This window comes from Alosa sapidissima, chromosome 19 (genome assembly GCF_018492685.1).
Source record: "Alosa sapidissima isolate fAloSap1 chromosome 19, fAloSap1.pri, whole genome shotgun sequence".
NCBI lineage: Eukaryota > Metazoa > Chordata > Actinopteri > Clupeiformes > Clupeidae > Alosa > Alosa sapidissima.
In genome coordinates this window covers 1,472,987-1,545,075 of record NC_055975.1, presented here as the reverse complement: position 1 = coordinate 1,545,075, position 72,089 = coordinate 1,472,987, and the positions used below count along the sequence as shown (strand labels likewise).

At 42.9% G+C, this 72,089-nt stretch overlaps 2 long non-coding RNA genes across 4 annotated transcripts; both read right to left on the bottom strand.

Annotated features, from left to right (window-relative positions):
- Positions 1-22,215: 22,215 nt before the first annotated feature.
- Positions 22,216-33,493, bottom strand: LOC121693283. Its single transcript, XR_006025455.1, has 4 exons — positions 33,018-33,493; positions 32,384-32,561; positions 23,313-23,609; positions 22,216-23,177 (listed from the first exon to the last, which is right to left on the bottom strand). It is a non-coding gene; the product is annotated as an uncharacterized LOC121693283 (long non-coding RNA).
- Positions 33,494-33,592: 99 nt separating this feature from the next.
- Positions 33,593-50,525, bottom strand: LOC121693278. 3 transcript variants are annotated; one of them, XR_006025449.1, is made up of 5 exons: positions 50,383-50,525; positions 49,309-49,379; positions 49,095-49,178; positions 48,085-48,174; positions 33,593-33,632 (listed from the first exon to the last, which is right to left on the bottom strand). It is a non-coding gene; the product is annotated as an uncharacterized LOC121693278 (long non-coding RNA). The 3 variants fall into 3 exon arrangements; XR_006025448.1 differs by lacking the exon at positions 33,593-33,632 and adding an exon at positions 34,078-34,096; XR_006025447.1 differs by lacking the exon at positions 33,593-33,632 and adding an exon at positions 34,645-34,676.
- Positions 50,526-72,089: the final 21,564 nt, after the last annotated feature.

Here is a 72,089-nt window from a genome sequence, read left to right as displayed (position 1 = left end):
TTCTGAAATATTGTAGCTGAATGTAACATTATTTCAGAATCTCTTCCAGGCCATACGGCATGGCCCTGGACTATGTGACCCCTCGAATTGTGTCATTTGAGTCATAGTATATCACTTCCAAGCCAGCAGTTCACTCTTAAACTTACATGACCCAGATGTGGCCCTGATCCACTCCCCAGTCAGTGGTGACACCAGTGTTCACTTTCTACGTGAACTAGTTCAAAGTTCAGTTCACAAATTTTACAATGAACTAGTTCAGTTCATAGTTCATAATTCACAATTTTGAACTAAGTTCACAGTTCCACAAAATGAACTAGTTCATAGTTATTTTTTTTAAATGTTGCTGCGAGCTATTATTTTTCAAAATGATTGCCACAGCAGGCCTATAGAACACAGTTAATGGGATTTGGGTTCGAGGATCTGTCTTGACTGTCTTTTGATTGCTGTAGATGTGAGTGAAATGCAGATTTTCTTTTTGAAAGCCGGTGGGCAAAGTTTGCACAGAAATGTAAGATTTTACCCATTCTCACCGATATTGTCAGAAAACGTTTAAATGATCATACGATGCCTCCTTACTGCTTTGTCACCTAAACCAGCCTTTCTCAAACTTCTTTGACCTGAGGCCCAGGGCTTTGGGGTCATAGGGCCCACCTACATGAACCCCCATCCCACCCACATTATGATATCACAATTATTATTGTTACGCTATATTGTTATACATGAACTTCAAAGCAGTCAATGTAAAGTGCTAAAATTATTCACAAAGGTTTGTGAAAACATGCACATCAGAGGTAACCTGACCCTAGCCAGATGAATTTCGTTCCGCTTAGCTCCGCCTAGCTTCACTCACATCCATCTGGGACCTCTTCCATTGAGAGTGACTTCTGCAACCGACTTTATGGTTCAGCCAATCAGGACGCAGGGCGGGAGTTTCATAGATGTGACATAGCGTAGAAACGACTGTGAGACTGTTTTTAGCGTCACGGGTTGGCTTCGATGTGAGTGGTTGAAGTAGCACGTCAATAGATGATGGACAAGTGGCTTATTCAATCATATGCAAGCATTTTTTGATTAGGCCCAGCCTTCTGAAGCAACACTTCAATGGATCGGTTCCAGATGGATGAGTGGAGCTAGGCGGAGCGAAATTCATCTGGCTAGGGTCAGGTTACATCAGAGGACTGCTTATGTAAAATATAATTGCATTGTTTTTGCATGGTTGCATGATGCATGCATGAAAAATACTTCTCAAAACAACAGCAATTATATGGGTGCCATTGTTTTGGGATGTTTCCCTCATGCAAGCAGGCAGAAAGAATATTTACATGCTATTTAATTACATTTCATTTGAATGCCTGAATGTAAGGATTCAGGAAACTGCTATTGCAAATAGTAAATGACGGATCAGATAGGCTACAGTAGGCTAAATCACCAGGGCTGCCAACTTTTCAAAAAACCTTGGAGTGAGATTTGGTGGGGCCAACCAAAATTTTGCTGCGGAAATGTTTGTTTGGCTCGTTCAGCATTATACCGTACAGTAAAAAAAAAAGTACATTGGTTCTCAGGTGTAGGGACCAGGGTCCCAGAGTTAAATTAACATTGGTATCAAAGGGATCTAGCCTAATGCTAGGACCATGGGCGATGGAGGCATTCTGAAAGTGGGTGGGACATTTCAGTGGGGGGTATGGGGGTCCTCCCCCAGAATTTCTTTTTTGGACTAGATGCAATTTCCTGAATTCTGGTACATTTTACCAGGTTATTTAGATACTTCTATATAACAAAATAAAGCCAGCCTACGAAATTAATAAAAAGTAAATCATGCATAATTTAAAAATAACTCAATATATAGGCTACTTGGCTACGCAATAAGGTTTCCATTACAGCACTGCGGACGTTCAATGAACGCATGAAAGCGGATACAGTAAATTCAATATCAAACTAAAGCGAAAATGTCATGCTTTTGAAGGCCTACCATTGTGCAGTCTAGCTGTGGTTAGTGACGTGATGCTGTTAATGGGGAGTTTTACATAAACCTATAGGTTATTATTTATTTGGCGTACAAACAGCACTGGTATTTCGCACGACAATAGTGGGGGGGTCCAAACTAACAATTTTAAAAAGTGGGTGGGTGTTTTGTAAGAATTTAAGAAATGTTTGTATATTTTAACTTTTAAATGCATCAATCTGGTGCACTTTTAAAAATAAATTCAGAGGTCAGACTTGCTTATTTTTATGGAAATATTTGTGCTGTAGCCTAAGCTATTTTGCACTTCAGAATTATAACCATGCATACACAGGTGGAATAGTTATGGTGATATTGCAATAAGTTCACAACCACAAAAACATATGGTCCATTTCACAGTTCAGAAATGTTCAGCACTCCATGAAATTATGCAGAAGTGGTCACCTGTGTTTTTCAGCTAGTCCATTTAAGATAATATATTGGTCATTGTAATGGCCATAGCCTACAGGCTATTCCTTTTTCAGGATGTACCCATATCTGCATGATGTGAATGTTTGCATATGGCTTATGTCAGGCTTTATATCAATATTTGTGTCTCCTTATTTGATTTTCTTTATATTTTTGCATTAATGTCACTAGAAAGCATGGCAATATAAATATATTCATTTATCTGTGTAGGGATTGGCTGGAACCTGACAATATAAGAACCATGATAGTGGGATAATCTACTGAGCAATTTACAAAAATTTATGTAGGCCTACTGACAAATAGTTTACATTAGAATACATTATAATTTCGCCCCAATGAGGCTATGTAGAAATGTGTTGCAATTTCAAAAACAGAGGCATGCTTTATATCCTCGTATTCGGTACGGTTTGCTGTTTATTGTGATATTAGGTTTGCCACATGTTGTGTGAAGGGTTAGTGAGATATTACAACCGAGAGTAATGGGTGTGCACTGTGTGCAAAATGCAAATATGATTAGCCTAAATTGCACGTCGGTTCAATGATAATTTTCTCGCGAACCATTTATCACAGCAACTTGGTTAATATCTATCTGATATTGCTAAACTCGCTAATATCATTGGAAAGCTTAGATTCCGCTCGTTCACATGATGTGTGATATCATGTATAGGTTTAGTTTAGTTGAACCTCATCTGCCAGGTATTTGACCTACCACGTTGACACTTCAGCGTGAAAAATACTCAAAGCATAGGCCTACCTGAAGCCGGGGGAATGCGCCTGGGATGGCTTCTGAAGTAGCATCGCAAATGAGAGAAAATTTAGAAAATTCCACAGACAGGGGGTGCTCTTGAACCCTCTCACCGTCTCTGAAAGCATAACCGTGGCTCAACAGGTAGATCTATAGGCTAAACTCATTTTTCAGGCACCTGACCGACCGGGTTGACACTTCAGCGTGAGAAATCGTGGGTGTGGCGTGTGAAACTAATCAAATGCGTGTGTCTCACGGTCAATGCGTGAGAGTTGGCAGCTATGGATAATCACTGATCTGGAGATCTTTAACAGGAAGACTAATTAATAGATTTCGGCCACGTTATATTCAAATTTGACTTTAATACTTCATGCTAGAGAGTGTGAGAGTGCTCTGTTTTTATGGAAGTTGCATAAATCCACGTCGTTCTATTAAATGTTTCATAATTAAATAGCCTTCCAATAGGTTGAAGCAGAGCTTTACTACCAACGTTATCGAGTGGTTTCTCGCGCGGTCATGCACACGCATGCATTGAATAAACGCTCATTTGATGACACTAAATTAGTTAAAGTATTTCCTACTGATTGCAGAAACGTTTTTTTTTTTATTCTTCTGTCGGTCCGCGGTTCCTTGATCAATTGCGCAGCAAATTATCAGACGAAGCCCTTGGAATAATGTCACTCCGCAGACCAGCAGTGTCCACGTTGCGGACCGCGGCCCATAGTTTTGGAAATTCTGGCCTATACTCTGGCAGATCGGGTGTTTTTTCCGCTACATATGAAGGCCTGTTTTAGCCGAGTTTTCGCCTGAAATCTGGCATTGAACGAAGTTAAACTGAGAGAGCGTGCCGTTCACAGACACCACAATGAACGAGTTCACAGTAACGTTTATCAGGCAGTAATACAGTACGTTCAGTTCACGTTCGCCCAAAATATGAACGAGTTCATGAACTATCGTTCAGTGAACGCGTTCAGGCACAACACTGGGTGACACCATGTGCGACCTCAGTTAGGCTGTGACAGGACTGTCCTTGATTCTCTGGCCTTGCAGTGTGCTCCTAGTCAATACCGAGGCCATTTCTGAAGGGCTCACAAACCTGTTAGTGGCTCACTTCATTAATGACATGTTGGTAATGCATCAATTTACAGTGGTGTAAAGGGTGGTGGATATACACACACACCTAAGGAGGAAGTGTATGGAAAAACAACCATCCTCTCAGCTAACACCCTACATTCCAGCAAAGTAACATCACATACTGCATAGTTATAATCTATTTTATCATCCTTATTATTATCATGGAACCATGACCTCTGCCTGGATGACAACCTGGTCTGGTCAGAATTTGCCTCTGTTCAGATGCAGAACTAGTTCGAATGAATGTGACATTAGATGATCTTACTATATTTTGTTCACAGGCCCCTTATTTATTATTATTATTATTATTATTATTATTATTATTATAAATAGTTCATGCTCTTTGCCGCTCAGATGTTGGGGGCTGCTGAAGTCACACAAGGACACTGGTCATGGTGCCCGTTTGTTTGTTTTTCATGCACATATATTCCATCATAGCTATCTTCTAAACAATATCTGACCTGGCAGTGTCTCTCTTCTATCTGATAGCCCCTGAAGCAGAGGTCCAGTCCCCTTTACCCAGTCCATTCCCAGTCCTCATTCCCACCACCTCTACATTCATGTCTGATATTACAGCAATTAATGGTCCGGCAAATGAGATCATTACTGATGTGGTATCGCTCACAAGTGTGTGTGCGTGTGTTTGTGTGTGTGTGTGTGTGTGTGTGAATGTAACATGTAGCCAAGTATATCAGAATGGCTGGTGATAGATTAAATGAATGTCTGTGGGTTTGTAGTATTAACACAGCCCTCTGTTCTTTAAATCCAGCTCTTGTTTACTCAGGTAATCGCAAGCCTTTCTCATCACCACGGAGACCTGATTACTCTCGCTTCCAATTCCATCCCGTTCCCATCCCAAGGGAGCACTCTTCCCAGGATTTGAATGGGCGTTGGAGGAATAGCAGGAGACAGAACCCATTTGTATCACTTAATCTCGGAGACATGCCGTTAGCGGTGGCTATACAGCAAGGGAAAAACACCCAGGGAGGACGCTAAACAAAGCAGATGACCGGGCTGGTAGAAACAGGCTTATTGTCTTCTGCTGGTGCTGCTTGCTGCTCTATGAGTCACCACAGGGAGCAATTTAAGGCAATGTGCACATCGTATGACTTGAGGCAGCAATGCTATAATGTGTGTGTGTGTGTCTATGCATTCCTCTATATGTTTGAGTCTGGGGTGTTTTGGGTGTTTTATTCTGTGTACAGAATTTGTTTTAATGGCTTAACAAATTGCATACTGTTACAGTAATGTGCAGAAGTTTCAGGTGACCCTAGGGTTGCCACCTGTCCGATTTTGTCCTTCTTTTTAATAACCTGTTCCGGGAAATGTATCCACTCTCCCAGGACACTGAATGTATACGTATAAGTATATACACTTTTGATCCCGTGAGGGAAATTTGATCTCTGCCTTTATCCCAATCCGTGAATTAGTGAGCTGCCTGCAACAACAGCGGCGTTCGGGGAGCAGTGAGGGGTTAGGTGCCTTGCTCAATGGCACTTCAGCCATGCCTACTGGTCGGGGTTCGACCGGCAACCCTCCGGTTACAAGTCCGAAGCGCTAACCAGTAGGCCACGGCTGCCCCATATGTCCTGGTTTTTGAAAGGCTAAGTGAATACTTTTGTTCAATTTACTATTTTCTCTCCACTTGAAATAGCCTATGCGTTGTGCACAGAGCGGTCGGTGTCTCTTGTGTGTAGAATGCGCCATCATTGGCTCTGTAGGGACGTGATGTAGCCTATCTAGCATGTGTGTCTTGGCAGCTACTAGGTCTACTACAGACGGCAATTAAGCAGTGAACATTGAATAGCCTACCTAAGGTCAAATTGTCAGGATCTGGCCTGGACTAAATGTGTTTGTGCCACCCTAGTGGCCATCCTCTGTATTACTTTGTGTTTGTATCTGGGTTTCCTTGTTCCCCATGTGCTTTCCTAGCGTTCATGGGCTTCGGAAAAACCTTTTTCCCAGTGAAAACATCATCATTCCGCATCATTCACGTCACGCAATGTGTGAGTCAGAGGTCGGAAACTGGGGCTAGATTTTGCTAACAGAGTTGCCCAGTTGGGGGCTCGACATCACTTTTTTTTTGTCGTCACGTTGTAGTTCGTTTGTATTCCATGTGGCCTTTCATGTCCAACAGTTTTAATGTGAACTTGGGAATTTGCTGTTTTTGTCACTTGAAAGCTGCATATCTTTCTTTCACAAGCGTCTTACACTATTTTAAGCAAATACAGTTGTTTATTTAGGATTAGTGAGTGTATGTTTTAACCTTTGTTGTGGCATCCGTGTTTGTCACACATTCCGACGGCAAAGCATGAACACTTGCTGTGGGAAAAACAAAGTAGCCACGGGGGCGGTCCTTGTCATTCCCAAGTGCCATGAATGCACCACCTGTGTTTACCTGTCTGTCACCTGTCTTTGTCTCCGCCCATCTCCTTATTTGGTCTGTACTTCCTGTCCTGTTAGTCTTCCCTCCATTTTCTGCTCCCACCCGTTCCCTGTTATTGTCTTGTCTATTCGTCCAATCCTCTGTTTTTCTGTTAATTAGTCAGTGTATTTCTATCCCCTCTGTTCCTCTGTCATTTGTTGGTTCATCTCTCTGTTTTGTTTTCAAAGTCCTGTATGTTCGTAAGTTTGTAATTAAGTTTGTTAGTCAATAAAGTGTGTTTTCTACACTTCAACTTGTACTATAAGAGTCTTGCGCCTGTGCCCTCCTGCCATCCCTGACACAAATAGCCTACTCAACGTCTTTTGTTGTCGTTAACATGGGTGTCAAGACGGAGGACGAAGATGACAGTGTGTCCACAAAGACTGACAGGCAAGTAAAAAAGAAAACACCATCCTGCGGTCCCTCCTATACTCCAACAAGGACCAGCTGGCTATACCAGCTTAAGACCTTTGGGGACATGGCCTTTTTTTGTGTCCCAACACACACACACATCCACTGATCCTCTTCTGTGCGCCTGTTCAAAAAACCTCAAAGCATACAGTACCTTTTCACCAAGGCCTTCGGCCTCTAATCCCCCTGATCATGCACACACACTAAATAATATATAATAATATATAGTTTTATTGTCATGTACTCATAAAATGAATTACAAGAAATGAAATTCTTATGGTCAAGAGCCAGCTCAACTTAAGAATAAATTAAAAGCAGTAATTAAGAAGGCACTTCAGTGGCGTAACTATAGTAGGTGCAGCAAGTGCAGTCGCACCAGGGCCTGTGACCTCCCGGGGCCCGTCGCTACCCCCGCCCTGCCTCCTTTTTTTTTAGAACTTTAGAATGTTAGAGCACGGAGAGTGAAGCGTCACTTTGATGATGTATCGGAAGATGAGCGCTTAACCGATGCAGAGAGATACTTCAAAGTGCAGGTATTTAATGCAACTCTGGACATCATAATCAGTCAGCTCTCCCAAAGATTTGCAAGTATGCGGGAAACTTGTCATGTGTTTGAGTCTTTACGTCCTATGACCCTTCAACTCGCAGGTGATGATGAACTGCTTGAAAAGGCAAGACGTTTGTCAGACCATTATAGCAGGGACATTGCACCGACATTCCCAACACAACTCCTCTCATTCAGGTCTTGCTTTAAAGCAGAGATTTCACAGAAGTCATCTATTTTTCAACTTGCCAAAATGCTGGTGGTAGATTATGACAGTGTAACATCCACATTCGGGGAAGCGTGTACTCATGTTGTTTCTGACATTGCCTGTGACTGTGGCAACAGCTAAGCAATCTTTTTCCAAACTCAAACTTATTAAGACCTATACCTAAGGAGCAGCATGGGGCAGGAGAGGCTCCATGGGTTAGCTATCCTGTCCATTGAAAATACGAGAGCCAGAGCATTAAATATTGGGAACATCGTGACGATTGTGACGATTTTGCACAACGAAAGGCTCGTAAGATGGCCTTCTTCTAATGGCCTAATTCACGCATATTGGGGATTGTATGCATATGAATGATTTATGATGATATTTGGTTTCTGGACGGTTAAATAATTTAGGCTACATTAAGTTTTGTTTCTGTGCAGTGCGAGTTTATAAGCAAGCAATCTACACTTGCAGTTTCAGCAGAGGGTTGAAGAGGCGCATTGAGTGTTCCCATAATTCCATGCGAGTTGATGTTAATGCAGTAATATTAGATTACCCTGGCCTGCAGGCGGTTAATAAAATTATTTTTTAATGTTTTCACATGTAATGGATATGTAGTCGTGTGTTTTTTATTTGAAATTGTAATCTGTAACTACTAAACTACTTTGGTGCCTCAGGCCCTTTGCATAAACAATTGAAGTCACCCTTAATGTGTATTGCATGTATCAGAGCTAATTCATCCTGGGCCAAAGTTCGTCGGTATGGGGCCTGCGTAGCGCTCTCGCACCTGGGCCCACCATTGGTTTATTACGCCACTGATTCGCTTGGTCTTTTTCCTGCAGCGCTGGCTGTAAAGGTCCTGAATAGATGGTAATTCAGTCCTTGTAATGCGCTGTGCTGACCTGACCACCCTTTGCAGAGCTTTGCAGAGCGGTGCTGTTACCATACCATGCTGTGATGTTGCCAGTCAGGATACTCTCAATGGTACAGCGGTAGAAGTTGGTCAGAATTTCACCATTCTACCAAACTTCCTCAGCCGCCGAAGAAAGAAAAGCCGCTGTCTTGCTGACTTTGTGACCATACCTCGCTGATGATGGTTCCAAGGAATCTGAAGCAACTGACTCTCTCTACTGCTGTGCCGCCAATGTAGACTTACTACCACCCCTGAAGCGAAGAGTATTTAGAAAGGTGCTATGTTAAACAAATGTAGTAGTAGTAGTAGTAGAAGCTTCAGATAAAACATATGCAAAATGTGTAGAATTCATCCATATACAGTATTCCATATGAGCAGCTGTGACTTTCAGCCTTGTCTATTGTATCCTCCTCTTACATCTCTTTTAATGTCACAATCATTTTTTTACAATCTATTTCTGAATCAATTTCATTGCCAATAAATCATTCAGAGAAAGGCCATCTGAAAGCAGCCTGTTCAGTTACTGTAAGCCTTGGAGAAGAAGTCATCTTCACAATTGCTAAATGCAACAAACAAATGTATAAAGGTGTCGTGATATTCAAGGTATTAAGTATAAGCGCTTCCATCCATCCATCCATCACCTTATTCAGCAGTGTTTGTTCACAGTCCCAATAAAAAGTGATATCCTCTCTGTCACTGCTGTTAATTTCACCAGTCATCAAAAACCCAACATCCATAATAAATGAGCCATCCATGCATAATTAATGTAACATTTAAAAGACTGGAACTCTATTTTATCTTCATTAGGATGCCTGTGGAATATAAAAGTGTCTCCTCGCCCCTACAACCACAGAGGATTTATGCATCACTCACTCAAGTTAATTTCAGATATCTCACACCCTGTCTTGGGACTTTCATTTAGGCTGTGTGTCCCACAACACAACAGGTTAATGATCATGGGCCATTTACATATGGCATTAGGGACCACATGTGTGTGTTGATAAGTTCCATGAGCCTTGGGATTGACTATCACTACACACAACCAGTTAACCTCCGGCAACAGAGTGTTTCCTCCAATTGCACACTTCTGTGTGAACTGAGCTGACTTCATTAACAAAGATGATCAAAGCTGTTTGCCTCCACTCTTCTTTATATTCGAATGGCAGTGAACTATGAGAAATTCATGGTCAGACCTGTTATGGAACTTTTATGAATTAAAACTTAAGTATGTTTTTAAAGGCTTGGCATCTTCACTCTGACAATTTTTTTCTTAATTCTTACTTCCTTTCACATGGGTGACATTTCTAAACTTTTTCCAGGACTTCTTTGGGAAGGGTGGTGGTGGTGGTGACTGTGCTTATGTGTGTGTGTAGTGGGGGACTGGCAAACTCATAGATGCAATTTAAGCAGTAGAAAAGGTCAAGGCAATATAATAAAAAAAAAAGATTTTGACTGCATGCATAATTGTAAAGACCCCCACTAAAATCGACTAAAATGCCTGTGTAATACCGATCTATTATTGCTCACCTCCAATATCCCCCAGAGATGTCTCTGATAGCGACCCACACAGCAAACCTTCATAAGCCCTGGCAGTCCAGGGTGATGGCTGACAGAGGGGTGGAGGCGAGGAGGTGGCACAGGGGAGAGATAAGGTGGTACAGCCAAAGCCTGCAGGATATTAGGTATGCCAGCGCTTATGGTGACATGCACAGCAGATTTATGCGGCTGAAGGTTTCAGGGCCTTAAGCCACTGACTAGATGTAAAAACTCTCATACAGCTGAAAGTATATAAACATGTCTTGCTATTGAATTGTTTATAAATAAGTATGATCAGTTGGTATGGTACAGTATATGAGCTGAGAACTGTTAGGCCCCCACCCCTGCCTAGGCATTCTGTGTCTCTGCGGGCGACACTGCTGGATGCTGGATGCTGCTGTCCCCACAGTGACGCATGGCCCAGTTGTGCCAGGTGACAAGTTGTCACTTCACACTGAGGGCACAGGCTGGAGCAGGGCCAGCCAGCAAGCAGGACAGGACAAGGCCAGCAAGCACGCACACACACACACTCATCACACACACACTCATGCATGCACAACCACATACAACAACAAACCAGTTGCTCTGCCAAAGTTCGTGATCAGATATGAATGCTGTCTAATATGTCATTTTATGAGATGGAAAAAAGCAATAAAAGTTTGTACTTATAAACAACACACATTCACGAGCCAGAAATGTCCACTGCTCCTCTCTCACAAACAAACACACACACACACATACAGAGAGAGAGAGCACGTCGAGACACTCAGGCAGAGAGCTGTCAGCTGTTGCCATAGCAATGTGACACAGCAGCAGTCTTGGGTCTCACCACAGGTGGTGTCCTGAGACATACAGACACATTCACTCTCACACTCTCTTTCTAATCAACCACTTTCAGTCTCTGGAACTTACAATTGCTTTTCTCTCCAAATTTCCCAATTTTCTTTTCCACCACCATGCGCGCACACACACACACACACATACACAGTCACATACATATACCTGTACTAACCTACCCACAAACATGCACTCATACATCTCTCTCTCTCTCTCACACACACACACACACACACACCATGATTACTGATTGATGGGTGGATGATGATGGATGCTGACAGAGATGGGGTGCACAGGTCTTATGCATTTCATATCTGCCTCTGGAAAACATTATCTTTGATGTGCTCACATACACACACACACACACACACTCACACATGCACACATACACATATGAAAATAGACACTCACACACAGAGACACACACAAATATTAACATGTCACGTACATTTCATTTCTCTCTCTTTTTTCAGTCTGGCTCTCTCACACACACAGACACACACGTTTTTAATTTGTCAGTTGATAACACGTTTTTGTTACAGGTATGTCATTTCTACTGACATGTTATTTCCGTGTTGGCTCTCACTTGCAGCTAGGTCCTCACACACTCTTTACCAGTGCAAACACCACCACACATTCTATCTCTTTGGGAGAGAATGACACACACACGCACACACACACACATAAAGACACACACACGCATACACACACAAGACACACACACAAACACAGTCCACATGCAGGGGAGGGGAGGGGAAGGTGTTGGAGAGGATAAATACACACCAGTCCGCTGATGGAGAGTCCCTCAGCCTACAACACCTTTAGGCATTATGATCTAATACACCCCTGTCCACCCAAATGGACCATTGCTGACAGGCAATAAACACATTATGCAGATAGACAATAAGACAAGCCATCTATTTTGGAGACAAGAAAGAACCCTATCAGCAACTCAAGATGGTCCATTGATCTATTGATTTAGTGTAAGTGTAATTAAACACACCCTGATTGTGTTCCAGATGGGTACAGAGGAATCAACAAATGAAAACTACTTTAATGAAGAAAATAATAATTATAATACTGTAATATAAAAACGTTCTCGGCTCCTGTAAATAGCGATAACTGAAGCACCTGGTGTGCTTAAAAATGCACTGCGGTAATTGAGAGTGATTTGCCACAGGGTGTGACAATAAGAAAGGGGGGCCGCTGGGGACCTGGCCACCTGCCTCTTCCTCAAACACGAGACCGGGACACACTCTCTCACACACACACACACACACATACACATACAGTACACACACACACACGTACACCGACAATCTCCATCACACAGGAAATATATAAACCAGCCAATAAAACATCCACGCCAACAAAACAAAACAAATAAGTCATGTTGGCTTTACAGGAACAGTAAACTGGACTTATTACTCATGACATATAAAAAACACCCACTGCATGGGGTGAGATAAACAATGCCACATTTGGCCCACACATGACCCACAGCCGGTCCAGAATCAGCTGCAAGCTGGGTCGGAACCGCAACACATGTTGCCCGGGAAACACATGGAAGCATAAAGAAAGGATGTGATGGCTCTGGATGTTCTGGGAGGTGTTTTTCTTATGCCATCTTGCTTTACACTGATGCTTTTACTATAGGAGTTTACAGCTTCAGACAGAGGCCACTATTCTTTTATGTTATTTGGTTTAAATATTTACAATGGAAGCAGCCTTTGACAGGTTGCTGTAACATTGTGTTTTCACAGCAGTGTTTGTGTCATAAGAAAATGCTACACAATGGACTCTTTCTCTTCTATTTCACCTTCTCTCTTTCACCAGTTGTCCTCTGGCTCTCCTCTTCTCCTCATCTCTCTCTCTCTCTCATGTTCATTTACAGGAGTAAAAAAAATGTTTGTCTATGGCTGTTCTCACTCCAGTTTCAATTAGGGAAGAGAACAGGTCCTCTTTTATAATTAGTTTCTGGGGGACAACAACAGGCAGACCAGGAGCCTCTCTCTCCCCTGATTTATGAAGCATTTACCATGAGTGGAGCAGGGGAGAGGAACAGCAGCCGGGAGAGGAGAGGGGAGACAGAGGGGAGGTGGGGTGGGGGGGGGCACTCCTTCACAAAACCCCCATCAGAGAGAGATATGAAGGAAGAGGAAGAAAGAATGAGATTCAGAAAGACAGAGGAGGAAGATGGAGAAGAGAGAGGGCATGACAGGGTGGGGAGAGGCAGAAGGAAAGAGAGTGAAAGAGGGAGAGCGAGAGAGAATGAGAAAAACAGAGTGCTGCTTGTGATTAACTTTCATTTCCGATGCCTTATTATTCCTTGCCAAATGAAAATCCAGACATGGGTATAAATCTTCCCTCCCCGACCTTACTCAAATAACTCACGCTCCGTTATCGCTTTAAATTCCCTGCAAAGTAGCCACCCCATTCACGCTGGCAATATCAAGGGGAAGGGTTGTTGGGGTGGGGGGGGGGGGTGTAGTTAGTCTGGTGGGCAGCAGTCAGATTGGAGGAGTGTGAGGTGGGAAGTGAGAGAGAGAAAGAGAGAGGGAGAGAGGAAATAAGGTTGTCAGACCCTGCAAAGTTTAATATATGTGTGAGGGAGGTGGGCTAAATGGTTGATGTAAGGGGATCCATAGAATCGAAGGCATGAATCAGAGCGGGTTGAATCACATTCCATCTCCCGATTTATAGACGGACACAGGGATAAGTGAATATTGATGGCCACGAGGGCTTTCTTTTGCCCATAATTCCATGAGGACAAAGAAGAGGAGGTGGAGGGTTGTGCTTACATCTTTTCCTAAAAGCCTTCATTGTCCATTCAGTTCCACATAAAAAGTCTGGCTCAATTAAGATCTGTCTGACAGGTAAGAAAAGGCTTCAGAGAGTCTACAAGTACTGTGAGAGCAGAGTAATGTAAATACAGGCTGCTGTTGAAGCTGCTGATGTATGGCCTGCCATTAGAGGCTCGACTGATAATCATCTGTCGTGGAGAATCATTTGAGTACTGGGTAGGGGATCTGGGGTGGCAAAGAGGCATCAAGTCATAGTGCTTCACGTTAGGAAGGTTGGTTTGACTTGTGAAGCTTAATTAAAGGGGGCAAGTATAATCTTCATTAAAGGGTGTAAGTCTTCCTAGTGCTTACCTGTGTTAAGATGGACTATGTTTGTGTGTGGAAAATAACATAACTGAGTATATTTTTCCTCATTCAAAAAAGGATCTCAAGCAGCTTCTATCCATCTATGCTCTGGCCTTGTTGTAGTGTGGACTGATAACAGGTCTAGCTCAGAACTTTGCTTTGGTCAGTTAATGTGTGGGCTTCTCTAACTGTTGCAAATCCACTGTCCTTCTACATCTTCCCCTAATGACCAAGCCACACCCTATCATTACAACATCAAGCATGATCACTTCAGATTCTATGCTGGCTGACCCTATGTGCTCTCGTCACAAATCTTTGAGAAATTGAGGTTTTAGGAATCCCTGATAGGAAGAATGTTTGCATAATGAGTATATTTGCACAGTGGCTATAAAGCGCATCAAGTAGGGGCCCTGTCTAGTAAGCCCTCTGGCTTAGTGTGTGTGTGAGTGTGTGTGTGTGCACATCTTCCCCTTAGACAGTGAGAGAGGGAGGGAGGGAATACAAGTTAGAAATGGAATAGCAAAGGAAAGGCATTCAATAGATAGATAGATAGTGGCATGAAGAGAGAGACAATAATAATATTATTAGTGCTGTTTGTTAAACGCGTTATTAACGGCGTTAACGTAAACCGATTTTAACGGCGTAAATTTTTTTTATCGTGAGATTAACGTTCTTTTTGGTGTAACAAACTTTGTAGTTTTTTCACAAGCTGTTGCAACAACTTAGCCTAGAAATCTAGACGCGCCCCTAGCGGCAACAAATTACATTTGCTGCCAGGGCTAGCAACTCTCCGTTTGCTTGTGAGCTCCAGAAATCGAAACTTAATCAGGCCATTGAAATCGTGTATAGAGTCGTTTGGTGGGCTTAACATAATGATTGATGGCAGAGTTGCAACGGTTTGGCTTGAATTCCCTGCTACTTGAAAACAAATATCCTAGTGCGTCCTATTGCGACTTTTGGCCGTCTCTGGCGACTGAAAAGTGTATCTAGCGACTGACAACAAATCTGGCGACTTTTTCGTGTATCTGGCGACTTTTGTTTTCTCTTTGCGTTATCCTTCGGTTTGCCCAGGCTGACTGCAGAATGGCAAACTGTTTCGTTGTTGAAACGTCATAAAATCTCCCCTCTCATGCCTGTTTCGTTAGTGAATTACATCGCGAATTTGCCCAAAGCGTTGCCCCATGATTATGAAAGGAATGACTGGCCTATAGTAGCCCATCAGCCCATTTTATTACAATATCGAGATATTATTTTTTGTCCATATCGCCCACCCCTAATAAAAGGCACAAAATAAGGTTGGTGTAAGAGTTATCTGTGTGTTTATGGGATTAATGTGACCATTATGTTCCTATTTTGTGCTCTTTCCAGTTTAGCCGGCTACAGGAGTGTCACGAATGTAGGCACAGTTAAACTGCCCGTGGCTTACTATAACTAAGTTCGGCAAGCTTAACTTTACATGTCATAACATCAACTAAACATAAGTCACACATTCATTATATCACTTGTAATATGAACGTAGCCTTTTTCCTACAATTATGTGAGATAATTGGCTATGCCTGTTATACTGAAGTTCCACAGTTAGCTAGCTAGCAAGCTAACCGTTTTACATGGGATAGCCTATGGTAAGTGTAGCTAGTACGTGCTGAATGGGTTGTAATGTAGCCTACATTGTTTCGACATGAGTAAGTTACATACACATAATTCTTTATAACTGCCGTGTTAGTAAAATTATTGAATGGCCTGTCAATGAATAGATGTAACGTCAAGGTGTGATTAGGCTGTCTTCCCATTAGAATCAATGATATATGTATGTTATCTTGTTTTCCGCTAAAATGGGGCGTGATGCAGATTAAATGTAGCCTATCTTTATGATGATGCACCTTTAGTAGGCTACGTAAAGGCATGTACACACTGGTTTGGGATGAGCCGGCCAAAGAGTATACCGGTAGATTCGTACAATAAACACCAACGTAGTTCTAAACTCCCGGTCAGCTGAATGGTGTTTTAAATTGCTGTGGACACCGATGCCGACATGAGTGCGATACACTCTGCTTTCGACATTCATTTACTGTACATTAGATTCCATTCTTTTCAATACAGATCTGCACACCAGCCACCATGTAAATCACGATTCAGTTATATTTGGTCGACGCCGCTCCATAAAATCCATTGTTCATTCAGTGTTTGCGTGTTAAAAACTTCGGCGCTGATGTGTGTGGCAAGTGACCATAGACTGTATAGGCCTATAAAATGCCAGTGCACTCATGTCGAAAAGTTCCTTATTTTCAACTGAACTCAAAGATAATGAATATAGTAGTTTATGTTTGTTATGCCCTTTATTAGCTATATTTCTGAAGAATATATTGTGTTGCCTCAGGTCTGCTGCACATCTTTTGAAATTTGATTTGAAATAATCAAATAGACCTACGTCTTAAAGTAAAGTTAATGGAAGTAACTTGCTTTGCTTTCATTTGAATCCTTATCAAGATACACAATAATTGCTTTATATTGTTAACATGGACTAACATGGAAAGTTCAGAAATGCAAAATAATAGAATTTTAATCATGCGATAAAATATGTGATTAATCGTGATTAACTATAGGAATTCAGCGATTAATCGTGATTAAATTTTTTAATAGTTTGACAGCAGTAAATATTATCACTTATGTTTATTAATATTTGCATAAAGTGATTGGGCTTGTATCATTATTTGTCAGTCCATAAAGAATTTTATATAACTCTTTGATTTTGTTAATGTAAAGCACGTTGAATGACCCCTGTGTATGAAATGCAATATATAAATAAACTTGACTTGTGTGATTACTGATCATAATTGCTATGGTAGGTCAGCATTCATTATTCACTGTAGAGCAGACTGCTGTTCTGTTCTGTGACTGAGACCCAAGTTCTTGTCTTTGTATATGTGTTGGCTTCCAAGTAAATATGTGTGTGTGTGTGTGTGTAAGTGTCTAAATCGTATGGTTGTGTGTGTGTGTGTGTGCTTTATCTGCTGTCCCTGTCAGTGAGTGGGCACTGTGTGTCTCTCAGTATGATCAGCAAGTGGGGATGGATGTTACCCACCCTCCCACACACACACACTGGATTCTGTATCCCGGCTGTAATGATACACTGACACCACCGCCTGGCCTGCCCTGATAATGAGAAGCCGCTGGTCTCTCACAACACTGTGTGTGTGTGTGTGTATGTGTATTTGTGTATTATTCTGAGTATATGTGTGTGTGTGCTCTGCTTCTCTCTCTCTCTTTTTGTGTCTCTCTCTGAAACTCATAATGTGTTTGTGATAACCTGATGAGGAAGAAGGTAATTACTAGAGGTATGGATGTTTGTCCTTTCTTGTGGCATTGTAGCATCAAAAAAGCTGGTGTGTGTGTGTGTGTGTGTGAAATAACTCTCTCCCTCTACTTTTCCACCATTGCTGTTAGGGCTAGATCAAACAGGTCGATAAGTATTGAGAGCATCAACGTCCTGCTGTCCAGTGATCTCCTGTGATGTTTTAAATCCAGGTCCAGTCCCCGGCAGCCCTGGTGGGCCCTGAAGGGCCATATCAAATTCTGGGCCTCTTAGCCCCCTCCGTGGCCTTCTTTGTTTCTAATCTCCTGCTCTTTGCTTGCCTTTAGTGGCCCGGTCAATAGTTAATTAAGGGCTTGACAGCAGAGGGGCCTTGGAGCTGTTTAAAAGGGCAGCCGATGTGGACGCACCTCGCTGAGCAGTGCTGCATGCCGCTCGGGTGGAACTGAGCTTCCGCTAGGCTGCCAGAGGCTCCATGACCTCAGCACAACTCACCGGAACCCACAGAACCCACCTCACAGCGTGAGAGCCAGAATCCATCCGCTGGAAACTGGGCCTAAAGTCTCCTCACATCGTTTGGGAACCCACTTCACGAAGTTGAAGCAGTTGATATGGTTACAAATCACAATGGAATCTAATGTTATGTATTTTGTTAAAGTTAAAAGAAAATGTGTGCAACTCTTTTAGCCAAGTTCTAACACATCTATGGTCTTCATCAGCCTCACCTCCACCTCCTCCGTCTTCACAGCTATAGCTCTATCAGACTGGCTCACTGGTCCCCTGTTGGTCCTCAGTCCACCTCTCAGGCCCTCTTGCTGAATGCTGGGTGTGCTAGGGGTACAGTTTTTCACAATTACTAAAACACTAAACTCCATTCTCTGAACCAAATTCTCAGTTGCCTGAACACATTTCTTGAATTGATCACCCATATTTGCAGATCTCATACAATCTTTTTGCAAAACCCTTACAACAAAACACATTTTGCATTGTGATGCACTTGCGTTGCATAATGATAACCACAAGTGGCAAAAGGTAAGAACACAAAGAAAGCACAAATGTCATACATTAAACACAATGACTCAAAATTGATCACATTTTTCAAATGATGTGACACAACTGTTAAAGGGTACTACAGTGGGCAGTGCTTCGACTTGGCCAGCTTCACTCGCGGTCCGCGCGTGGGATCACGCGGTATCACGCGACTTTAATTTGTATTTTTCCAGTGAGACGCTGCAACAACCCAAACAACCGGTAGATGGCTCAAGTGAGCAGGGTGTCTCGTAAAAAGAAATGGAGCCTGGAAAACGCTACACAGACTTCACTACAGACTTTAGCAGACTGGTTTAGAAATAATGTAATAGCCAGAAATATGCCTGCCCTGCCCTAATAAAGAAATATTTGGTTAACTGCGAGTGAATCCCGTTTGCAGCCGTAGAGACGCAGGACAAATTAAACATTCTGGTTTTCTCCGAGTGCAACGATGATAGACAGACATCATTTGGACAAAATATAGAGTATTAACCTCCGTTGCTCAGCCAAATGCCTTCCTGTTACGTCCTGTTATCACGGAGTTACAGGCGATAAACGATTTTTGATGGTCACAAGTTTACTTCATTAGGGACTGTTCGTTATTTATTTAAGGGGCTACCGGAGGAGTTTTGGGAGCATTAGTCCAAAAAGACGTGACCCTCCCTCGCCAGCAATACATTTTTCTATGACCCTCCAAAGTGATTATGAAAAAATCACTGTCAACTTTTTCCGGGTTTATCGCCTACTGTATTTTAACGTTTTCACATATTTGGCCATAAGCCGTTTATCATAGGCTATCACGAAACCAAACTACAAAGGCGAACACTTTAACAGGGGGAATTAATTGGGCATGAATCATCCTGAACGCTATTTCGCTACCTTAGAATAATAAGGTTCTATCTGCGTTTTGAGTAACCGACGATTGAAACGGGGACGAATGAAACATTCCGGTTTTCTCCGAGTGCAACGATGATAGACAGTCATCATTTGGACAAAACATGGAGCATATTAACCTCCGTTGCTCAGCCAAATGCCTTCCTGTTAAGTCCTGGTATCACGGAGTTACAAGCGATAAACGATTTTTGATGGTCACAAGTTTACTTCATTCATGTCAGTGACTGACGCGAGAGAAGCGGGGTCTGTGTTGTGTTGTGTTGCGTTGTGTAGGATTTTGAAATCCTATGCAGCTACAGGAGCTTCCAATCGCGAGGAAGCAATTTTGCATTGTAGGCATAACTAACATGCAATAACGCCGCCAACAACAACCAAAACTAGGCTAATCATTGTCAACATGTAAATTAAATGTAACATTATTGTGAATCAAATTAAAATGTTCTCTTTTGCAAACGTAGGCATAGTAACAGAATAATTGAATAATGTTACAAAGATACTACATCAATCCGTATGTTTCATTGGGCTACTAGGCTATTTGTTTTGCCTTGATTCATTTAGGCTAGGCCTTTTTATTCAGGGGCCATATTCACAAAGAATGCTAAAGGCTAAAAGTAGCTCCTAACTGGCGAATTTAGGAGCAACTCCTAAAAATAATGGGCGTGTCACTCCTAACTTCACTCCTAATTTTTTCACAAAAAGTAATTCACGAAGCATTTTAGACCTAAAAGTAGCACCTAAGTCTGGGACAGCCTACTCCTAGTAGTAAGATAAAAGCCTTTGTGAATAGCCTACGTCCCCAGTTATTCATCATCTTCCGTCCTTGTGTAGCGCACGCATTCTGAGACCTGTTACTCATCATCGTAAGGGAGATGTTTGGAATCATGCCCGCTTTACAATCATCAGCCAATCAGCCAATCAAGGTGGTCACGCTTGCCCATTTACCCAAATTAATGGTCGAATATTACTGATGATCATTGTTATTTAAGAACATGCAGTGTGCGTAGGGTACCAAAAACATCTTGCTCGTAAAAAAGCATCATAACGCACATTCTGGCGGGTCTGTTATTTACTGTAGGCTGCGCAAACCACATGCCTTTATTTTGGGCAAGCCTGCATTCATTCATTCATTCAACCTTTATTTATTCTCGGGAGGGTCATTGAGGGAAGCCCTCATTTTCAATGAAGCCAAAATTACAGAAGCGAAGCAAAGCGCTCCACAAACAAGACAACATTCGAGGCCTTCTGTTGAAGAATTTTATATAAAGCCTGCGCTGACAGTAATCCTCCTGCCCCTGATAGGCCTACCACAGCTGTGGATAGTGTGGAATGTTCAAGTAATAACACAATCCAATGTGTGTCTCAATTGTCCCCCGCTGACCACCTCACACATTTCTCTAGATTTTGCAACGAACTTACATGACACAATGCCATAAAATATGCCAGTTTTAGGACACAGAATAATGTTTGTAATGATACCAGGTAGGCCAGGTATTGTCGAAGGTGCATGGTGAAGTGAAATTCTTACTTTAAGAATTTCCCGATATCATCGCCGATCATCAGAATATTGCAACAGATTCTGTGTTCTGGACTGTAGGTAACTTGTTAAGCCAGTGGTTCTCGTTTTCGATGTCCCAAACGGAGAGCCATACTTTATTGTTTTTAACGATCTCTATGCTACTCACAAAAATGTAGGCATGGGGACATGATGAAGTAGGTTATCAAACTGTCGTGTGTTAAATTATTGTGATTACGAGCCAGTGGTTTTCAAACATTATGCGTGACTCGGACATCTAACTAAATGCAACAGGCTCATATCGTCCTCGCATTCGCAAAATGAGGACCAGTGTTTTGTCAAATTGCAAATAGCTATTCGTTTTAACTATTTTTTTTATGATAGTATGAAGTGCTTTTTGTATAGGCTACTATCTTAATCTTGGAATATGGGGAGGGAAGTGGCGCGTCTGCAGTCAGATGTAATTGTTTATTGTACAGAAAAATAAAAATGACATGTCAAGCAGTCAATTGACTACATTGCAGTCAAGAAGTAGGGCAAATTAATTTACGAAACCAAAACGTGGGTCATAGTTGTCTAAGCCTCTATTGCGTAGCCTGTCAAAAACGTCGCCAGATAGTATTAAATCGGCAACAACATTGTTTTCTGCAGAAGCCTACCCAAGGCTACAGATTAATTCTGAACAGTTATTTCTCTACTGGCTCAATTATCACACCACTGTTTTGATTTGCGTAGTTGCGTTAACCCCAACACTGACAATAATGTAGACAGCAAATTTCAATTTCGATTTTCGTGTAGTCAAGCCTTAAGCCATACCCAAGTAGCCTAAATCGAGGTAATGTTTAATTATGCATGATTTATTTTGTTATTGAATTCGTAGGCTGGGATTACTCTCGGCAACAATTATGTAAGGGACGGCAGGCAGAGCGATGTACAGTGGCAGAGCGACGCACAGTGGCTGAAAGTGGTACTAAAGCTTCACGCAGCTTCACGCCGCGTAATGCGCGAATGAAGTGGTCATTTGAAAGCGATGCCCACTGTACGTCGAGGGTCTTAAGGGTTGGCACAAAGAGGCAATATACAGTCAAAAATTCCGTTTTGCAGTTTATTAAACCCCCACCAGGGTGTTTGAGGTCCCAGTGCAAAAAAGTAGAGTTCATTAAAATTAGAAAAAAAAGATATCTACAAAACAAATATGGCTATGGGCAGCCACTACAAAATAAAGACATAAGTCGGCAAGCATGTTATGGTTACAGTCACATTTTTAAATAAACAGGGACGTACGTTGGAAGAATGAATGAAATGCGAGTGAAATGTTTCGTGCAATTTCAACAGTATGTGCACCTATCTGTTAATACACACACAAACTAGACACAGCGTCAGAAATGAACAATGAATTCATGGAATATAACGGGTGGCCAGGAGTGTAATACGAGCATGAATACATTTAAACAGTAAAATGCATATGAAAGAGTTCGTAGTGGCCGCCATTGGGACGCGGTGAGGACAGGCCTATGAGGTACGTCATCACAACAACCAATATAAGCTAGTTCAGAGTGTAAACCGGTTGCTGAACAATGCAGGTTCATATCAACAATGGACAGCAATAATCAGTGAGGCAAGTACATTGTAGGCTGTAGACTGCAATACTTCTCATTTACAGTGCTGAAAATCTATTCCGGCATTCAGTTTTTCACAATTGCTAAAACACATTTTTTGAAACCTTCCACTCTTTTCTCAAAACTGTAAAAACGAACCCCCATTCCAGTATCCATTGTTTTTGCTTCTGCCTTCTCACCTGTCAACATAATTCATAGCAGAATTAGGCCACATATCCAGTTCAGTTTGTCACGCTTTCCTTCTTCCAAAAGGCCGCCAGAGAGAACACCATACTCATGATCAGCCCCTCAGCAGACTCGGACATTTCTCTATGGTAATGAAATTGCGCAGAATGAACGAGGCATTTATTTATTTCACCTTCCTTGTGCTTGGGCTGGCTGACAAGCGGCACACTGAGGACAAGAGTGAGGCATCCAGGCAGATAGCATCGCGGCCTGTCGGTGATTAGCTTCGACGTGCCATTAATCCTTTCTCTGGGTGTCTGCACAGTGGTGAAAAAAAAACACCACACAGCCTTCACAAAAGCCACCCTTTTCAGGCTCAAACACCTCATCAGATAACGATTGACTTCGGGGTGGGGGGGGGGGCATTCAAGGCAAAAACCTTTGATATTTACCTCTGAAGACATGTCTCCCGTTTGGAACAGACATTCATGGCCATGGGCTGGAAAATCTTTGTAGAAGTCAGGTTTGGTGGAATGAATAGATAGATAGATAGATAGATAGATAGATAGATAGATAGATATAGATGGATTGGTGGATAGATGGGTTGGTGGATAGATGAGCTGGTGGATGGATGGTTGGAGAGTTTGTGGTGGATGGGAGTAGAAAGGGCAGGCTGTGGTCCCAGCATCAAGATTTGATGCTGCTCTGCCTGTTTCCCCAGCAGCTCTGCAGCCTTCCACAGCTAACCTCTAGCCAATGGGGAACAAACAGCTTTCAACTAATGATCTGCTTTGCATTTCACTTAATTAGGTGTGTTTAAATAGCACACAGCTGTAATTAGCAGCCTCTGTCTAGCTACCTCTTCAAAACACACACACACACACACACACACACACACACACACATTCAGAGAGACAGCCACACACAAATATCTCAGGACACATATGCACACACACAGAGAGAGAGTATGGACCCCTCTCTAGGTTGTCTCTCAATCTGGATGTGGTATTGTCTCTGACCAAGTAAAGGCAGAAAAAGGACATAATGCCGACCGTGCACTCATGAAGGCGAACTCTTTCTATCTACTCTCTTACTCTCACAAGGCCCCGCAGCAACTGCCTCCAACGAAACCTGTCTCCCGCCTCCTGCTGCACGGACTAAAGCAGCAGGTCTGGGAGAACAGTGAATCTAGGAGATAAAGAAAGAAGTTACAAATTGCCAGTGTCTCCATGGTGACCTTCAGTGGAGTGTGCGTGTGCTGGGATATGTGTGTGAGGTTGGTAGGGGTAGGGTGGAACCTTTTGGGGCTCAGTGCAAGAAGCTGCACACTGCTGGGGGCCTCTAGCTTTAAGTCAGCATTAATTAGCTTTTTATGTTGAGGCTGCTGTATGCATGTATGTGTGCACGTGTGAAATTGCCGTATTTGTGTTAGTGTGTGCATATATTTATGTATGTATTTTCCCCATGTTGCAGCTGTGAACCTTGCAGAACTATCTGTTCCTATTTCTTATTTTCTTTTTTCAGCACTGCACATAATGTAACATCTGGCCCTAATTAAGAACAGGATTTTGGGGTATGGGGGGTGGATAGCAGGTCACGGGCCCCAGGCACATCCTCTAATGGGGAATGATGTACACACACACACACACAAAAGCATGTTTGTGTACACACATAGTCACTCACATACACAGACATGTAAACACATACAGACACACAAACACACAGGGGAAGAATTTACAGATCCAAACAATGATGGAAGTATGTTACAGGTTTAGACACATACTGTACACACACACACTTGCAAGCAAACACACAAAGACAGCTATACTACAGTGGCAGAAGGCTTGGGCTATGTCGGCTATGTCAGAGTCCACTTCTCAGATGTGATGTGACATCCTGAGCACAGACTCTAATTAGACACATTGAGGATGACCTGCGGTGATGGAGGAGGAGGAGAAAAAGGAGGGCAGTGATGAAGGCCAGAGCTGATACAGAAACTCAACTACAGCTGGAACTTTTCTTCTTTTTCTCCTCTCTCTTGACACCAACCCGTCTTTCCAGCCCCCATGGCCTTAAATGGGGTCATGCCTCCTTACCTTCTCTGCCGCAGAAGCAATGTCTCTGCGTTGCTCTCCTGGGTCTGCGCAGTGGGTGAGTAATGTGTGTTTGTGGGGCCAAGGAACAGAAGCAGCAGAGAAGGGGGGGGGGGTACAAAACGCCCCTCTCAAGGGCTTTCTGCTGTATGTCTGGTCTCATGATTGGCAGCCTGCATGTTCCAAGTTCGCATGTGAGTCTGTTTGTGTATCTGAAGCGTTATGGTCAGGCTTGGAATTTCACCATTCTGGGGGCAAGGCCACTTGGCCTTCAGTTGGGCATATTTGGTGGAGGGCACAAAGGCCACATGTCAGGGCACCAAGGCCAAAGTTAACTATACAGTAGTAGGCTATAAAAATGGGCTTCATAAGAAAGGTGGGGGAGGATTGGGATTGGGCGGGGGGCACCAACAAGGAGCACCCAAGAGCAACAGGGGCAAGGAAAAACTCCCTTACCAAGGAAGAAACCTTGGGCAGATCCACGGCTCAAGGGGCTAACCCAACTGCCAGGGGTCTTGGTGTGTGTGTTGGGGGGATGACAGGGGAGATGGGATAGTGTGCTGTGTATGTGGGGAAAGGGCAGTGTGCAATATGTGTGTTGGAGAAGCTTCCTGATGAAATAATGTGCTGTGTATATAGGGGAGGAGGGGGGGGGGGGAGTGTACTGCAAGTATGGTGAAGGGACTTACTATTGCAGAGTACTGTATGTATGATGTATATGAGTGATGACAGTGAAGATGTGTGTGTGGGCGGAAGGGGAGTGGAGCAGTGACTGTGTGTAGTGTGTGTGTGGGTAGGTGGGGGCAGTCTGCTGTAAGTATGTAGAGGATGTGTGTTGGAGAAGATCCTGAAGACAATGTGCTGTGTATGTGGGGGGGGGGGGGGGGGGCAGTGTGCAGCAAGTATGTAGAGGGTGGGGTGGGGGCAGAAAGGCTAGGCAATCAAGGACATGGGTAGATAGATGGAGGAGAAATCAAAAATAATAAATAAAAAGTTCTATGGAGATGTGCAAAAGTTGGAGAAATCAACATAGTCAGATATGTGTGTGTGTGTGTATGTATGTGTGTGTGTGTGTGTGTGTGTGTGTGTTTTGACGTGTGATGAAATAAGAAAATAAATAAAAGGTCTGTAGCATAGGGAGAGGGATGTAAAAGTGCTAAAAGTCATGTAGGTGTGTGTGTGTGGGGGGGGGGGGGGGGGGTCATGAGTGCTGAGGAGTGAATGAGTGCAAAGTCAGTATAGTGTGAGTTCAGAGTTGGGAAATGTTTGAGAGTGCTGAGGAGTGAATGTGTGCAAAGTCAGTATAGTGTGAGTTCAGAGTTCGGATGGCCTGGGGATAAAAACTTCTCCTGAGTCTCTCAGTTCTGGCTTTGTGACTACATAGGCGTCTTCTTGATTTCAGCGGTAGGAATAATCGATTGTTAGGATGAGAAGAGTCCTTCAGAATCTTTTGGGCTCTTAGGACTACTCTTCTGGAATAGATATCTTGTAGAGCAGGGAGTTGAGTTCTTATAGTACGTTCAGCTGAGCGCACTACTCTCTGCAGAGTACTACAATCTTTAACTGTGGAGTTCCCATACCAGGTGATGATGCTACCAGTTAGAACACTCTCAACCGCTGAAGTGTAGAAGGCCTTCATGATGGATGTAGAAACTTTGAATTTCCTTAGCTAACGAAGGAAGTAGAGTCGTTGTCTGGACTTCTTCAGAACATATTGAGTGTTAACAGTCCATGTTAAGTCTTCAGTAATGTGGACACCAAGGTATTTAAAACTTGTGACTCTCTCTACAGGTTGCCCGCTGATCATTAGTGGGGTGTAACTGTAGTTCTGCTGCTGCCTTCTGTAATCCACTACCATTTCCTTGGTTTTAGTGATATTCAGTGTCAAGCTGTTAGATTGACACCACTGTGCCACCTCATCAACCTGATCCAAGTAGAGCTGTTCATTATTGTTACTAATCAGGCCCAAGATCACTGTGTCATCTGCAAACTTGATGATGGAGGTATGACTACTGTTGGCTTTGCAGTCATGTGTGTAGATGTTGTACAGCAGTGGACTCAAAACACAGCCTTGGGGAGCACCAGTGCTGATGGTTAATGAGTCAGATGTCAGACCCCCCACTCTAACCACTTGTGAACAGTTGGTGAGGAAGTCAAATATCCAGTGACACAGGGTGGTGTTCAGTCCTAAGGCCTTCATCTTTGTGACCAAGGTGAGAGGTACTATCGTGTTGAATGCTGAACTAAAGTCAATGAACAGCATCCTCACATAATTCCCATTCCCCTCCTCCAGGTGAGTTAAGGTGGTGTGCATGAGGTTTGAGATGGCATCCTCTGTAGAACTGTTGGCTCTGTAAGCAAATTGGAGGGGGTCGAAGGAGGCAGGGATGGATGAGCAGATAATGTTTTTCACAAGCTTCTCAAAACACTTCATCACTGTAGACGTCAGGGCTACTGGGCGGTAGTCATTCAGACATGATGGACTTTTGTTTTTCGGTACTGGAACAATAACAGACTGCTTGAGGCAAGTAGGAACTGTCTCTTGAGCCAATGATGTGTTAAAGATATAAGTGAACACAGGAGCTAACTGAGCAGCGCAGGATTTCAAAAACCTGTTAGAAATTCCATCCGGTCCAGCAGCTTTTGTACAATTGACCGATCCCAAGCCCCGCCCCCTTTTACTATGTCACAATGAGGACGTCGGAGGACCTCGGTCAACCTCGGTCAATTTTGAATTTTATAGTGTCCATTTTGTAGCCTATAATACGCTGGTTATGTGAATGCTAATGCTTCTTTTGCGAGTAGCCTAAGTAACTAAAAAATAACTAAAGAGCTCAAAAAGGTTCAAATATATGCCTGGGATACTTGTAGAAGTGACATCCGATATCCTGACCGTGTGAAACGTTGACAGACATAGGCCTAACTTTGCATAACTTTGGATAGGCTGCTACTTTTCAGTAAAGAAATCTGAGTGTGTACGAAAATGTTCCCTTTTTTGTGTTCATAACTACATACAAAAACATAACTAAACCTGGTTTCCACTGTTGAAACGACAACATAAGCCTACGCAAAAAATTATACCTACCTTGCAGGAACTGAACTCACACTCATACAATTGGAAGTACGCGCAAATAGGCTACACCTTCAATCGCGTATCGCCTTACACACACACAATAAGAATACTTTCAGCTTTTAGGCATAGGCTACCTTGCCATGTTTAACTTGGGATAGAAGACTGTTCACAGAAATAAGCTAATGACCATTTTTTCAACAAACGGAATAGACTACTGCGATGCATCATTGATGGCTGAACGAGAGATAGCCAAAGTCTTCTAAAGATCAAATCATGTGCCGATTGAAAACCTTGCTGTATAGGCTATGCAGTCTCGAAATCGCCAATATTAGGCCTACTACATTGCCCACATTTAAATTAAGTATAGCATAAGCGGGCACTGATTAAGTCTTGTGCAAGACAAATCACGTCTGCAAACTGCAGATATGTCGTGCGTTGTATGGGTAAACTCGGGTAGATCTAGTGGTTTCTTTTCAATAGCCTACATTTGTATCATGTTTATTTGAACTCTTCCTTCTAAAGCAGCCATTCAAAATAATAAGTAGGCTATCGGCCTACCGAAGCGAAGCTATCTCTCTACCTCCCCAACATGAGCTGCTTAACAGGCTAGCCAGTAGCCACTCTCCAAAGTTGCGTGGGAACTTGGATCTGCAGCACTTGGACCCGTCTTTAATTAATCCTCGAAATATGGTTAGATTTTGTTATGGACACGTCAACACCATATGTTTGCACAGACCTGTTTATTGAATCAGTCACGTCTGCAGCAAATAAGGTAAACTACCTGCTTGTGATAACGTGCTAATTGTTTATCCCCAGTTAACATGCATCCCATTAAGATCCGTAACACCAGATTGGTTTGTCCTCAATTTGTGGTGTTCCACCTCGTTGATAACAGCAGACATTGTGAATGTGTCCTTCCAAATACTGAAGGCCTTTCTGGCCTCTGTTTTTTGAATATATCAATATTACTTGACGCCCAGAAATCTAGCATACACTGTTACACTCTGCTAAATGGTGCTGCGTACCCATGTTGAACACGCGTTCTCGCACATTTTCCTGCAAACTTGTCCGACTTAGCAACAGTAACTATGGGACTGACAATGGGAGGAGGGGCTTGGGATCGGTCAATTAACCCTCCTAAAAGCATTGCTCACATCGACCTCAGAGACACAGAAAGGTGCATCCTCATTTGCTTCACATGCTGCAGCTAGTGCAAGATAGTCTGTGTTTTTCATGTCAAAGCGAGCATAAAAAGCATTAAGTTCATCAGGGAGGGCTTTACTCACATTCATCATAGGAGGGGACTTTCTTTCAAAGCCAGTGATGGTTCGGAGTCCTTTCCACACTCGTGCTGGATCACCCTCCAAGAAATCAGCTTCAACTTTGTCTCTATAGCGCCGCTTAGCATCTTTAATAGCTCTGCGTAAACTATAAGATGCTGCTGTGTAATCCGTCATATCCCCTGAAATAAGCCCAGCATTATAAGTCATGGTGCGTGTCTTTAATGCCGTTCTCACTTCTCTATCCACCCATGGCTTCTGGTTAGGGAAGCTTCAGATCTTTACAGTTGGGATGATGGAATCAGTTAGCATATTGATGTAACTCAATGATACTTCTGTAAACTCATTGATGTCAGCAGAGTTCGTCTTGAACATCTCCCAGTCAACGTTGCTAAGGGCGTCCTGTAGCCTGGCTTCTGATTGGTCAGTCCAGCGCTTGACCTCCTTCGTCACTGGGGGGTCCATCTGACTTCTCTGCTTGTACATAGGCAGTAGGAAGACAGCGGCATGATCTGATTTTCCGAAAGCTGGTAGAGACTTCGCTTTGTAACTGTTCTTGAACTGTGTGTAGCAGTGATCCAGTGTGTTGTCACCACGTGTAGGGAAGTGAATGTGTTGAATAAATTCAGGCATGGACCGGTTCAGATGTACTTGATTGAAATCACCGGCCACAATAAGCGCAGCTTCAGGGTGCGTGTGTTGTTGTCTATTTAACACTTCTTGCAATTCTGAAACCGCAGCATCTGTGTTGGCTTGTGGAGGAATGTAGACAGCGTTGAATATTACCGAAGTAAACTCAAGGGGCAGGTAGAAGGGTCGACAGACGATCGCTAGATGTTCTAGATGAGGCGAGCAGGACTTTGAGAGAACGGTGACATTGCTGTTCGTCATGATGCAAACACCGCCACCTTTCGATTTTCCAGATTCCTCAGTCCTGTCAGAGCGAGCAGCAGAGAAAAACTCCATCGGAGTGATGGCACAGTCCGGTACAAGTTCAGTTAGCCATGTCTCAGTAAAGCATAGAATGTTACAGTCCCTGATGTCTCTTTGAAACTGTATCCTCGCTCTTAGTTCATCCATCTTGTTCACAAGAGACTGGACATTGGCTAGAAGAATGCTAGGCAGTGGAGGCCTATGAGCTCTATTCCTCAATCTGTTACGGGCCCCGGCTCGTTTTCCTCTGTGTTTTTTTCCTTCTGCGCCGAGATGCGTCTCCATGGTTCCCTGATGCATCTCGGAGAATCTCAGTCGGCCAGGTAGAATCGTCAATTAAAACATCCCGAAACAAAAAAGGCAATTCATTTCCGATGTTTCTGAGTGTAACGCCATCATACGTAATCAGTGCAGTGGAAAAGTGCAAAAAATTAGGGGTTAATACAAGGTAAAAGAGTAAATATAAGCACAAATTAGGCGGAGCAACCATCAATCTAATATTTACAGATATCTAGGCTATATATAACATTTATTTTATATTTGGCCTGTTATGAAATCATGTATTGAACAATTTAAGCACAGCTCAGCTTTAAGAAACTCAAATAGCCTAGATGCATGCTTAGCATTGTGATCATTAAAGGAAAATTCCGGTTTTTAGCACTTTAAGGCCCTTTTCTGGTTTGTTTTGGATGAACTAGAGTGGTGGACACCGACATTTTGACGATTGGTCCTGTCTCGACCTGTCTTGACTCGTTTTGAATCACCTTTGACTTCTCAGGGTGGCTGGCAATGGGCATACTGTAGTAGGCTACTCAAACATGTCCTAAAACAAACCTTAACGTTCGTTTTCAAAACTGTGCAACTCACCGAGTGGTTAGTGGTGTTCGTTGATGTTCCAAAACAAGTAGCGTAGCGAAATACAGTTTCTGTCGTGTTTTATTTGCCATTTTGTAAAATCCCATTGATTTCTGTTGGAAGACTCATTGCACGTTAGCTGCGCCACCGTCTATGCTTCAGGTTCAAATATTGAGCGGTTGTGAATAGTTCCACAATAGCAAATAAGACGGCTGGAAATCATACATTACGGCGATATATTTGCGTTTAATAATCAACGAACACCACTAACCACTCGGTGAGTTGCACAGTTTTGAAAACGAACGTTAAGGGTTGTTTTAGGACATGTTTGAGTAGCCTACTACTATGACCATTGCCAGCCACCCTGAGAAGTCAAAGGCGATTCAAAACGAGTCAGAAAAGTCGCGACAGGACCAATCGTCAAAATTTCGGTGTCCACTCTAGTTCATCCAAAACAAACCAGAAAAGGGCCTTAAAGTGCTAAAAACCGGAATTTTTCTTTAAGGCTACTTTCACAAACTCTTAGTCAGCTGTCCTCTGATTTACCAATATCTAGGCGATATTTGTAACATTTATTTTGTATTTAGCCCGTTATGAAATCATGTGGAACAATTTAAACACATTGTAAAACTTAAAGCCCAAATTTGGAGACATCCATGTATGTCAAACTTTACTGCAAATTAAAAACTGTATTACTCTGGAACGGCTAACTGTACAGGGGACTGCTTTACACCTTTGTGTTCGGTAAGGTCTCCTGTTTATTCTGATATATGGTTTGTCATGTGTTAAAAGAAGGGTTCGTAAAGTATTCCACCGAGATAAATGGGTAGGGAGATCATGGGACGCAAAACCTTCAGTAGAATGTATGATTAAATTGAATTATATTATTTACTTTTCTCGCGAACCGTTCAACACAGCAATTATCGGCTAACATTGTTTAAAAGCTGAGTAAAAGCTCTTTCATGTGATACTTGTGATGTCTGTGTGATGAATAGGCTACTTCGCGAGTAGTTCAACTGAGAATGGGTGAATTTGGACGCACTTTCTTGCGCTGTCACTTTCTCCACTGCGTAAAAGACTAAATTAATTTGCGCTGTGAATGCTAAGATAATTTTGACAGGCCACAGGCTAAATAAAAATCGCTATTAGTAGGACGCAAAGCAGAATATTGAAAGAAGGGGGCACCAAGGCCACCGTGGCCTATAAACCTCCGATTTTTAAAGGGGCCTCACGACCAACCCAAGGGGCTACGACGGCCATGGCCGTCATGGCCGCCGTGAAATTCCTACCCTGGTTATGGTAGCACTCAGTCATCCTTTCCCTTGCTGTAGCTGTTTGAGATGAGTCAGTGGGGGCGGGGGGTAGGCAGGGAGGAGTGGTGTGCATCCTTCACAGCCTCCTGTGAGTGTGAGAGGGGTTGCTCAGGTGAGGAGGAGACTGAAGGCCTCATGTGGCCTCGCATGGCTCCTGCTTTATGTAATGGGAGGGAAGAGGGTCAGATGCATTAGGGCCTCGAACAAGTGCTCCATTTTTTACTCTCCCTCAGACTATTTCTTACTTACTTTCTTTTCTTCTGCCTCATCTCTCCCTCTCTCTCTTTCTATCTCTCTCTCAATTAACTTTTGATTAAGTTGAAATGAGCTTTATTAACATGATAAACATTTTATAAAGCGGAACATCTAAACATCAGGTTTACAAAATACATTGAATACAATATATGGCAAACATAGATACTGTACATCTCTGTCTGTGACTTTCATCTTTCTTTTTCCTCATGTTTCACTCTCTGACTGTCTCTATGGCTCATTTCCACCTCCTATCTCTCTATATGCACTGTATTCAAATGACTTCTCTGTTCTCATCCCACTCATTCTCTTTGGCTCAGTTCCAGTAAAATGGGGGCGCAGAAGGAGAAATAGTCACCTTTATTGGCTCTAGCATTGGCTCTGGTAATTAGCTAGTGATGCAGGCTGATGTTTCTATGGTGCTTGATGGATTTTTTTTCCCCAGTAGATATGGTAATAAACCTGAACTTGAACTTGAAACAAAGGTTTTCAAAAGACAAAGGTTTTTGAAAGTCTCTCCTTCACACCGTCTCTTTCAGTCTCTTTCTCTCCAACTTCTCTTCCCTCTGTCTTTTGTTCCCTCCGTCTGCGATGGCCAGATTGATGTGTGACCCAGGTGCCCAGCCACGGTGCTCTGATGAAGCTGAGAGCCAGACTGGCAGCAACACTTGCAAGCAACTAATGGAGCAGGCAGGGTCACCTTCCACTGGCCAGAGATGGACAGAGAGAGAGATAGAGGGAGAAAGGGGGTGGAGAGAGACATGGAGGGACAGAGGGATAGAAGCGTGACGAGGTCAGAGAGAAAGAGGGATAGTCAGAGAGAGAGAGGAGGTGGATGGAGAAAGAGAAGGGATATAGAGACATGATATAGAGAGAGGGAGTCAGAGAAACATGAGAGAAAGAGTAAGGGAAAGAAGGAGAAGAACACTGAGATCAAGGGAAGGAAAGAGATGGAGGGACAAAGAAAGAGAGACTGAGAGGAGGAAGAGAAGCAGAGGATAATTTGAATTTAATGAAGAGATTAATAATAGATACTTGGCCAAACATCATTATGCCCTTTTCAACTGTAGCGCAGTGCTAAAAAGCATTTAAGTTAAATAAGTAAGTGCTAAACTTAGATTAAATAAAGTTCATAATTGCTCATTAGAACTAAAATGATCTTGAAGTTATATAATTCCATTCCATTGATTTTGGGTAAGTGAAAGGGATTATGGGAGTTGAAGTTTGATACACCATTCTGTTTAATTCATGTAGGCTATGTGTTTAAATTCATTTTAAGAGTTTTTGTTTAAAATATTTCATTGGTAAAGTAAAATGTATAGTGTAACATGTAATATATATTTCATTGTATGACCTTTGTATGCATGGAATAGACCTCTCCAGAATAAGTCCCGCCTCCTAACTTCCGTATCCATCCAACTTCCTGGCGTCGATTGTCTATGGGAAATAACATGGCGAGTGCAGTGAGTGCGTTATTGAACGGGAAACATTACAACAAACCAAAAACGTGTGTTATTACGTGTTAGCATGCTTACATTATAGTGTCAATTATATAGTGCGAGTATAATTAGTTTACAACATCGATCTAAAATATGTTCTTTGGTAGTTCTAACATTGAACGTTTGTTTCCTTGCTGGACATGAGCTGAACTGGATTCCTACATTTGCCTGTATCACGCTACATACTTTACTTACATTGTCAAAACGTAGGCTAGTTTCCACTCGGTGAGTTTCACGTCTTTCTAAACGAAAGTTTAATGCGTTTTAGGAAGGATTGTTCCAGTGCACCTATGGCAGCGTTATGGAGGAGGGGGGGCGCTACCACAGAAACCGAAAATTCTCAGGACGGCAGCATGTGCCCAAATTTCAATCTTAAACGTTCTATTTAATCATAAACTATCTGAAAACAGGGCTTTAAGTGTAAAATACCGAACTTGTCCTTTAATTTTTTATGTTTATCTTATCTGACCATTCCAGTCATATATCGCACACCCTTCTTGTCCTCTGCATCCTTGGTCCTGGATAAGCAGAACAGGCACAGTGGAGAATGGAGGGAGAGAACAAAGCAGGTAACACTCGGTGTATACTTGGGACAACACATTAAGTAAGTAGCAGAAACCTAAGCAAGAGGCCATCTCCAGCAAGAGGCCAGCAAGGGTTTTACATACCCATACACAGCCAACCATTTGCAAGGCTGGTTGGGGGTGCCACAAGTCCACACAAAACTATAACAATAACATGAAGAATGATTTTGTTGGGGATTACTTTCAGAGTGATCTACAGTGGGCAGTGCTTCGACTTGGCCAGCTTCACTCGCGGTCCACGCGTGGGATCACGCGGTATCACGCGACTTTAATTTGTATTTTCCCAGTGTGACGCTGCAACAACCCAAACAACCGGTAGATGGCTCAAGTGAGCAGGGTGTCTCGTAAAAAGAAATGGAGCCTGGAAAACCCTACACAGACTTCACTACAAACTTTAGCAGACTGGTTTAGAAATAATTTAATAGCCAGAAATATGCCTGCCCTGCCCTAATAAAGAAATATTTGGTTAACTGCGAGTGAATCCCGTTTGCAGCCGTAGAAGAAACGCAGGACAAATGAAACATTCTGGTTTTCTTCGAGTGCAACGATGATAGACAGACATCATCTGGACAAAATATAGAGCATATTAACCTCCGTTGCTCAGCCAAATGCCTTCCTGTTACGTCCTGTTATCACGGAGTTACAGGCGATAAACGATTTTTGATGGTCACAAGTTTACTTCATTAGCGGTTTATTTTTTTGATTATTAAAGAGTGTTTTTCATTTAAAGGTTTGACTTCGTGCTTATTCAGTAGAGCATTTAGTGCTCTTCCCAATCCCAGACGTTCACATTGCATGTTTGTTTGTAATGGATGCAACCGCGAGATACGCTTGTCATAGGCGCCGATACCGTGGATGCTCCGTCTCTCGGGCACCCACTGAAAACATCGAGCACCCACGTGTGACGGCTTACAGTCCCGGCTAAATTTACATTCATTTAAAATCAAACATCGCAGTTTATGTTAAATTCAGCATCTCTCATAATGTGATTGGATATGTTGCTGTCAATTCCCTACTTCATATACTAACCACCAATGAGAGCGTCTCTCGTATGAAAATTCCTGACACTTCCCAACTGAAGAATTAACGCAAGGCTTTGTCGGGTCTTCGGCACCGAATGTTTAAAATGTATATAGCCCTGAATATCATTTTAAAAGTAGTCTGACAAAGCTTATTGTTTTGTGACACAGCTAAACACTGGTACCTCATAGAACATCTATAACATAGGTGGTCGCAAATCTAGCCTACAACACGCAGACAGCTTTATGCGCAGGGGAGAGAGCGCGCGCGCGCGCACTGTGCTTTATGATTGTTGCCTTCTGATGGTATCTTGCTAATTCACTGAACTGCATTAGGTGACACAAATGGTATTGCCTTTAACTTATAACTCCTTGTCTGAGCGCCTGAGACATTCGAAAATTAAGAATTTAATTAAGTTTATTGACTTGAAAAATACACTAATTTTTGCAAACTCCCTTCATTCAACCCTTGAAGACATCGCGGTCTGGTGCGCTATGTAGATCGTTTCTTGTACCATTTAATTTCTCAGAATTTAGGTCTACTAGGCCTACAATAACGTCATCACCAAATACATCTTTTATTTTTAGTTGATCAACCACAAAGAGTAGCATAGGCCTACTGTGCACAGTGCACTGACGACTGTAGCAGCCCAACGTAACCAGTTGTTGTAGATGAGAGGCAACCCCTTGTTTCAGATAGCCTGGACAACATGTTACCTGGGTGTTGCCTACATTATTAATTAAAGGGAAACTTGGCAGGATTTCCCCCTCTGCTGGAGAAATTGTGCATTATGCTATTTCAAACTGTGGGAAAAGGTAACGATAAAGCACATGGATTTGTTTACAAGCTAGCGAACGGTTAGCATAAGTTTGGCAGAACTATGTGGATGTTACAAGGTAAGAAACACGATTTAAAACGAGTTTCTTATTTCTCACTTCTCTTTCCGGGACGGTAAGTCTCAATGTTGCAAGGTTGGTTTTCCGCCTGGGGACGCTAGGCGCCGCGGGGAAAGTCACCATTTTCACCGGAACAGGTCATTTAACCATCCGAATGATTTCTAAACGGGTTTATTACGTTGAAATAGTTGCCAAGTTCCCCTTTAATGGTAGCCTACAATAGTTAATTGATTCGCGTAACATATTAGTTGGCTCAAAGAGTAGGGAATCAGGATGGAGAGAGTCACGCGTGTGTTGCTTTTGCGGGATCGAATCCAGTTTAATGCTAGTTTTCAAAACATATATTTTTTACATGTCTTTTGTCCGAGTGGCTGTAATGTAGCCGAGCACTCATGGCGTATGAAAAGCGACTTCAAACCGCTTAAAACAACTTGTTTGTGAATGTCTGACAACTGCTGCAGCGCATGCACGCGCAAGGAAACCAGTAGGTGGAGAAACCAGAACGCACACAACACCGGAACGATTTTAAGGCTATTTCGCATAGGCTACTCAATGGTGCTATTTCACACGCATTATAGCGACCCCCACTCACCGGGGTTAGTGGAAGGTGTTAATAGACGATTGGCGTAGCCTACAGTGGACTAGGGCTGTCAAAATTGCTCAAAATTGACGTTCGAATATCCCCTCTAAAATAAACACATGTATTCGAATATATTGGAATATCTAGGCTATATTATTTGCGCATTATGTCAGTGATGCGCATCATGTCATCTGTTTTTAACTTTTTGTATGGTTATTGCTTGACAGGGGGGATCCCAAGCAGCTTTCAGCCATAAGGCATTTCCTAATTCACCTGACACTGATATTCAAAATGTTGAAACTATTTCGGCATAGCCTATAAGCAATTTAATTAAATGTAATGTTAGTTGTAAACAAACGGGCTACTTGGTGAGGCTTGGCCTCACAGATGCGCTCGTGCCTTAAATGGCAATACAAATCTTCACGATAGGCCTATTAACTGACCGCCCGATTCACGTTGGCTGGGGGGCAGAGGGGGCCATCAGACATTTGTTCCCAAGGGTCTATGAATTGTTAACCCGGCCCTGCCCCCAACGAACGCAACTTTCCACCTCTGAGATAGCTGAAAAGAAGTCTAGAGGACTCCTAACTCACTAGACCTACTTACTGTAGGCTGTGCAAACCACAAGCCTGCATTCAAGGCAGGCCTTCTGTTGAAGAATTTTATATAAATCCTGCACTAACAGTAATCCTCCTACCCCCGCTACCACAGCTGTGGATAGTGTGGCATGCTCACGCTTTATGTCTCCTTCTTGCAAACTAGGCCTATAGCCCAACCATTTACGTCTTCAAAAAATAACAACTTGCCAGATATGCCTTCATAAATTTGGGTTTCATTCAGCATTTTGTTCTTCCACTGGAAATGACTCTTCTACATTTGCTGCCTGCTGCATCCTTTCTGTTTGTATTGTTTAGAAAATGTTTGACGTCTTGAGTTAATGCATTAAACATTGTTTGCTGGTAACCAGCCACAAATAGCCTACAGATTCTTGCGTGCGTTCTCTCCAAAATGTGCCCGTTCTATAGGCTATCCAAGTGCATAATTCTGCGGCATAAAGCAGATGTATTTGTGTATTGTACAGAAAAATAAAAATAACCTGTCAAGCAGTCAATTGACTACATTGCAGTCAATAAGTAGTGCAAATTATGAAACCAAAACGTGGGTCATAGTTGTCTAAGCCTCTGCTGTGAGGCCAAACCCATGAACAAAGACGCATTGATATCTGCAATAGGTTTTTTTTTTGGCGAAACAAGCTCACAGCCGAACAAGTCATACTGAAGGGAGAGGCAACTGGCATGTGATCTCCCCACGGGCCAATGGATGTACAGGTTTTCTCCTGTGCCTACGATATTTAATCCAGTGTTTTGTCAAGTTGCAAAATGCTATTCGTTTTAACGAAACGAATAGTATGAAGTACTTTTTGTATAGGGTACTATCTTAATTGCTTTATACTCAATACTTGACCAATGGCTATTGCACCTGTCTATTGAAAGTGAGAATGTGGCATGTGATATACTGTGTAGGCTTCATAAAATAAAATAAACAGATTGCTAATGGCCTACAAGCTGATCTGGGGGGCGTTTCCCGTACAACTACGGAGGTTAGCTTTTTACTAACAGGATGCATCGTTCAACTAACCAACATGTAAGTTACGACTGTTTCCCAAAACTGTCGTACTTACTGTAAGTTTGGACCATGATAGTTTCCAAACTTCAGTAGTCTGGACTAAGGTGGTTAATGACGTTTAGTAGCACGTTAACCGGCACCTGCACATACTTCTGTAGCGCATTGCGTTAAGGCCGGCAGATGACAGCCGCCGTTGCACAGGAGTCACCGGTCCCCTGTCCAAGAGTTTGAATCTGGGTTAAGACGTTGACAACAATATTGCCATCGTTGTTTACCTAAGTTTATCTTTTGTGCAGATCATCAGACATGTGGACTCGAGTCACATGACTTGGACTCGAGTCAGACTCGAGTCATGATTTTAATGACTTCAGACTCGACTTGATAAAATTCGGCATGACTTGCGACTCGACTTGGACTTGAATACTATTCACTCGAGACTTGACTCGGACTTTGCCTCTTTAACTTGTAATGACTTGACAGGTCTCGAGTCAAAAAATGAATTTCCTGATCGTGGACCAGTCACCCCAGAGATGCTTTCACCTCGCAACGAAAAAAACAAAATACACATAGTGGACACAAACAGGCAGAGCACAGTGATCAGTGCTGCTGTTACCACCACGCATCACGCACTGTGTGTAGGGCACCAAGAGACAGAGGAAGGACCAATAATAAATAAATATTAGCTTTACTGCAAACTGATTTGCATTTTTGTTAGAGAACGTTTACAATGTCAAAATGTATCAACAGCATGTTACATAACGATGATCCAACTTGAACGTATGCTAGCGGCCTACTCCATTTAATTGAGAACGCGTCTCAGCGCGCACAAAAGGGATAGAAACGTGGGCCTATGAAGGGAAATCATGAAGGAAACAAAGACTAAATTAGAGGAAATTGCAGATTTATCTGGTACTCACTACTGTTATAAACTGTGAGAGCCAGGGCACTTTGACAGGCTGCAAATGGACAAGAATATGAAGAGTTGTCTTTGCTTTTGTGTAATGGAACTGGTGAGTCTTGAAGTCTTCAATAATTCGTTTACATGAAGCACATGATATTATGCCGATTGAAACACATTCCACGTAGCTAGGTGGCTACTGGCTATACCAGGCTCATAATTCACTTTTAATTGCAAACAGAAAATGTCTAGCAAGCATCATGTCATTACATGCTTTTATTTCCAAAGGAATGAAAGCTGTTTGTGCCAACTTAATATCATGCGTATCGTTGTTAATATTGTGCTATACATGTGGCACAAACAATGTTTGAGTTTGTGGACTAGCCATAGCTATATTTGAATGGAGCTGGTAAAAAAACATCATTAGGAGAACGTGTGGACAGTGGCACACAATGGGCTTAAAGTGACAGTGCACCTTTTACAAATGAGTTAAACAGCATCACATGTATAGTATGTAAGAAATGAATACTTTAAAACAAAATTACTTTGTCATTATTATCCTTTAAATAAATAGAAGTGTTTTACTTTTACCTTTGTGGTTACTCAGTAATATTGTGATTTATGCTCTATTTAATATGCCATATAAGAAGCTTTAGTCTTTAGTGAGAAAATGTACTTTTTAATCGCAATTAATATAGATTAATTCATTTCAAAATATGAGATTAATTAGTTCTTTTTTTAATCGTTTGACAGCCCTAATAAAAACGTAAAATATTTAACCGCAGCAATTTACTAATGTAGCCTATGTGACGATTCTTCTCGTCACCATTTATTGTAATCATTAACCATGACCTTGGCTTCCCTTATGAGTCGCCACTGGCAGACAGCCTAATAAATTGATTGCAGGCAAATCTGTGGCCTAGCACAGTGAAATGCAATCAGTCAAATTATTACTCATCCTTACAGTGGACACCGCAATTTGGAAAAACAATATATATTTGCTGCTATGAGTGTCTTGTAGCTATCCGTTTCGTACAGATTACTCAGGTATGCTCATGCGTATATTACACAGGTATGCGCATGCATATATCGTAAAAGATTTCAAGACAAAACCATTGAACATATTTTAATCTGTATTTATAAAACATTTTTACTGTAGATTAGATTGATGTGTTAAAATTATGATCGATAGTCTAATAATGGCATTATTAAGTGAAGAGCACCTGATGACTTGTTCAGGACTTGAAAAAGATTGGGACTTGGACTTAGACTCGACTTGGCTTTGAGGTGACTTGGACTTGGACTCGACTTGCCCTTCTCTGTATTTACTTGGGACTTGACTTGGACTTGACTGCTTAGACTTGAGACTTACTTGTGACTTGCCAAACAGTGACTTGGTCCCACCTCTGCAGATCATATTATCAAAATCAGAATCAGCCTTCTTGGCTTGGTTTGTGTAAACTAACAAGGACCCCCCCCCCCCTCCATGAAAATCAAAGGCTACATATTCTCAGCTGACTCGTCAAAAAGTGCGCACCACCTTATTATTATCTGCAAGTGTGTGACTTTTACTTACGTGCACATGGCTGCAAATTGACTTTTAATTTATGTATTTTCTGCCTTGGGCATTTTAAAATATGGATATATGGTGGTTAGAAGTGTAAATATCAATTAGAAACCTAAATATATTTATAATTATTAATTTGCAAACAAATAACTGGCGTCAGTGACGTCTTTGACACGAAGATCCCTGAAACTATGCTTCTAGCATTCTACCACAGGTCGAGAGGTGTAGTTGTAACTACACAACTTACGATAGTGGTTGCGAACGTTCGTTGCTACTATGGTTTTGGGAAACACTAACGTAGTGGAACGATGCATTATTGGACTATGTAAGTTCCAAATATGAATGTAATTCTGCGGCATAAAGCAGATGTATTTGTTTATTGTACAGAAAAATAAAAATGACATGTCAAGCAGTCAATTGACTACATTGCAGTCAAGAAGTAGGGCAAATTAATTTACGAAACCAAAACGTGGGTCATAGTTGTCTAAGCCTCTATTGCGTAGCCTGTTAAAAACGTCGCCAGATAGTATTAAATCGGCAACAACATTGTTTTCTGCAGAAGCCTACCCAAGGCTACAGATTAATTCTGAACAGTTATTTCTCTACTGGCTCAATTATCACACCACTGTTTTGATTTGCGTAGTTGCGTTAACCCAAACACTGACAATAATGTAGACAGCAGATTTCGATTTTCGTTACCACCGTGTAGTCAAGCCTTAAGCCATACCCAAGTAGCCTAAATCGAGGTAATGTTTAATTATGCATGATTTATTTTGTTATTGAATTCGTAGGCTGGGATTACTCTCGGCAACAATTATGTTTAATGGTAGATCCTGCTTTTTCAGAAGGGACCGCAGGCAGAGCGATGTACAGTGGTAGAGCGACGCACAGTGGCTGAAAGTGGTACTAAAGCTTCATGCAGCTTCACGCCGCGTAATGCGCGAATGAAGTGGTCATTTGAAAGTGATGCCCACTGTATGCCCTATTAACCTGACTACACTTTTCAGTTATCCAAAAAAAGACATTTGTCCTACTTACAAGATCACTGACCTAATGAAAGGCAATGCCCTCCTGTCACGTCAGTCTCTTCCATGCAAACTTCGCTATGTATTTGACAAATTACTTGGCAGATAATGCAATCAAAATTATTACACCAAGAACACCAACACGAAATGTAAAATTACTGAAAACTAAATGTACTGAAACCGATCATCAGTTGGAGCAAAAACTCCTACTATAGGCTACAGACGCTATACTGTCCCACGACCACGCTCGTGCCACACCCGCCTACTGCTTGTGCCACTGTCCCGTTTGGAACAGTGATAGTGGCACAGGACTGGGCTGGCAAGGGACACAAGAGCCACGCACCAGTAACAACAACAATAACTTATAATAGTCTAGGTTTTGCTCCTACTGCTTCCCCTGAAATTCATAACTGAAATCCCCTCGTTCACGAGTCTTGGACACTAGCCTACTTCATGTCATGTTCCGCCCATGGTTCAGTTCATAACGCCATAAAACTCGCCATCTAGCAAGCTAATCTATATCAGGTTTAAAGACAATAATCTCATTCAATTCCTCCATTTTTCACCTGAAGAGCGTTAATCACAAACCCATTGATAACCAGCACATCTGAATATAGAGTTACCATGCTATATGAAATGTATTTTATCAAGATAAAGTTTGTGTTCCCCCTCATAGCATGTCTAACGTTAACACTATGTGAATGAGCTGACTAGCTAACGTAAGCTAGTAAGCTAACGCAATCAGGTTTGAAAAAATATATCATTATAAACATAATAAAAACCTGTTGACAACCAACCTATCATCTAAAGTTGCCCTACTACAATAGGCTAACCAAATGTGTTTTGTCTGAAATTCATTATTGACGTAGGAACATTATCTTTAAGCTAGTCTCTCTCCACATCAAGGTTTGCAGGCTAACTTTTGGCTTTAAAATTTCGGTCAACATTTAAGCAATAAATATCAGTTAAACAAGCAGCAAAAAAACCTCAAAGAACAATACCAGTATCTACTAGTGCAGTTGGTATAGGAAATGCATATGCCAATTGAAAAAAACGTCGTACCTTCATCTACTTACCACTGACAATATCAGGCAGAAAATGGAAGTGAACAGGGCTAAAGCCGTGAATGTCAAAGTTAGGAACTTTTGAGCTCTGCATAACGCCGAAGTAGCCAGGAAAAACCGCCGCCATTGTTTCCTATGGGAGTGTCGCCACTCTGTTTTTCTACCGCTCTGGTCCTACCATGCCAGTGACGTCATTGAAACGGGCAGCGTTCTAATACTAACAAACACAATTTTGGTGTTGCTTAAAAAAGGCTACGTATTTTTTAGTGTCATTTATTTTTAATTGTCATCAACACATTATCAATGTTGATTCTTTCAGTTCAGTTCAGTTCATCTTTAAATGTTAGCTAATGTGAGGCTAATGTAGCCTACTAGTTTCTAAGCTCCTATTGAGGCTTTTGAGGTACGAGTAAACACTTTGATTTCTTTTACATTTTGTGGATATTCCAAACTTGAGGTTTGAGGTGATTTAAATAAGCTAAGAAAGTATTTGTTGAATACTTTTCGTCATTGATACATTTGTATCTTATTTTTTTGTTTATATTGATAAATCATTCTTTTGGTAAATTGAATATTTCTATTCAGTAAACTCTATTTTTATTTAATATTTTAATAACTGAGTTCTGAGTATTTACTTAGATACCATTGGGTAATAGATTGCATGTGTAAATGCTATTTCATGTTAATATGGTTTAAGTCAGTTGCGCACAAGTAAGTATACAGGGTTAAGATTTAAAAGTTTATTAGTTTATTCAAAGTACAGGTAAAGACACACAAACAGACATTTAAACAGAAGGTCAGCAAGAATTCTATATATTTTACTGGGATTAGTTTAAGAACACGGGAATGCCCTTTAGTACCAGGAGATAGGCCTAGGGGGCGCTACACAACTTTTCACACGCAGAGGACAACAAGGTCCTGGAAACTTTGGTGTTGAGGAGGCAGCCGAAGTCATTTTTCAGATGGAAATCTCTAAAAAAAGCCAGAAACCTGACAGGCAGAGCTTGTGGAAGAATAAACAAGAATGGTCTGGCTGAGTGAGCAAGCTAATTAACTTGAAAAACTATAAAAATGTAAATTGCAATTTGCTACTATGGGCGCCTAATTAAATCCAGTGGAATGTTAAGGACCAAATTGAATTTGTGAGTGGAGAGAGCGAGAAATATGATTTCCCCTTCCGGTGTATCGATCGGCCACAGCGGACCAATTACACCCATGCAGAGAAGTGGAGGTGGGCGATTGGAGCACAGGGAGATACCTGCGTGGTGCTTTGTGTTAAAAACAGAAAGAATAAAAATAAGAACTAAATACATGTGGAAAAAATCACAAAGCTCCACTGACACTTTCTTGGAAGTTTAGCCTAGTTTTATCGGGTAGTAATTCCAACTGATACTTGGTAGGTAGTGGTGACTTCATAAAATATATGGGTTTCAATTCAGAGAAAACATCCAATTTTTTCTCAGTAGACACCCTTTGAGTCCTTTGGTCAGTGATGATGAATGGATCTAACAGATATCTTTATTGCTGCCATTGCAACATCTGAAACATTTGGAACAATGCATTTTACTAGCAATAACTACACTGTGAGTGTATATACTGTCCCCTTGCATGGAGCAAAGCATAGAAAATAACAACAACCTGTTAATTCCTTTACAATACATAAATGGATATAGGATGACAAATTACAACCATTGCAGTGTAGGCTATTAACAAATGCTTTCCTGTATACATGTACTCATTGTGAATAATAATGACTGCAGTTTATGGTCTCTGTGTGTTTCACTGCAGTGTGTTGTCTCTCTGCAGAATATTTTGTGGTGTTTTCACGTCTTCAAAAATTGTCTTAAACTGTTTTTGGGTGGTAGCAAGCAAGACTGCTGAAGGAAAATGTTGTTTATGTTTATTTATTCTTTTTATTTTACGAGAGTGCAGCTCTGAATATTTAAGCTGCCATTATCACAGATGGGAACAAGAAGGCTCGGGCCTGTGTGTGTCTTTTTATTGGCCTAATAAACAATAATCACCCCCAACTCCCTCATCCCGAATAAGGGCACACAGCCGACGCTTTCTCATATGGCTATTCATATAGCTGATGTGAGTGATTATGAACAAATGGTGAAGGGTGTTTGAAAAAGAGACAGATGTTAGGACAAATAAAAATCTTATTTGCTTATCATTCCCTCTCTCCAGCCTTTGACTTCCTCTCTCAGCTCTCTACTACTATTTACACAAGTGTTTTTTTTTTGTCTCTTAACACCCCCACTTTATGTGTGCTGTGAAGAGGGACATGCGCTGTGTGTATGTGTTTGCATGAATAGCTACAAGCAAAATTCAGCACTGTGCAAAAGAGCCTCCCTGGACAAATTTACAAGTGGCTATTAATCCTTTTTGCTTTCTTCCCTCAACCCTTCCCTCCTTCCAGCCCTCTCTCTCTCTCTCTCTCTTGCTTTCTCCCCTGACGCTACTTGCAGTTTGTTATCTTTGATGCCCCTGTAAAAGTTTTATCTGGGAAAAAGAGAGAAATGACCCTGTCCGCCAGCGGCGTGAGTTACGGGTGGCCGTAAACAAAGTTGAGCAGGACGATAAATAGCTCCCAAACTGCAGCGGTGGTGGATGGCAACTCCAATAACAGATTAACACGAGCAGGGTTGGGTGGGCCACCGACAGTGTCACACAGCCCATGCATGGCATCCTCGGGCTCAGCCTCCAGCAGTCAGGGGCCACTCGGGAGGGAGGAGGAGAGCCAAATGGGGAGGCCATGCCCCTACAAGCAACACTTAACGTAGTTAACACAAACACTTAATTAATCATTATTTTATTAGTGCGTATGTCAGGTTAAAAAACATTTTTGACAAATGAAGGGACATGAAGCAAGATAGTAGTGAGTAGTGATTTTTCTTGAAAAATCAACTATAAATACAATAGAACAATATTTACAGTTATTTTAATAACTGAAACTCAATGTTTTTAACCTGACATACGCACTTTAAGGATTAACTAATATGTATTTCCTCGTCTTATTTAGTAGGTGTTATCAGTGCATTTTCCTTTGTTATAAATGATGAATTCCTGATGTGTACTGAATTCATGATAAAGGTACAACTACGGTACAAATGAATAATGATGAATTAAGTGTTTGTTAATGCTTAACTAATACTTAACTAATGCTTAATTACAGTGCATGAAAATGCACTGTACTGTTCTTCCTAGGCTTTTTACAGCATGCACTGTACTGTTCTTCCTAGGCAACTTCTTATTATGACCGCCGCGTAGCGAATATAGGTTTAGTCAGATTTTCTCTTTTTCGCATGTCCAAATTTCCGTCAAGGATTCCCGGGACACTGAAAGACCGGGGTACACGAAACTTAGTGGGCATGTAACCCTACATGGATAGCATGGAACCATCGTTTTTCGTTTTGATCTGTAGCCCCCCGCTGGACTGGACCCCCCGAAAGGAGGGTAGGGCAGACACAGTTTTCTATGAATATATCGAGAACCGTAGGGTTTAGGAGGACCATTTTTTTTTTTTTTTGTATGTTGATCTCAAGGGGCCATGTCAACCCATTCCATAACCACTCATTTCATGTATAGCGCCACCTAGTTAAACACAAAAAAGTATGGAATGGGTTATGTCAGTCTATGTATCAGCCCAATGGCTTTCCAAAAACCAAAAGTGTATCTTGTAAATTACCCCACTAATAATGTCCGGAATATTACCAAACTTCTACAGTAGTACAAAAAGTGTCTGTACTCATCAAACGAGGCATTGGAAAGTTTGTAAGTAGCCTACACCAGGATTTTATTTAAATAACACTTGCCTGATAGTGGTAGCAGCAGAGAGTAGAAGCTATGTCGACATCACTTCCGTGACTTGTGAAAAGCCTGTAACAGTCCTTTGCAAAACTCATAAGTGTACGTACAAGTGAAAATACAAGCATTTATAAAACTTATGCATCGCTTTCTGCCAGGACTTTTACGGGCTTTTCCCAAATCATGAAATGACGTCGACATAGCGTTGCAGTAGGTGTTGTTTATGAGTATGAGCATGAGTATGTTTAGACCCTTTTTGTACTACTGTAGAAGTTTGGTAATATTCCGGACATTATTAGTGGAGTAATTTACAAGATGCACTTCTGGTTCCAAAAGTGCTAACGCTAAGCCATTGGGCTGAAACATAGACTGATAGCGCAAACTTGACCAAGGGAAAAAAGCTTCTGGGGGTGTGTTTGGCTCGTGGTCATCGTGCAAATGACCCTAGGGTGAAATTCACTCTGAACCATTGCTTTAGACTCTCTGCTCTCCAAAATCCCTCTAACGTCTATGATTTCTTTTAACTCAAAAGCTAGTTAACCAAAGATGAAAACTTTGGGTGAGATTTTACCAACACAGACTAGGAAGCTTTGTCTGTAAAGGGTTTATGCGTGGTCAGTGACAAACAGGCCAATGGTGACTTGTTCTGCTGTAACATGCATTCTGCTCTAACATGCATATAGACAGACTTAACAAAACATTACAAGCACCGAAACATGAACAAGGAAATGTCCATGGGTACTAAAATAATATAAGAAGCCATTTTCATTCATACCCATCTTGCCACTAGACGTACCACTGCTACTATCGCTGCTTTAATGCTTTACTGTTTTTTTTTATATTCATTTACACTTACCAGGTATTTCTTTATGAGTTTCTCAAAACCTTCATTTAAGTACACAAGTGCTTTCAGGTTGCAAGCTCTCAACAAGCCAATGGTATGATTCTGCAAAATAGGGAAATATGATTGAACACTACTTTACTTACATTTACAAATTAAGCATCTTAATGTTTACCTTGCCTCCAATGTTAATTTTGAGATTTGGGGATTGGGATTTTGGGATGCAATGCCTGTTACTGGTCCATGGATAAATTTACCTTGAAAATCAATGTGTTTCAAAAAACTCTCAATACATTGGAAATGCATTATAAGAACATATCTGGTTCAAGAGGGAGGTGGGACATGTGGCAATGCATGTTTAATCATAGCAGACATAAACTTTCAGAAAATGGTAGGCTTTCCCTCAATATTACAGCCGAAATTAGTAGAAATAGTCTTTCTAATTGATTTGCCTGGTGAATCAGGTGAAAAGCCTATTAGTCTTTCTTATTTAGGGAAAGATAATTACACCACTAAAACCATACCTTTTCTTATGTCCTGCTTATTAAACATGCAAAGACAGATGTCCCACCTCCCCCTACGTCACAGACAGTACATGTTCATAGACAGTACTTTCCTGTGTATTAGCTGCCTCGTGTATAAGCTGCAGGACAGTGTTTTATTCAAGTTAAAAGAAACAAAACTATATTAATACCATATTAATTGCCCCCGTGCATTAACTTCATAGCTGATGAATTTTGCAAAATCAATGTATAAGCCGCTGCTAATAGTTGGGAAATTACGGTAATGCATTTCCAATGTATTGAGAGATTTTTGGAACGCACTGATCTTCAATGTAAATCTATTCATGGGGTTGAAACAGGCAGTGCACCCCAAATATGTCAATGTTAACTTTCAAATTCATGTCATGTCAGCAAGGTAAGACCTTTCAAAAAAAGTTAGCAGGTGCATGGTAAGGTAGCTCATGGCCTAATATTGGATCACAGGTTTTCAAAGTGGGAGGCACAAAACAACTTCTCACTAACCTGGTCAATGGCAGCCATGATCTCCTCCCTTCCAACGCACACACAGCAGACATCCTGGAGCAGATGATGTCGAGTTCTGACATTCTGACAACGTTATGAGGGGAGAGGAGATAGAAAGAACAACTAACAATACAACCCAGCATTTGGAAATACAGAAAGAATTACAATTAGCATATAGTATAGGTGTCTGCGACCAAAGTGACCATGAGCTAACCTGTAATACTTTAATAAATGAGACCTTGATGACACTCCGGTCTTGCGCTCTTTGCACTGTCACATAAAGGCCTGTGGGGAGAAAGAGAAAGTATATCAAACTCAACAAATTTACACTAAAATGTGTAAAACTATAATAATATTAGATCACAGAATCAATTGAGCATTTTAATAGAATTGAACTAGGAAGAAAACCTTTAATTAGATTGGCTTGTTTGTGATTTAATTAGTTACTTGTTTGTGATTAACAAATCATTCAAACATTTTGGAGTATGCAGCCTCTAGCTCCCAAATATAGTGGTTGACAACAAATGTGTGTGCTTAAAATGGACAAGTTTCCATGCAAGAAACTGCCATTTGCTTTGCTCTTTTAACTGATATATAAGCCGGATGAGAGCCAAGTAGCCTATGATATGATAGCATATGGCAATAAAAAATAAAAAAAATCTGATGTTCCTGCAACTGCTGTCCTTCAAAGATTGCAGCTAGCAGCTACACGTGGCTAATGTTACAGAGAGACTTGGCAAGATGGCAGAGTTTGCTACACGAACATTAAAATGATTCAAATGTTTCTTGACGGACTTTAGAGTCTGCATCAACGCTAATTGTTAATGACACACAAGGATAATTTGGTTGAACAGAGTGGGGTGCACCTACGTTTAAACATTAAACTTTTCCGATAATCCAACTATTAGTATTCACATAAACCCAGGCAGGGTTTGAATGGGGCTAACGTTAGCTGCTATCTTATCTTAGCAGTTAAATACATTAAGTCATCCTGACCTTGGCACTTCTATGAACATTCAATTGTGTTTTATATGAAATAACCCCATCAAGGCACCACCCCTGTCTATCTTCAGTAGGGAGTAAAACTAACCTGTGAAACATGATAGAATTCTAGCCTGAGATGACTTAGCAGCTAGCCACCATGACAGATTTAGTAGCTAACATTAGCTGCTCGAGTTTAGTAACACATAACACTTACACATAAGATCTACTAAAATGATTATTTAAGTTAATAATCAAACTCGCTAAACTCAAAACAAAAACACTATGAACAGCAACAAATATATACCTTGCAATTACAGGATCCAAAAATGTTCCATGAGCTAGCGAGGAAAAAATGGCGGACCTTCACTTTCTCAACCGTCTCTGGCGGAGTCCTCACCATAGACAGTAAAAGAAATGGACGAACAGACTCCGTCGTTTTCAATGGGAGGGCACTGAGTCAAATAGAACGATTTTTCAGTTGGTCCCCCCAGTACTGCGCAGCCTCACACTTAACTTCGTGACGATAGCCATAGAACTGAATCTTGTAACTCATGTGATAGACACACAGAAATTCTTCTCACATTTCCTTCGCCTTCAAAGTCATCAAAGTTAAACATTTATTTATGTATTATTATTAATATCATCCTCACCAAGTCGTGTTAATGTTGAAGCTACCATACATGATCATCTTCAAAAACAGTCATGCTAAAACAAAACAAAAAAGTTATAGCCTTGAAGCTATTTTCTTTCCACTTTTCCGACCTACGGTCAATCCATCGAAAACCTCTGAAATGATTACTGCCGTTTTTTTTTTTTTTTTTTTTTAAATTAGGTTGCCTCTGTGTAATGCTTTACCTTAACATACGGTCGTGTATGCTAGGTTTTGCTTACGAGTTACCGTCATAGACAGTAAGGTGGACTGAGCTTCTTATCCAAACAATACGGTGATCTCCCTACGGCGCGAAAGAGAGATTACGTCAAAGCTAGCTTCCCTCCAACCAAACAAGCTAACCATTCTTCTTACGGGTAACCAACATTACGGACGAGGTAGTGGAGTCTGTTTTGCCTTTGTAGTGTTTATGTTGATTACACAAAAGCTACAATATCAGCACAGGATATATGTTATATGAAGTTATGGTATTTCAAAAAAATCCTAGAATGAATGGACTTCTATGGGAGTTAGCAGAGAGGTGGTCCCTCCAGCCTACATCGATTCTTCTACTTCCGGGAATTCGCCTGCCCCCTTGGTCCTCACGAGCATAGACATAATATACATAGACGCCGCATCGACTGCTGCTCCCTACTAGCGCTGACGAGATTTGGAGCCGCCATCTTGGACCGGTCATCCACTCCACTCAGTGTAATCTGTTTGGCCGGTGCAATGAGCTGTCAGCACACTTAATTAATCATATCTCACTGAATACCGAACAGATTTTCACGCGGTTTTTTTTTGCTGCAAAGGTCATACATGTAGCTATGATACAGGCCACATTGTTCGAAAATACAAAATACAACCAATAGTACGGTAATGTTAAATCTTACTTGTGAAAAGTAAATCCCCCGAGTATGGTCCGCCGATTTGAGCAGGAACATGCTGCACAGTGCTGTCATCTTGTGTTTTCTGCTGCAACGCAATGAGGAGTATGACCGGTCCAAGATGGCGGCCGCATTTCTTGTTTCCAGCAGCCAATGCGGCGTCTATGTATATTATGTCTATGCTCACGAGTCCTCAACATACCTCCCATGGTCCTCATAAGTTGTGAAATAATGCTATGGCAACCATAGAGGGACAAATTTCCTAATCAAATGCGTTTTGTTCAAGAAAGTTGTGTAGAGCCAATGCAAACATGTTAAGTTATTCTGCAAAAATGCATTATTGATTTGAAATAACACAACTAACTCAATTTCATCTTATAACCTAATTTTGTTCTGTAAATCCTACGAAAGAGGATTTATTAAGATGAACAATAGTGAGATTTCATTTTTTTGAGTGTACATACATCGATGATCCAGGCTACTAAGAGGAGCACAGAGAACACACAAGGTGAGTTGCCCCCTGCCCACCACAATAACTAATCTTTAACAGGTGCGACTGGACCAGAAGGTTGGTCCTTCTCTGGTAAAAAAAAAAAACAAAAAGGTAAGGAAGGGGTGCACAACATTGTTTCTGAATGCTCCAACATGGCAGGAGATCACAGCATCATCAGTGGAACAAACTGTGATTTCTGGTATTTCGCTGCAAACAAAAAGCCACTTGATTCATGTAATTCAGCTTTTTTCTCAGTGTGGAAACACAAAATGGTATGGATTAATGCCTCTTCCTACATAATGGATGCAGTCGTTGACGTCAGTGCAACACAATACATGCAGTTATGGCTTTACATAAAAAATGTTATGTTAAGAGCTGATAAGTGTATAGGCTAGTGTTAGAATGCCAGTGATGTCTTTGTGTAAGCCAATGTGGGCGAGAGATTGAAAACTGTGTGACAACTCTTTGTCTCAGCTAGGCCTTAATGTTATTCTAAATAAAGGCAGAGAGAGAAAGACAAACTTTGACAGTGTTTATGGCTTCAAAGAGACTTCTTCCAAAGAGCACAGAATAATCTGGGAATATAATTGAAAACAGGAGGAAGACCGCAGTAGTCCTAATAAAAATAATGAACAAGATGAATTTGAAGAATTTCTAGTTACCAAAAAAGCCTATAGCTAATCTTCATATTTTCTTGTTACATTTTTTTTTATGAAAGACTGATGTCTTGTATGGAGTTATTATGTTCATGCATACAAGATTACCAGGTTTGGAGTGATAATGTGACTAAATCATCCATCTCAGATATTGTGTGACAGGCAGTGGAAGAGAAATCATGGTATGTTGGTATAAAGAAAGGAAAGTGCATAGACAAGAAAGTAATGTAATGCAATGTTCACGATTTGTGCTGTTAGGACACTTCCCCATTGATATTGCCCAAGTTATATCTGGGTAGGGACACAAGCATACAGTTCTCCACAGACTTGTGTGTTTTTTTTTATTAAGGATACAAGGATACAAGGAAGTTTATTGTCACATGCATATAGTTACTGGAAGTAAGAAATGCAGTGAAATTATGTCTGGTGTCAGCCTATTTGTGCATTAATGGGGGGGGGGGGTAAAAAGTGCAGTAGAAGAGGGGTTTAGTAGATTAAGTGGCAAGGGCTGCATAAAAAAGGTGGGGGAGGATTGGGATTGGGTGGGGGGCACCAACAAGGAGCACCCAAGAGCAACAGGGGCAAGGAAAAACTCCCTTACCAAGGAAGAAACCTTGGGCAGATCCACGGCTCAAGGGGCTAACCCAACTGCCAGGGGTCTTGGTGTGTGTGTTGGGGGGATGACAGGGGAGATGGGATAGTGTGCTGTGTATGTGGGGAGAGGGCAGTGTGCAATATGTGTGTTGGAGAAGCTTCCTCATGAGACAATGTGCTGTGTATTGGGGGGGGGGGGGGGGGGGGGGCAGTGTGCTGTAAGTATGTTGGGGATGTGTGTTGGAGAAGCTTCCTGATGAAATAATGTGCTGTGTATGTAGGGGGGGGGGGGGGGGGCAGGGACTTACTATTGCAAGCAGAGTACTGTATGTAATGTATGTGAGTGATGACAGTGAAGATGTGTGTGTGGGCGGGAGGGGAGTGGAGCAGTGACTGTGTGTGTGTGTAGTGTGTAGGTGGGTAGGTGGGGGCAGTGTGCTGTAAGTATGTAGAGGATGTGTGTTGGAGAAGATCCTGAAGACAATGTGCTGTGTTTGTGGGGGGGGGCAGTGTGCAGCAAGTATGTAGAGGAGGCTTACTGTAGCAAGCAGTGTGCTGTATGTATGTGAAGTGATGACAGTGATGATGTAAGTGTGTGTGTTGGGGGGGGGGGGGGTCAGGGACTTACTATTGCAAGCAGAGTACTGTATGTAATGTATGTGAGTGGTGACAGTGAAGATGTGTGTGTGGGCGGGAGTGGAGCAGTGACTGTGTGTGTGTGTGTGTAGTGTGTGTGTGTGGGTAGGTGGGGGCAGTGTGCTGTAAGTATGTAGAGGATGTGTGTTGGAGAAGATCCTGAAGACAATGTGCTGTGTATGTGGGGGGGGGGGGGGGGGGGGGGCAGTGTGCAGCAAGTATGTAGAGGAGTGCTGTATGTATGTGAAGTGATGACAGTGATGATGTGTTGTGTGTGTTGGGGATGGGGGTGGGGTGTGGGGTGGGGGGGCAGAAAGGCTAGGCAATCAAGGACATGGGTAGATGGAGGAGAAATCAAAAATAATAAATAAAAAGTGTGCAAAAGTTGGAGAAAGTCAGATATGTGTGTGTGTGTGTGTGTGTGTGTGTGTGTGTGTGTGTGTGTGTGTGTTTTGACGTGTGATGAAATAAGAAAATAAATAAAAGGTCTGTAGCATAGGGAGAGGGATGTAAAAGTGCTAAAAGTCTTGTAGGTGTGTGTGGGTGTGTGTGTGGGGGGGGTGCTGATGAGTGCTGAGGAGTGAATGAGTGCAAAGTCAGTATAGTGTGAGTTCAGAGTTGGGAAATGTTTGAGAGTGCTGAGGAGTGAATGTGTGCAAAGTCAGTATAGTGTGAGTTCAGAGTTCGGATGGCCTGGGGATAAAAACTTCTCCTGAGTCTCTCAGTTCTGGCTTTGTGACTACATAGGCGTCTTCTTGATTTCAGCGGTAGGAATAATCCATTGTTAGGATGAGAAGAGTCCTTCAGAATCTTTTGGGCTCTTAGGAGTACTCTTCTGGAATAGATATCTTGTAGAGCAGGGAGTTGAGTTCTTATAGTACGTTCAGCTGAGCGCACTACTCTCTGCAGAGTACTACAATCTCTAACTGTGGAGTTCCCATACCAGGTGATGATGCTACCAGTTAGAACACTCTCAACCGCTGAAGTGTAGAAGGCCTTCATGATGGATGTAGAAACTTTGAATTTCCTTAGCTGACGAAGGAAGTAGAGTCGTTGTCTGGACTTCTTCAGAACATATTGAGTGTTAACAGTCCATGTTAAGTCTTCAGTAATGTGGACACCAAGGTATTTAAAACTTGTGACTCTCTCTACAGGTTGCCCGCTGATCCTTAAGAGTCCCAGATCTGAGGGAGCGGCGTAGCGATTTCTGGAGAGGGAACGAGGAGATGATGTATAACATCTGGGAGTTTAATTAGAGCCATTTATAAATTAAACGTTAGTAATGACCACAAATAGCTTTCCCATGGGACTCTGCCTCTGTAGAGGGAGTTGTTTGGAAAAAGGAAAAGGAAAGCAAATATTAGGTTTCTTTAAAAGTAAGCAAGTTCCTTGTTTAGTTGCTGTGCTGCCACTATAAAAACTGAGATATTTTGTTTTGGCAAGCTCAAACGCCTTCATGTTTCCCTTGCCTAAGAGCATTGGAATTTATTACAACAAACAACCTATTAATAAGAAATCAATATGAGGCTCCCAGCAGTTATTTGTGCCTTAATAAATAATTTAAAGAGACTGTGTTACAAATTGGAAATGTAAAGAGACTGAGACATTGTGGCTTTGTGAGGCAGTAAATGGTGTGTGTGTGTGTGTCATCAGATAACAAGACACAGATATACAAGGCCATTAAATGCTGAATATATGCATTCCCACTTGTCATTGTAATTCACAGTTATGAAAGATGTTTTATATATACTAAATGCTCCACTAATCTTTGCTATTGTTGATTTATTCATTAGCCCTGTTCATGCCCTTTCCTTATACCTGTGTGTGTCCCAACATCCTTCACTCAGAGGGCTTTTCATTAGCCAGACTCATTCTTTTGTTGATTTAAAGGGCCTCAAGAGACTGATTAAAAGTGTTGTAGAATAGAGAATGTCAAATGGCACTGAATGAAAGCATAATGTAGATTCTTAATGCATACTTACTTTTCAGATGTTTCAAATGAAATCCAGCATATAGTTTCTAGGTTCCCATAAAGATACATTTGTTAAAGCTATCCCGATGTCTTATGCAGACATAAAAAGTATACATTTGTTTGAATTCATATTCATATTTTGATATTTATGACTATCATGTCTAGTTACCCAATTAGGCCTAATTCTTTGGTCAACCACTGACAAATCGGAAATCATTTTATAAAGCTTTCAAAGCCTCTGGCATTTTAGGAGCCAAGTGCCTTGAAAGCTAATCCTGTGGAAATGGATGGGTACATGCATAGCAAAGTTGCCACAGAAAATATTCATATGGGCTGTCACATGGTGGAAAAGCGGTACACACACTAAACACACACACACACATGTAAGTCCACACAGAGAGTGCCTGAATGTGAGCAGCCTGCTAAAACCTGCAGATTTTATTTATGTATTTATTGCACACTTCCTAATGGAGAATGCCATTGTTAGGAAGAAATTATTGTATATGCTGTACAAGGATCCCTCCTGTTACTATATGCCTTAAAGAATTGAAAAGACCTAGACTTGCAGTGTTTGGTGAAAGCTGTATTGTTCATGAATTGTGATCTTTAGCCTTGTCTCTGTATGCACTCTTGTTCTAGGTGCTTCTCCTGTGTGTGGAGGAGGCGGGGTGACTGGAGAGGGCGAGCACAGAAGGTGCTGGCTAGGCTTGATCAGCCAAGCGCAGCGTACACAGGGAGGGAGCATGCACTCGTACTGCGCACACACACACACACACACACACACACACCAACACATACACACACACCAACAAATACACATGCTCACACACACACACACACACACACACACACACATACCAACACACACACACATACCAACACACACACACGCCAACACATACACATGCTCACACACACACACACACACACACACACACACACACACACACACACACACACACACGCCAAAACAGAGACACACTTTCACACACACACACACACACTCACACACACACACAACCCTCTCCGTTGGGTGATAGACCTACTGTACACTCTCAGTAGCAGACAGACAGCCAACAGTCTGTCTTCAGGCATTCCTTTGAGAATGTATTGACAACATCACTGAAGATGTTTGAAGTCAGAGTCAAAATCTCTAAAGATGTGTTAAAGGACAATTCCAGAGATCTATGTGAAAAATTGCTGGAATTATCCTTTAAGTCAGAAATCAGAGAATGCAGAGGCAAGACAAAGACATTTAACAAGATTAAATAAAAAAAATGTTATAGAATAAATTATCTTTTACATATTAAATTCAAGATTGTTATAGATTTAAGATTATATTAAATCTATAACAAGATTAAGATTAAATATTATTATAGATTAAAAAAAGATGATAAATCACAAAGATTACTGCAATAGATTTATAATACATGTCCAGATATTCTGTCAATCTACTCTCTGACTTGTTTTGTTTTACTCTCTGGCATAAAATATAAGTTAAAGACTGTCAGTTCTCGGTAGACAATCTCCACAAATGCCTGAACCTGACAGACAGAGTCTGTGAAAGAGAGCAACAAAGACTAACAGTAAGAGAGCTTATTAGGTGGTATTCATATGCACACATATTTCCATTACTTGATAACGAATGCGTTATCAAGCGAAGGGGTGATATTCTCCGACACAAAGAAAAGCCCCGGGGGAAATACACCACATCAAATCAAACGCTACACACACACACACAGACAAACAGAGAGAGTAAAGGAGAGAAATGAACAAACTGGTGATAAATAGCAATATATCCACTCTGAAATGAAAACAAACAGGCAACAGAAGAGAGCAAATGGCACAAATTGAGTCAGAAAAAGAAGATATTGAGAAAACACACACACATCGAATGATCAAGTGCATATCCTGTCAGTATTCAAAATCAGCGGCCGCTGCCTGTCACAGCTGCTTTTTGTTTACAAAGTGTAGCCTATGCATTATGTAGGCTAAAGAAGAGAAATCTATTGTGCGTAGGGCAGGCTAATACATGAAGTAGGCTAGTCACGTAAGTGCGCACTTGAAATTGACCTATAGTATTTGTATGTGTGCTTCGAATAAACATTTATCTGTTTTCAACGTTATGTAGGCTACCAGAATCTGGTTTGCGTTGGAGAGAGAGAGCATGCACAAACTTTATGGTAAGCTACCAGCCAATTCAGTAGGCTAACTCAAGACTTCAAGGCCATCATACAACGTTTTTAAGCAACACACAAAATACTGACATAACAGTGAAGTTGTTCGTTTTTTCATGGTTTATTTTTTTCCAAAAGCATCTTCTCCCCATGTGTCTATTGCATTTAGGCCTATGTAAGGAGCTTGGAACAAAGTTGGGTTTTCTTCGTTTTCATTTTCTCTAGGCATATATGCTCAACAAATATCAGTGAGCTCAGCAAGTCATATGGGAAGGCTATCAATGAACAGAAAACCGTGTTGGTTAACAATTCCTATTATTGTCGTCAACGACGTCGCTGTAGTGCCTTTTCAGCGCCTTCTGCTTATGATGATTCAGTCTTTTGAATTCGTTTGGCCTTGCCATGCAGTTGTAGGCTACAAGGTGTCTCTTGCCATTCCCTTCATGTGTTCTATCAAAATGTTGTATGCCCTCATGGACAGTAGCTCCGTGATGTCTGCATCTTTCCAGGTCGGAGATTTTCTGGACAGCACTATGCCACTCCATCATAACACTGGCATTTAAGTCAGATCTAACCACATGGACGGACGCACGAAAGAAACGTCACCAACACGCCCTCTCACTAGGTGTGAATTTTAACCGCATGTTCTACGCCTCGTTCAGACACAGCACATTTACATAATGTCCGGAGGAAATACTAGGGGGGGAGTAGTAGAACAACCGGCTAAATTCGGACTTCCATATGACCATTATGTCGTTCAGATATACGGCCCCACCGTTTAACATCGGCAGAACCTCTGGTCTTACACGTATGTCTGAAAGCGCTTTAAGTGTGTTGTGCATGGTGTTTTTATTTTTACATACATTTGTATTATTCATATGTTATGTGTTATTATGTATCCTTTGGAAGTGGCTGGCAGAACACATTCTGTACACAGCAAAGCATGTTCATGAATATCAGCCGTATTCTGTTAGTGCTTGCATTCCAATCCTGCTGCCAGCAATGAAACTGTGATTGTAGGCAGTGTTATGCTGTAGGCAGTGGGGATGCTGTTAAGCCCTGTCCAGTGGGCTAATAACCTCTCTACACCCACCCACCCCCCACCCTGCCCCAGAGCAGTAGGCCTGCCTGGCTGGCTGACCTCCCGCAGGGATGAAGTTCCACTTACATCTTTCCCAACATCTGCCCCGCGCAGCAAAAAAATCCTACATCTCCCAGCACATAGTCGAGGATTAGATTGTTTATCAGAGTCATGGTATTTATCCTGACCTTTCTCTTAAAATGGACAAATGCGCGTGTGTGTGTGTGTGTGTGTTCATCTTCTGTTTGGCTCAGGGGGGCAAATGTAATTTGTTTCAATATGATGATGCAAAAAAGAAAATGTAAAAAGAAGAGAAAAAAGAAAGAGTGAAAAGAGTACAAGCACAAACACCAAAGCTAAACAAATCTGTTCAGCTTTTTCTGTGAAATAATGGAGGATGTCAGCAGTTTCCCTTTATACGGCATAAAAAAATACATTGACTCTCACCATAATGCAATCTAGCCTTCAATCTGGTACAGTATGTGCTGGTGTGTCAGTGAGATGACCTCTGACCCCTGCGCAAGTGTCAGGGTGGTTTGGGGTCGTGTGCAGGTTGGATATAAAATGTGCTGCATCTAAAGGATCCAGACAGCGAGGCCACAGATCCCTGCTGATTTTGTTGGCATCCCTTCATACAGTAGGTGGATGTGTCTGAGTTTGCTGTCGCTGTATTTTGAGCGATGGTAATGGCAGTGTGCTCAAGAGGGCATTTGAAGTATGAAGCAGAGTCAGCCTATAAAAGCAATATACTGTAGGCTCTGTGTGTGGGTGATGAGGTGTGTGGGTGATGAGGTGAGTGTGTGTGTGTGTGTGAAAAGAGAAGTCATCCCATTCTGCAATGTTCTCCGCCCTGTGTCTCCATCAGCTGAGCAAAACACATGCTGCTCTTTCCCTGAAGAATTCAACAGTGGCATTCTAGTCTCTGAACTGTTACACTTCAGCTGCCCCCCCCCCCCCCCCAAACACACACACACACACTCTCTTTACCTTTCCCTCTTGCACACGTCTGTCTGTCCGTCCTCCTACTGCTACTTTTGACCTGTTGCCTCCTTACACTGTTAGTTCTCCTGACACAAGCCACTCTACAGCAAGTCTACATGCCAGAGACAGACAGCTGACTGTCTGTGTGAGTGTGTGTATATACATATATACTGCACAGTATTTTTAAAGCTGCAGTTTGATCAACCCCCCCGCCCCACTGTGAAAAATCATTGAGTGAGACATGTCAGTATGAGCTGCATGGAAGAAACACTGCTGATGTGTCCTTCCACATAAACAGCTCTCGCTTGAACAGGGCACAGATCCAAAGAACCCAGAGCTCTGCCAGATCCAGGTCAGACCTAGGCCAGTTCCTCTGCCCTCTGGGGTGCGACTGGACCTCTGACTGAGAACAGGTGCCAGTTGGTGTAGGTGGCAGCGTGGCACATTGATGCCCAAAACATAATGATGCTCCTGAGGAGGCGTAAAATGGGCTTTGTCTCACATAAGTGTGGGGCTATTGACACTAAAGGTTCGGCCTGTGTCGCTTCCAGCCCCAGCAGCATCTGTTAGCTGAGCGTGGACCTGTCATTTTATGCCTCTATTCACACTTTATTCATGTATCTAGTGCATGGCACAAGGAGCCATTTTCATGGTTAAGGCCAGGCCAGCATTTTCCATCTATTCTGTGTGTATGTGTGTGTGTGTGTTTGTCATTTGAGTCATTTATTTGCTGAATTTAAATAAAGCTGTTTTTACATGGTGACAAATAATTATACAACAAAACCTGTTCATTGTGTTAATCTTGAATCTTGTTTTCATGGCACATTTGAGGTAAAGAAAGCATGCTTAGGGTAGAGGCTATTTATCAACAATAGATTATAGGGTCTGAACAGCACCTTCAATTCCACTTCTGTTGTCGTGTTCATCTTATGATATTTCATGTGATAATGTTGCCTAAGGTTTCCTGTCACCATCATTTTACATCTTTGATTGGCTAATCTTTCTGTCACTCTTAATTTCTAGTGCACACTTTAGATGAGCAGGGGCTTCTACTTGGGTGGCAATAGAAGGAGCTATCGACTTTACTTTGGTTGCTGTTAAGCATTAGCGTAGGTCGGGAACTTATGACTCACAAGCCAGATATGGCTCTTTTGTTGACAGCATGTTGCTTGCAGAGGACATTTTGCTATGCACTATTGTGTCAATCCAACATAGAGCACCAGTGACTAACTGTTTCGAAATGAAAACAGCTAGTTTAATCTCAGTCATCACCAAAACTACATTTTCATTGGACAATGTGGCCTGATGGGCTATTGTCATGTCAACTTCAGACTCTTCAAGTTCAATCGTCCTACCCTTCTAGCTTGCATTATTTTCATTATAGAAAAAAACATGCATGATGCATTCCTTTTTAATACCTATTAATCAAAGGACATGGAGGAATTGGAGCGAGATTCCCAGGTGATGAAGATTGCCATCATTGGTGGGTGGGCAACCTTCATAAGAGGAGTCAATGAAGACCCTACACATTGACGTCGCCAGGTCCTGCGCTTTATTCATGGGTATACGTGTTCGCTTTTGAGGTATTTCAAATACTTTTTTCTGGACCTTGATGGGCAGAAAGCTATAGCTCAAAGGTCATGAACTTAAAGTTCAGTATTTTGTATTACTAAATTCTAGAGTTCCATATGACATGCACACACACACAGTTTGTTGAAGTTCCGAAGCACTTTTTGTCTGTTTTCAATGACTACTTTCAGTGAATGAGAACACACGCACACACACAAATATGTAAACATGAGACATACAGTTAATCTCATGCAGATTTGTTCTAATGTAAGTATAACCGTTTTATTATTTAAATATTAAATATAATGTGGTGTGGGTTGTCTCTTAATGCTGATAACACACAAGTTCTGTCTTAAGTTTTTGCCTTTGACTTGTGTCTGCCTGTGTTTTTAGTTGTGTACAAACATATTAACAGATAACAGAAATCATATGCAAAAATAAATATTAATCATGTCCAATATTTTGTTTGACTTCATTCATTCTGATGAGATGATGATACAAGTTGGGGTGAGTAAACACATTTGCAATACACATTTGGTATATTGCAATACACATTTGGTATTTATGGCTCTCCCAGCTAAAAAGGCTCCTGACCCCTGCATTAGAGAGACTGATTTGTGTTGATGGGTTTAAGTCACATTTAGAAATTCATAAATCTATCACCTTAATTTGCCCTTTTACTAATCATAGCACTTCTTGAAAGGCTCCAAACAGAGACCCCGTGGATCTTCAAAGCTCTAACAGTTCATCCATGATTACCATGGCACTTTTTGATCAGGATGGGAAAAAATCATTCCGGAGATTTAAATAATCCTCCGTGAAATGAATTTGGAATGAGAAAAACAATCCTTTCATATCTCCTCTTTCTTATTTGATGAAGGAATGTGCAGAGCAAATGCCATTCTAAAAGCACACCTGTATGACCTATTATAATGCTGTGTATCCATACTGAACTATTTCTTTTTTTATAATTTACTTCAGTGTTTATGATAATGACAGGGGATAATGCCCCTGTCTTTCTGAACAGGCAGCATCAAGGTTTCCTCTAGGGGTTTAAATCAATGGGGCTCAGGTCAAGCTTGTGTCCCTTCCTGGTGAAGATTAATTTGTAGATATTACAGTTTTTCACAATTGCTAAAACATATAAAACACAATTTGCAGTGGTGGTGTTATGGTTTCAACCTCAATGATTGTTATTAAATGTGGCACAACATATTCAGCATGTTGAAGCATGTTTAAAATGATTCTCCTTTAGCATAGATGTTGCAAATGCCTCCTCTCAGTACATGCCACCTGTCACGCAATGACATTGAAATGACATGAATAATTAATGTAAGCTTAATTTAAGCAATTTCATTGGAGTTACTTGATCAAATTGGGTAACTACGGCATGAATCAATTTTGTAAACCGAAAGAGAAATGCTGGACTGATTCTAGACATTTCATTCATGTGCAACCGATGTACACAATAAAATCAAGTAAATCCAGCGGTTCTTTTTTTTCACTGTAGTTCAGAGTGCAAACAGGTTGCTGAACAGTGCAGGTTCATATCAACAAAGGCATTAGAGTACATTATAGGCTGTAGACTGTAAGGCGCTTCTCCTTTACAGTACTTAAATGTCTTTTCCAGTATACAGTTTTACAATTGCTAAAACACATTTTTTGAAACCTTCCACCCTTTTCCCAAAACTATAAACACAAACCCCCATTCTCAATATTTTATGTTTACTGGATTTAGAGTAAACTAGTGCAGTACCCATTCAAACATGCTATTCCTGTAGAAAACCTGTAGCCCAATCACATGCCCGCAGGTAGGCCTACTTTACAAATAGGAAAAATAGGAATAGCATTTTTTTACAGATCAAAATTACATAAGCCTACCATCTGTTTTGAGTCAAGGCTACTTATTTAGCCTATTGAATAACTTGATGATAGAGAAGACAAACCATTTTGTGAATGATGCATCATCATATGAAATTTGCAACGATGTGACTTAAAAACAATCTCTGGTAGCCTAAGTGACATCACTCTCTGTCTGCAACTCGTTTGCTGATCAAAATGAAATAAGCCTATTAAGCTTTGAGTTAAGACTATATGTTTAGCCATATAGAATAGCTTCATCATAGAGTAGAGAAGACAAACAATTTTGTGAAATGATGCATCATCATATGAAATTTGCAATGATGTGACATCACGCTCCGTCTGCCACTTATGTAGCTGGTCATGCTAAGGACAGTCCAAAGTAGCCTGGGCTATTCGAAGTGTCAGTTTATTACACATAATTTTTTATGTGATTTTGAATAGCCACTGCATACCTGTGTTTGTTGGCGTGTTGTTGCAAAATCCATGGAATCATTTTATGCAAGCAAACCACATACGTCTATATTTTTGAGGTCAGACATGATAATCATCCACACATCTTGCACTTGCTTAACTTTTTACCCATGTAGCCTACACTGACTCAGTTCTACCAAAGCCCCGCTTCTATCCTCTCTGGTAGCCTACAGTGCTGTGTATGAGGGGGAGTGGCTACAGTAGAGCGGCAAAAGCCAATGTGTGCTATTTTTACCGATATACTTAACAATATCTTTTGCATTTCTTATTCAAACAACTTGACTGCACATACTCGTGCCCGTACCAAGACACCTGGCAAGTTTGAAATCAATCGGACAAACGGTTCAACAGATATGCGAATAACAGACGTTTTTACAGATAGATGTTGAATCCACTGAGTTATGAAATCTTTTTTGCTTTGTTTTGTTTTTTAGATGCAAAATGCATTTATTGTAAACAATGAACATTTACCCTGGAGGTATATGCCCTACCCTGAACACTGTGTTTTCCATATTTTGATGTAGTGTGTAATGACTGCTCAGTAGTGTTTTCATTTAAACTGCTTTGTGAATGATCTGCAGACATGGTTTGGTTTTGTTTTGAGGTGATTGTTCAGTTTTGCAGAGGTTTTGTCAGTGTAGTTTGAGATTTGGGGTTTGTGTTTACAGTTTTGAGAAAAGGGTGGAAGGTTTCAAAAATGTGTTTTAGCAATTGTTAAAAACTGTAGTAGCTTTTCCTATCCACCAGAGCCAAATTATGAATTTTGCATCATATCTCCTGATTAAAACATGAATACACAGAAAGGATGATTACCTCTTTGTTTTGATGGTCAAGGATTACAAGGACACCATGTACAACATTATAACTATATTGCTTTCTGCCATGACTGAGTTATGCATTTTGTGTTATACCCCTCGAACATGATAAATCACAAGGGGGGATGTGTACCCCTTTGTTTTGATGCTCAAGGATTACAATGATACCATATACAATAGCATAGAAAGTAACATGGTCCCACTAATATCAGATTATGGCTTTAGAGGGATAAACATACCAAATTTGGACTTGGATCTGAAGAGCCTATCAAGCCCATTTCTACCACCACCACCAGGCTTTTTGGTGCGCACTGTTGTAAAGATGGTGCCTGTTCTGTCACATAGTGCTTTCATTTGCTGTCTTACTGGAGTTTCTCAAGTTGTCTGTCTCTGCCTCTCTCCCTCTCCCTCACATCCCTCTCACTGTCTGCCTTGGCAATGAAAATCTCCCCTCTCTTCACTCCCCCTCTACCACATGCCATCTCTCTCTCTCCCTCTCTGTCTTTCAATCTCTTTCCTTCTCCATTTGTCAGCCTCGCTTCTCTTCTCTTCTCTTTTTCTTCTTCATCTCTCTGCCAGTGCCAGCTCTCGCTGTGCTCGGCGGTGGTGAAAGCAGGCCACTAATATTGCCTACTTATCCCCCCTGGGCAGGATAATACCATCTATCACTCGGAGAGAAGACCCACATTGCTGCCAATATAGAAGGGGAAAAAAGAAGAGCTCACAGGACCCCCGGCCGCAAAAGCCATATGGGTCCATCTCCAAAAATAACAGTTTGTATATGGCACAGATGCGGCAGAGATCCGGCGCAGAGGTGGTACATGGTATGGGGTCTGGCACAGAACTGGTGAATGAGGTGTCACGGACAGAAGACGACCCAAGAGCGCAAGTTCAAATTCAGAGTCTTTTTATTGAAGGGTTCAGGGGGGAAGAGGAGTGAGAGAAACGTGAGGTCTTGGAGGTTCCGGTTCCAGGGGTGCTAGGAGTGCCAGGGGTGTCAGGGGTTCTCGGGGCTCAGGGGAACCCACACACAACAGCAAGGTGAACAGCAGGCAGTAGTACAGACCAGGGCTAGGCACTAAACGTGGAGAGAGACAGAAGGCAGATTCGAGTTACCGGGGGGGCTGAAGATCGGAGAGTAATCGAGAAGATCCGGAAGGCAGGTCGGGATAACCGGGGCAGTAGAACAGGGAGGCAGTCAAGAAAGGATCCGAATCACAGGTAGGAGTCAGAGAGTAGGCAGGCAGGCAGGCAGGCAGGCAGGCAGGCAGGCAGGTTACTGGTCCAGGTTTGAAGACGATCTGACAGGGCTTGGCTGAAAAACAGGGCTTTATATACTGGGAGAGGTTAGTGGAGAAATGCAGTGCAGCTGGCAGAGTAATTAGAGCAGAGTGGGGCAAGGTGAGGATGGTGAGTAGGAAATGCAGCGCAGCTGGCCAGGTAACAAGAGCTGAGCAGGGCGGAGCCAGGTGGAGCTCGTTAGGCAGAGTAGAGAGAGAGTGAGCAGAGTGGCAGAGAGTTGAATCAATTAAGGGTTGTTGCCAGGGAGGGAGAATGCTCATGACAGGACCCCCCCCCTAAGGGACGGCCCCAGAAGTCCCAAGAACAACATCATGCCGGGAGGGTGGAGGGGAGCAGGCGGCGGGTCAGAACTCCTCCGAGCGGTCCGAGTGAGCATCCCCATCCTCAGAAGGAGCTGGAGGGTCACGGTCGGGAGACAGGACAGGTACTGAGACAGGATCAGGGTCAGGCACAGGACAGGAAGCCGGGCGGGCAGGACGGCTAGGGACCCCTCTGGGACGGCCCCTACGGATTGCAGGCTGATCAGGATGTAGTCGGTGGAAGTCAGTGATGAGGGTCCGGTCCACTATCCTCCTGGCCGGGATCCAGGTCCTCTCCTCCGGACCATATCCCTCCCAGTCAACGAGGTACTGGAGACCCCTACCCCGTCGCCTAGAGCGGAGCAGCCGCCGGACGGTGAAGACAGGACCGCCATCTAAGAGGCGCGGAGGAGGCGGCGGCGGAGCCGCAGGGACCAGGGGACTTTCATGGACCGGCTTGACCTTGGAGACGTGGAAGGTGGGATGGACCCGCATGGAAGTGGGCAACTGAAGCCGAACCGCCGTTGGACTGATGACTTTCTGCACAGGAAAAGGACCAATGAAGCGAGGGGCCAGCTTTCGTGATTCAACCCGCAGCGGCAGATCCCGGGCAGACAGCCAGACCTTCTGACCAACCCGGTAAGTAGGTGCTGGGGCCCTCCGTCGGTTGGCACCGACGGCGTAGCTGGTTCCTGACTTCAGGAGCATAGTGCGAGCCTGGGCCCAAGTGCGGCGGCAGCGGCGGGCATACGCAAGAGCAGACGGACAGGTGGCATCTGCTTCCTGGCTGGCAAACAGTGGGGGTTGATACCCGTAGACACACTGAAAGGGGGAGAGCCCGGTGGCGGAACTGGTGAGTGAATTATGGGCATATTCCACCCAGAGCAGGTGTTGAGCCCAGGCCCGGGGATCTTGGGAGGCCACGCACCTCAGTGCCTTCTCCAGCTCCTGGTTCATGCGTTCAGTTTGGCCATTTGACTGCGGGTGGAATCCAGATGATAGGCTGGCGGTGGCCCCAAGGAGATGACAGAACTCCTTCCAAAAGGTTGCTGAGAATTGCGGCCCCCGGTCTGACACTATATCCTGGGGTAGGCCATGGATACGAAACACATATTCCAGGACCACCTGGGCGGTCTCCTTAGCAGAGGGTAGTTTAGGAAGAGGCACGAAGTGAGTCATCTTACTAAAGCGGTCAACAATGGTAAGGATGACTGTGTGTCCGTCAGAGGGCGGAAGACCCGTAACAAAGTCCAGTGAAACGTGGGACCAGGGCCGCTTGGGTACGAGTAGGGGTTGCAGCAACCCAGCAGGAGGCTGGTTGGGGGTCTTGTTTCGGTTACAAGTGGGACAAGCTCGGATGAATTCTTGGACATCCCGTCTCATCCGCCGCCACCAGAACCGCTGGCGGACCAGATGAAGGGTGCGAGTGATGCCGGGATGACAGGCCAGACGGGATTCGTGCCCCCACTGGATCACAGGTGACCTGAGATTTGCTGGAACAAACAGACGGTTGGGGGCGCTGGTGCTTGGGCCTGGCTGGTTCCGAAGAGCCTCCATGACCTGCTTCTCGATCTCCCAGGTGAGGGCCGCTACGACAAAGTGGCTGGGAAGAATGGGAGCTGGCATGGCGGTGATCTCGTCCTTCTGAAACATCCGGGAAAGGGCATCAGGTTTGATGTTGCGAGATCCCGGGCGGTAGGAGAGCGTGAAATTGAAGCGGGTAAAGAACAGAGACCACCGCTGTTGACGGGAGTTCAGCCTCCTGGCTGTTTGGATATACTCCAGGTTTTTGTGGTCTGTCCACACTACGAATGGTTCCTTTGACCCCTCTAACCAGTGCCGCCATTCTTCAAGGGCGAGCTTGACGGCCAGCAGCTCGCGGTTCCCAATGTCGTAGTTGCATTCGGCTGGGGTTAGCCGACGGGAGTAGAAGGCACAGGGGTGCATCTTGCCATCCTCGGCTGCTCTCTGAGAAAGCACTGCACCCACTCCCACGTCCGAAGCATCTACCTCCACCACAAACTGCCTTGCTGCATCTGGCATCTGGAGGATGGGAGCGGAAGTGAAACGTGTCTTGAGGCTATTGAAGGCCTTATCAGCAGCTGCTGTCCATTGGTACGGCTGTTTAGTGCTGGTTAGCGCCGTGAGTGGTGCAGCCACTGTGCTATAGTTTCGGATGAACCTCCTATAGAAGTTCGCAAAGCCCAGGAACTGTTGCAACTTTTTCCGAGACTCAGGGACTGGCCAGGACGTGACAGCCGACACCTTCGTGAGATCCATCTGAATGCTGCCCTCGTTGATCACATACCCCAGGAATGAAACGGTCTTGGCATGGAACTCGCACTTCTCTGCCTTCACGAAAAGAGAGTTCTCCAGCAGGCGGCGCAGGACCAACTGGACATGGTGCGTGTGTTCTGACAGAGTCTTTGAGAATATTAAAATATCGTCAAGGTACACAAAAACGAATGTATTTAACATGTCCCTGAGGATATCATTCACTAGGGCTTGAAAAACTGCTGGGGCATTGGTGAGGCCAAATGGCATGACGAGGTATTCATAGTGGCCGGTTGGTGTGTTGAACGCAGTCTTCCACTCGTCTCCCTCTCTCACCCGCACCAGATGGTAGGCATTGCGAAGGTCCAGCTTCGTGAATACGGTGGCTCCCTGCAGCAGTTCGAAGGCAGACGAAAGTAAGGGCAGTGGGTAGCGATTCTTAACCGTGATGTCGTTCAGACCCCGGTAATCTATGCATGGACGAAGAGAACCGTCCTTCTTACCGACGAAGAAGAATCCCGCTCCTGCGGGGGAAGAAGACGGTCTGATTATCCCGGCGGCAAGAGAGTCATTAATGTAGTCTTCCATGGCCTTTCTTTCCGGGGCTGACAGTGAATACAGACGACCCTTGGGAGGTGCTGTGCCAGGCAGGAGATCAATCGCGCAGTCATAGGGTCTGTGTGGGGGTAGAGATGTCGCCTTGGATTTGTTGAACACCTCTTTCAGGCTGTGGTAACAGGTCGGAACATTGGATATGTCGGGGGTAGCGCTAGATATTTCCCGATGAACGGGCAGGGTGGCCCCCCTTAAACAGGTCTGGTGACAACTCCTTCCCCACGAACGGACTGTTCCTGTCTCCCAGTCGATGTGGGGGTTGTGCTGACGGAGCCACGGGTATCCGAGAATGAGTGGTTGGCCAGGTGAGTGTAGGAGGTGAAACTGGATGGACTCTTGGTGGTTTCCTGACAGCAGAATTGTCACAGGGGCTGAGATGTGAGTGACCGTGCCCAGATGATGTCCATCCAGGGCTCGTACAGGAATGGGTTGTGCCAGTTGATGATGGTTCACGTCCAGTCGCCGTGCAAGCTCAGGGTCCATGATGTTTGCTTCGGCTCCAGAATCCACAAGGGCGGCCAACGTATGAGTCGTGTCGGAAAGCTGAAGGCGGAGATGAAGCAGGGGTTTTCGAATGGAGGGAGACTGAAGACTTGTTGAGCTCACCCGGATCTCCCCTACACCTGGTGAGCTGCTGCTTTTGCCGGACAGGTGGCGACCATGGTGATTTTCACCACCACAGTAGAGGCAAAGGTTGGAGGTTAGACGGCGCCGACGCTCCTCGGGAGTCAGAGAGGCACGGCCAATTTCCATGGCCTCAGGCTGATTGAGTTGGCCTTGGGACTTGACAGGCAGGGGCTGGACAGAGGAGGTATCGACCCGAGTGCGGATGGCAGGTTGACTGAGACGCCCCTTCTCCCTCCTCCGGGTCTGTATACGGCGGTCAATGCGGACGGCAAGGTCAATGGCGGCATCAAGCGTTGAGGGCGGGTCATGAGAAACAAGCTCGTCTTTGATATAGTCCGCCAAGCTGTGGAGGAAGGCTTGCACCAGTGCCTCCGAGTTAAACGAGCTTTGACTGGCCAGGGTACGAAAGTCAATGGAGAAGTCTGCCACTGTCCGATTGCCCTGACGGATGGTGAGCAGAGCTTGTGACGCTTCGGCTGTTGGTGAGCCTAGATCAAAGACCTTTAACATCTCCTCCTCAAAGGCACTGAAGGAGGCACAGGCTGGGGTTTGCCGGTCAAATTCCGCCGTTGCCCACAACCGAGCTCGGCCGGTGAGATGGGTGATGACATAGCCTACCTTGGCTCCCTCCGTTGAGAAGGTCCTGGGCTGTAGTGCGAACTGGATTCGGCAGCTGCTCAAGAATGGTCTTACTTGCTTTTGGTTTCCATCGAAACGTTCCGGGTTCCCAATCTCTGGTTCAGGAGTGTGGGGATCTGGTGGCAGCACTGCCGGTGGTACAGGAACAGAAGAACCAGGGGTGGGTGCAGGTGGAGTAGCCGGGTTTGAGAGTAGTTGCAGGGCTTGGGCTAGCAGTTGTTGCTGCAGTTGGAACTGTTGCTGCTGCTGTTGAAGCTGTTGCTGTTGCTGCTGGAGAAGGGAAGCGATGTCGCCAGCCATCCGATTGATGTCTCCCTCAGTGCGTTCCAGTCGCTGTAGGGCAGTCATCTCAGGCTCTTCCTCCATAGTGGTCAGGGAGTGCGCTGGGTCTATGATGGTCAGATCGTTCTGTCACGGACAGAAGACGACCCAAGAGCGCAAGTTCAAATTCAGAGTCTTTTTATTGAAGGGTTCAGGGGGGAAGAGGAGTGAGAGAAACGTGAGGTCTTGGAGGTTCCGGTTCCAGGGGTGCTAGGAGTGCCAGGGGTGTCAGGGGTTCTCGGGGCTCAGGGGAACCCACACACAACAGCAAGGTGAACAGCAGGCAGTAGTACAGACCAGGGCTAGGCACTAAACGTGGAGAGAGACAGAAGGCAGATTCGAGTTACCGGGGGGGCTGAAGATCGGAGAGTAATCGAGAAGATCCGGAAGGCAGGTCGGGATAACCGGGGCAGTAGAACAGGGAGGCAGTCAAGAAAGGATCCGAATCACAGGTAGGAGTCAGAGAGTAGGCAGGCAGGCAGGCAGGCAGGCAGGCAGGCAGGCAGGCAGGTTACTGGTCCAGGTTTGAAGACGATCTGACAGGGCTTGGCTGAAAAACAGGGCTTTATATACTGGGAGAGGTTAGTGGAGAAATGCAGTGCAGCTGGCAGAGTAATTAGAGCAGAGTGGGGCAAGGTGAGGATGGTGAGTAGGAAATGCAGCGCAGCTGGCCAGGTAACAAGAGCTGAGCAGGGCGGAGCCAGGTGGAGCTCGTTAGGCAGAGTAGAGAGAGAGTGAGCAGAGTGGCAGAGAGTTGAATCAATTAAGGGTTGTTGCCAGGGAGGGAGAATGCTCATGACATGAGGCCAGAGTTGTGGAAGTTGTAAAAAATTATTTTGACGATAAGAAACACAGCGCATAGGGAGGGAAAGTAATTTCATCACCACCTACTGGTTGCGTTCCTAGAGTTTAGCGGAGTGGATGAGATTGTTTTTTTAGAAAAAATATATCTCAGTGCACATTGGGATCTTAATTTAATGCCTATGCTAGGCACTGGGGTCACCTCTATTGCTTCTAGTGGTCATACCTTATTTTTAGGATCAATTGAATTGTTTTGAGTTTTTGTCGTAACATGGTGATAACGAACTAC